The 70,333-nt window shown below is 48.5% G+C and overlaps 2 protein-coding genes, 1 long non-coding RNA gene and 1 other non-coding gene across 6 annotated transcripts; 3 read left to right on the forward strand and 1 right to left on the reverse strand.

The window, feature by feature from the left end:
• On the reverse strand, positions 1,808-3,553 carry LOC108638283. Its single transcript, XR_001919745.1, has 3 exons — positions 3,494-3,553; positions 2,327-2,387; positions 1,808-1,885 (listed from the first exon to the last, which is right to left on the reverse strand). It is a non-coding gene; the product is annotated as an uncharacterized LOC108638283 (long non-coding RNA).
• On the forward strand, positions 17,101-17,204 carry MIR10B (microRNA 10b). The gene has a single exon (NR_129558.1). It is a non-coding gene; the product is annotated as a microRNA 10b (primary transcript).
• On the forward strand, positions 19,667-40,387 carry HOXD3 (homeobox D3). Of its 3 annotated transcripts, XR_001919742.1 has the most exons (5): positions 19,667-19,750; positions 34,263-34,365; positions 34,918-35,544; positions 37,653-38,714; positions 39,533-40,387. XR_001919742.1 is itself a non-coding variant. In XM_018064978.1 (4 exons), exons 3-4 carry the CDS (start codon positions 35,001-35,003, stop codon positions 38,408-38,410), a joined length of 1,302 nt encoding a protein of 433 aa, XP_017920467.1. In that variant the 5' UTR covers positions 19,667-19,750; positions 34,263-34,365; positions 34,918-35,000; the 3' UTR covers positions 38,411-40,387. The 3 variants fall into 3 exon arrangements, 2 of the variants coding, with proteins under 2 accessions (XP_017920467.1, XP_013824149.2); XM_018064978.1 differs by having other exon boundaries at positions 37,653-40,387; XM_013968695.2 differs by having other exon boundaries at positions 19,681-19,750; positions 34,260-34,365; positions 37,653-40,387.
• Positions 53,544-55,737, forward strand: HOXD1 (homeobox D1). Its single transcript, XM_018038766.1, has 2 exons — positions 53,544-54,284; positions 54,646-55,737. Exons 1-2 carry the CDS (start codon positions 53,651-53,653, stop codon positions 54,978-54,980), a joined length of 969 nt encoding a protein of 322 aa, XP_017894255.1. The 5' UTR covers positions 53,544-53,650; the 3' UTR covers positions 54,981-55,737.

The raw sequence follows: 70,333 nt of genomic DNA on the forward strand, positions 1-70,333 counted from the left end.
ACAAGATATCCATTTTCCATTTGAGGCTACTCCTGCAGCTGCCATTTTATGAGGGAAGAGGAGGGGGAAGAGGGACAGGAGGGAAGAGGAGAAATTCAAGTAAACTAACATTTCTCCCCACAAAAGGGAAAGCCCCTTTATCAGGTAGACTTTGGAGAATTCTCTTCTTTTTCTAGATGCCTGTATGTTTTTAAAGAGGTACATCTTAATTTCCAGAGTGGCTTTTATTGCACAGGTATGAAAATGGAATCCTATACTTTGGGGCCTGTATCACTTGTTCAGGTGATGGTGGGCTGTTTGCCTGCTGCTTCAAGGACCAGGGAAAAGTTGGCACAGGTTAGGCCAGAGGCGAAGCACCACCTGGCTTTCTATCCAGGGAAGAGGCCATGGCTGTGGCATTTGCTGACCTGAGCCAGGAAAGAGTTTTAAGTCAAGGGTGGCGGCCCAGGGCTTAAGAAACATTTGCACAAGAAGAGACAGCTGCAAACGTGCCTGCTGGATTTGGAAACGTTTTGCTCTGTGTGTTGCCTGAGACTGCTGTTGACTGGTTTAGAGCAAGTGTGCCAAGTGCTTGAAAGCATGGCTAGGGAACAGTCTGGCTGTGGAGAGGGTGGGAATAAGCTGGCTAGAGACTGGTGCTGGCTAGGCTCCAGCTGCCCTCCATTTAAGGGATTCCTCTATTAGCAAAATTCACTGTCTTCTACACAAGAATTCTCCCTGAAAATCATTTTTAGAGCCATTGATTTGGGCAAGACTCTATATGGTGGGGGACCCGGTGCATGGATTAATGTGGAAATCTGTTAAGGAAGGGTGGTAAAAATGTTTTTTCCTCCATTTTGTGCTACTCTGAAAGTGTTGTACCTTCTGGCCCTGTTGGACCCCTAACCTATGGTAAATTCGTAGCTCATGTACACAAAAAGACTTGCAAAAATTAGTACACTTGCGAGTATTTGTACATTTACACATTTGGTATTTTGGGTATATATTTGTTGTACATATACATAGATTACTCATGGAGAAAGTGTTGGTAATTAATGTAGGTATACATGCTTCCTTTTGTAGTTGGGGAAAACAGATTTGTCTTCAAATAAAGAGTCTGTGGAATTACAATCACACACACTCACCACCTTCTTTCTTGCAGTGGCTAGAAACCCCCATCTGTGTCTCATGCAGACAACTCCCAGTGACGAGTGCAGGAGATGCCCTTCTAATTGGCTCGGATCTGTAAACATCCGCGGGTTGCAGCATATCGAACCAACATTTTTGCTGCAGAAATTTGCATAAATCTTCAGAGACCCCTTCGGACTGCTTAGAGAGTCTGCTTAGAGAGGTCTGTAAATCATTTACAGAAAAATAGGACCCTCCAGTGTTAACGCTGGATGAAAAAACCAAGGGTCCTAAGTGATTTGGGTTCTCTGCGTAGACCAGAAACACACAAAAAAAGAAGGTGTGGGTCTCAACGGTTCCTAGAGAAAAGTCAATTCAGGGGCTGCCATTTTGTGAGGTTCCACAAAGCCCAGCACATGGCTTATCTCTGCACAGGGTGAAAAAGTACAAATATGGCTGCCTTTTCAAAAGTGCAGTCTTTTCCCAGCCCTCCTTCCACCAGCTGAAATAGAGGGTCATAAACTCTGCCTTTACTTGGGTAGAGGAAAATTGACAATTGAGGTTATTTCTCAGAATGTTTCAGAACTAAACAATGTTCTGAATGTATAGACATGTATAGACCAGCATAAAGTGTTAACTGTTTGGGAAGGTCCAACAACATGCTCGATTTTGTGTGATTAAAATATTGTTTAATTATTCTTCACTGCAGAAGGTGTTACTATTTCGCATCCAAACTTGTGTCCTCTGCTTTCCCACTGTTTGCTGAATCTGAATGCATCTGGCGGTGAACAGGGGAAAGAGAACATTTTAATGAACCTGGCTGCTGCTCTGGGTACCTCCAGCAAAGTTGGAACTCACTGACTTTTTCTAGAAAGAATATGACTTTTGCAGACACATGGCAACAGAAGCACTTTAATCAGAAACATCCAAGGTCATCAGAACTTTTTCAAGGGATACACATAGCCTGCTCCAGAGGGTGCTGTGTGCTTCCTACTTAAGTGTATGACCACTTAGGGACTTGGTGTGAGGATGTTAATAGAGAACTTACACACTGAAATCCTAATGCACATATTTATAAATGTATTACTAAAAGTCCAAAGCAGTGTCCTTGAAAGGATGGGGTTGGGGTGAGGAGAGGTTACCTCTTACAGTCACATTTGAAGCCTAGATGGCCATGCCCATGCATTAATGATGAGGGGAGCTAGCCAAGGATGTTTACCTTCAGCTGGGGTTCTCTGGAGCAGCTTCCATGAGAAGAGCGAAAGGAATGGCACTCCTGCCTTTGAAGAAAAAGAACTATTTTTTTTTCAAGCCTGAAACTGGGGAGCTGCTTTTTTCCTGAACAAATGGAGTCCCTCTCCTCTTCAATATTGCATTGAATAGGCTCTTCAATGGACAAACATTTTGGGGGGCAAGGGAAGAGGGGCTAGAATTCCATAGAAATGCGAATTGCACTTAGGGGAGACTTAAGGATTTTCAGAGGGTATTAAAAAAGATTGACTCTTCTAGAGAAGACTGTCCCAGGGGGTGTTTCTATCTAGATTAAGTATAGGTATTGGGAGTTCAAACTGTTATTTTGGAGAAGTTGACAAGTATCTAAAACCATTTTCAGCCTTTGAGCTGATTGGCAACTCTCCTACTGCAGAAACCCCAAGAAACAGGAGGGACCCCAGTTTATGTTGGAGAGAGTTGGGTTGGGGAGAGCACACATTTTCTTGGCCTGCAGAGCCCGGGTTTTCTGCACAAGGTCAGACTGGGTGGCTTGCCTGAAGATGAGAGGGGCAAAAACCGAAAGCACTTGGCTGCTCTTTCAGAGAGGCCTTTTGGTGAGGGGAGGAGAGGAGAAGCCAAGTGAGGGGAGAGTTGGAGGGGTGACTGACAGGATCACCTCCCCAAGCGAGCGCGGCATTCATTCTCCCTGAAACACAGCGCCCGAGGAGCAGAGGTTTCAAGCCAAAGAACCAAAATAAAAAATAAAAGGAAAAGGATTCCTAGAGAAAGGAACCGTGAAGTCTAGAAAGGCAGAGCGAGCGGTGGAGAGGGACACGGAGAAACAGGAGGAGGGAGGAAGAAAGAGGAGGAGGGGGGGGAGGAAGGAGAGCAGAAAAACGGAGAGAGAAGAGGGGAGAGGAGAGAGAAAGAGGGAAAAACATGGCGCTTGCGAGCTGTATGTGCAAAATCCGCAAGGAATTGCAGTAAATTCCTTTTTGTTTGAAGAAAATTTACAACTTGGTAATAGACCTTTTTATGACCTATTTGCGGTCGTCATTGGCTGCGGCTGGTCATGTGCAGGCTCCGCTCGCCTTCACGGCCTTTTTCCTGATTTCCCAGGCGAATTTCCCCCCGCATTCTGCCTTCCTAGAGCCTCACCCCCTCTTTTTCTAACCTTTGTCTCCGCAGAGGTGGGCTCCAGTCGCCGGCTGCGGGATTGCGGGGTCCGCGGCGGCCTCGGCTCGCGCCCGGCGCCCAATTTGGCCCCACGGCCGCTTCGCCACGGGCCGCGCCGCTGCCGCCTCCGGAGCCGGCGGGGAGCCCGGCGGGCGGGAGAGCCCGGAAGGAGCCCGGGGCGCCGAGGCCCCCACTGGCGCCGGCACCGCCCGCCGGGAGCCGCCGGCCTGCAGCCGGGTGGCCGAGTCGCGCGGTTCCGACGCGGCTCCTTCTCCAACATGAGCGGGTCCCTGCCGCGCAGAGCGCGAGTAACCGGGCAGCGCTTAGTGGATTACAGCAGCCGCCGGGGACGACCGCCGCCTCCAGCTCTGCACCTCCGGTAAGAGCGGCCCCCGCCCCGCGCTCCCAGCGCTGCCACCGAGAAGCTCGAGGCGCCCACCCGTTCGGTTAGCTCGGGGAGCCCAGCCCGAACCCCCACACTTCCCCGGGGCCTGGGAGTGCCTGTCTGCGTCCCCTGCCTCCAGATCACTCAGGTTCTGAGCGGGCGTCCCCTGGGGCCCTGGGTGGGGTCCGGCTGAGCTCAGAAACAGAAGGGAAGCCCCATTTCCTCTCGAGATTATGAGAGGTGGATAGAGGCGTAGATCGAGAGCCTCAGGATCCCCGCCCTGGAAGACTGTGCAGATGGTTTCTGGAGCTGTCAGCTTTGCTGGGGGTCACTACAGGCACTCTGAAGTCTAGAGCAGTATTTTGCGGTTGGTCTGTGGTCAGAGGTACCTGGGAGGCTAACAGGTGTTTTCTGAGGGTTGGAGCTTGGTGGTGGGGGTGGGGTGGATTCTGTGTATCCAGGATGGTGCTACGTTTGTTCATCTAGGCTTTGGTGAGTGATGCTGATTTTTAGAGTTTTTGATTTATTGGGCTCTGTTTATGGGATGGAATTTTAAATACTAACTGCTTCTCTAGTTCTCAGATGATTTTCTTAACAACTCAAGAAAGGTTCCGCACACATCTGTCAGGTGAATCTGGGTTATTCTGTGCCACAAAATGGACGCATGTTTTGAGAGGTAGCAGTAGAGCAGAGGATCAGAAACCCTGGTGCAGGTCTTGGGAAAAAAACAAGAGACATTTCAGAAATTCTAAGCATGCTTAATAAGTTCAAGCATCGCGTGTGTTTCTTATTTGTCAGAGTAGGGAAAGAGTAGACATTTTGCTCTCTAAATGTACTGTTGTGGTGTGTTTGTGTTGCCTATAAATGAATAGCATAGCAATATTTCCAACTAGACTTCAAAACTAGTGAACCAAAATATCTATGAATCGAAAGAAAATTATTTGCAGAAAGAAATGCTATTTTCTCCTATGGATTTTGAAGGGCACTAGAGGATACAGTTCTCAAATCCCGTTGCCTCTTCCCTCATGGACACGTGAAATATTAAAACCTTAGGACAATCTGCCGCATTGCGCATGGGGTTGACCTGCGCATTGCGGAGTATTGTTTTTTTCAGGAACCAGCAGAAAAGCCTAACTCAATGTTCTCCCAAATATCCCACTGTGACCATGCTGGCCTTAAATGCATTTCTGAACAATAAATGATATTTTTATAGAAAGATATTTTTAGTAACAACGGAATCATGCTCCTTTCAAAATGGAGGGCTACAATTTGTGGCTAGTTGATGTGCACAGAATTGTCCTTGATCACTAATTATGATCACTCACAAATGAGAAACTGATTGTTAAGTCTGAAATGTCTGTATTTTGTAAATATTTCCGATAGAGTACTGCTGAGATCATTCTTTCATATTGGTATCGAGCATTACCTACTGAAAAACAGGCCTCTGGACTGGGGCTCCCAAGGCCCTCCCCTGGCAACTCCAGGAGTCCCTAAATTGCCTGGAGTTGCGGTGAGGGTGGGGACGAGTTGTGGCCGTGATGGCCAAGCCTCTCCCTGGGTTCAATGACTGAGCGCGCCCAAGTGACTAGGAACCTGGGCAGTCTGCAGGTCCAATTGCACAGCAGAGGGTGATGTCATGGGCAGATATGGAGGACTAAGGGGTTCTTCCTAAATGCCATAGTAGCATTAAGAGCTTAAATAGTCAGTTACATCTAAGGGAATATATACGCTGCAAGTCACGTTTGAACTTAGGCCACTTAGTCCAAGAGGAGACTAGTCAACGCTTTTGCCACTACCGGAAATGCCCCCACTGGTAACCCAATTTTTAAAAACTTAAACGAAATTTAAAAAAAAATAGTTGGATCCAAAGAACTCACAAGCCGGGGAGTGTAATTCCCAGAGTCCTCGAACCGAACCTCTAACTGTGTGTAGCTCAGAGAACCAATGGCACCTCCGGGCCTTAGTGTCTAAGGTCAGGCAATGAGCTGGGCTTGCGCTTTCCCGGAGGATCAGGAAAAAGAGCGAAGCTCGTTGTTATAAACGTGGCCAAGCACCGGGTTGAAAACCGAACGTATTTTCCTGTCAGATGCTCCTCCAAATAAATATATCTCGCCAGAATTCTGTTTTCCGAGCTCGAGAAGCAGGGGAAATCGGAACAAAGACAGTATTTCACTCTGGGCTGGCAGGCAGCTGCTAGAGGTATTTACGGCCTTGCCGCAGTGCGACCGCCGGGCAGGGCACGCGGGGGCACCGGAAGCTGGGGAGAAGCCACCAAGAACTCGGAATTCCGACTTAAGTCCCATTTAGGGCCAATTTTCCGAAATTAATGCGGAAAGATACCCTCTTTCTAGGAACTGGTCTCTTGGACTTCATAGTTGTGCAGAATGAGGGAGAAGTACTCTCTAGACGTAGGGAGGTTCCCTCTCCCCCCTCCCCACCCCCAGCCTTGATTAACGACGCGGGAGAAGGCGTGCACTGGATATGAAACTGCTGATCCAAAGGACAACCTTGAGGGTTTACTGGAAGCATGGCGATTTTGTTGGTTTGGCGGAACAGGGCTTGCAGATCAGAAAGGACGCGTGAAGCTTTTAACAGGGTTTCCTGCAAAAGTATCTTTCCTGTGTCTCTAAGATGGGGCGTTCAGGCTCTTCTGCAGTTAGGCGCTGCAGCAGTGTGCGGTGCTGCACACCGCCCAGTGCTGCGCACGCCGCCCGCACAGCTCAGTGCGGGGCTGCGCCTGCCTAGCCCGCTCGCCCAGCGTCCGGCGCATGTGCAGTGAAATAACCCAGCCTGGGGATCCAACCAGCAAAGCACGGATGGGGGGAGGGGGCGAGTGGACTCAGAGCTGGAAGATAAAACCCGATCTCTCCACTCGGCCCTGCCTCAAGATTCGCTCCTGATCTTTCCTTTATTCCAGCCTTCAATCTAAATATAGCCAAACATCTTGCCCTTGACCACGTTATTTTCAATCATCTTGACTCACCACCTCACCCAAATTTAAATCTGTACTTTAGAAACAGTCTGCAAATATGAGCTAGTGACCAGAAGAAAACCAAATCTTTTTTTATGGTGTTAAAGTAAACATGCATACATTTTGTAACACCTTAAACGAAGATTATATATATGTATATAATCCTCAGGGAAGTGTATAGATGTTTTTCAGCCTGGTGCTTCTGCTTTGGGAAAAGGCCTTTCCTCTTGGCGCCTGTTCAAACCGCCAAACTTCAGGCCAATTCTTCAACCGGACCATTCTCGGATCTTGTTACGCCAGCGCAGCACGTTCGAAGGCTCTGTGGGGACCAGTGGCTCAGCAGAAAGCGGTCAAACAAATAATAAATAAATAAACGCACGAACTGTAGGGTTTTTCCGCCTGGGCTCGCCTAATTAACGGAGGATGCACACTTCTGGGTCGCGAGCCTGCTGTCAGTGCTAAGGGTGGGAGTGGGGGTGGGGGTGGCCTCAGGGCTCTCTCGACTCCTTCTGGCCTCCCCCAGGGGAAGGGAGGACCAGCTCAAGTCTCTGGTTCGGGAAGACCTCTGCCCGCGCTAAGAAGCCGGGGCCTCGGGCTTCCGGGACTGCAGCAGTCCCCCTGCTCTGCTGTCTGGCGCCTTGTCCAGGAGGAGGCGCTGTAGGACAAGCGTCCTGTCGGCTACGGAGGCGCGGGAGATGCCCCGGGCGCTCGTGGGCGGGAGCGTGGGAGGGACACTGACCCCGCCCCCTCCCTCTCCCCGCCCTCCACCCCAGCTCACAAAGTGTTTTCCGCCAACGAGGATAGTTGGCGATGCGGCGCCCACCCCCAGGGGCGGCTTCCCGAGACTGGCAGCAGAGGCAGCCCGGGGTCCAGGAACCTGAAGGCAGGTTCCGGGGTGGCGGGCCACCTCACTTCCCCCGCCTTCCCGGAGGGGGCGCGATTTCTGCGTTTTGGGCTCTGAAGAGCAGGAAAAGAGGGTCTGGTGGTGGGGCAAGCCACGCCCAATCCCTACCAGCCCCTTCATTTGGGCTGCTGTTCTTGCCACTTTACTTTCTTGCAATTCCTGGTACCTAGAACCGGCAGCCTTGAAAAGCCAAGCGTTCAGCGTCGCCTGCCTCAAGCTGATGGGCTCGCCCAGGCTCACTTAGAACAAGGCCTCGGCCCCGGGGCTCCCTTGAGCCTCCAGATCCAGGGCGACTTCTTGCGTGTGGCTTGATAACCCCGCAGTTACTCATCTCTCCCCCTTTTCACACCACCCTCACACTCTTCTTTACCCATTGCACCCATTTCAGGCCTTTGGTGGGCTCCATGGGGGTGTTTCTCGCATCAGCGGTGACATCCCCAACTGGCTCTGATCCAACCTCACTGTTCCTTGTTGTCTCCTGGCAACACAGCCTTTTGCTTCCCTCATTTCCCTGCGTTGGAGCAGTGATTCTTAATGAAGGCCTGCATTCAAGCCTCTTCTTTATAATGCAGGTTCCTTTGTTTCAGATTTACTGAATCAGGATGTCTAGAACCTGCAGTTTATAAACACTCTCCACCATGGCAGTTAAGATGTATGCTTATGTTTGAGTACTCGTCGAGGGTCTTTCCTGTATCTTTTATGATTCTGTGGTCTACAGGGGCCAAGTTCTCGCTACCATTTAGCAATGCCCGGCCCCCTAGTTAAGGGAGCTCTCTCTTTCATTGGGTTTTCTAGGGGATCTTCCTGACCCAGGGATCGAACTTGGGTCTCCTGCATTGCAGGTAGATGCTTTACCATCTGAGCCACCAGGGAAAAGTCATAAGCTGACTAGTTGCTACCAAATTGGGAAAGGGAAGTTGACCGCTTGCTAACTCAGAGGTTTTTTCAAAGAGGTGAATAGGTTCTAGATACAGACCGCTTTCTTTCAAATTTTTTCCACTTAACTGTTGTGTGAGCTTAGGCAAGTAGGGCAGACTCTCTGGGCTTGTTTCCTCATGTGGAAGGCAGAGATAATTAGAGTACCTTCAAGGGTTGTTATGAGGATTTTTACTTACATAGCACTACTATATGTCCAGCACTATTCTAACTATTTTACATACATTAACTCACTGATTAGGCACTTAAAATGGGTTTTTGGCACAAGCCAAACATTCAATACCTGTTTCAATCACATATTGAATAACAAGCATTCAATAGGTGTTTCTTATCATCAGTATCCTTTTTCTGTTTAATAATCAGGCCTAGCCTTTTAGAGCTTAGAGAGACCTGGTTCATGCACTCAGTCCCTGAATTGTACAGAGAAGACAGGCCTAGGCTTGGTCACAGGAGCACATGGATCTGGGGCTTCCCCTGTTGCTGTAGTGGGTCTCATAGGCCCTGCTTCCTTGGGTCTTATTGTCTGGCACCTGCCTACAGGTAGACTTCAGGGCCATATCCAAGAGGAAGGTGCCCTTAGCTCCTTAGTGGGCAGATATCAGGTAGCGGAAGCCTCACACCCACACAGGCACATCCATGACTCTTACAGAAAGCTCAGGTCTTACTAGAGAGCAGGCCCTACTGGCCACCTTCTGGAGACACCCTCCTTACCACCACCCATCAGTCACAGCCTCTTTTACAGCCCCAAGGCAACTACCCTTGTTTTCAGTATCTTGAAAGCTGGGACAGACTGGAAAAGCCAAATGCCAGTGGGCAACACAAAGGAGGCAAGGAATGTTCCATACCCTTAATCTGCTTGTGTTCCAAGATCTGGGCTCCAGGGCCATGGCTGAGCCACAGCTCCCACCTTGGGCCATGGTGATGTCAAGGTGTGTCTTAAAGAGGCCTCTCCCCCTCAGATCTCCATCAGCCCTTCAATTTTTTGAGATACTTTATATCTTTTAAAAAGAATTATATAAATAACTACCTCAGGCTGTAACCCACACATATGTACACCCTTCCCATGCAGCCAGGTTCTACCCCTTACCCCTGGCCTCCAGGACTTCTGACTACAGACTTTTCCTACAAGGGACTCTGCAGCCCTTGGCCAAGCTGCTTCTGCTTAACTAGGAGTCCACCTGGGTCGGATTTTCTGTCCAAACACACCTTGTCCCTCCTGCTATAAACCATGCCTGGCAGAGTTTGGCCCATGAAATTGGGCAGTGCTGCAGTTGCCCAGTCACCCCCATCTCCTGATCCATCTAACCTCTGTTCTTGGTTCTCAATGAGCTTGGATGGCTACCCCACACTCTGCTTTCCTTGGACCCGCTGGAGCTTTTTCCAGGTCTGGCCCTCCATTAGAGGTCCTGCCCCAGAGCCTGTTCTTTGGGATGCCACATCTCACTGTTGGAATTGTTACCTCCGGGGTTACCTCTCCTTCCCAGAAGACACCAAGGCAGAGTTCCAGTGAGCAGACCCTACTGTAGGGGGGTGGGGGAAGGGGTAGCAGGAGAAGTGTTCGTCTTTCAGCGATAGAGTATAGTGTCAGGAATATGAAATTATATTCTCTCATGCTTGGGACTCCCTGTTCAGCCCTTCTCTGGCTCTTCCCCAGCCTGTGTCCCTAAGTGCCAGGCCTGGCAGTTTCCTTCCTACCCCTGGTCTAGGGGATTCATCTGAAGTCTCATTCCCACTTATCCTGGTTGTGGAGATAGTTTAAGAGAAGCGTTCAACACCATCTCTGGGCAAGAGGCCTCTTGCAAGTCAAGGTCAGACTATCCTTTCCTAGGCCACATAGCAAGGGCCTCTAGGGCAGGCAGAGAACGGACCTTGTTAGGTTTGGAGTGCAGCTGATGCCTCTTGGGCCCCTTCACTTTCTCCTCCTTCCTGGGAGTGGCTCTGGCATCTGGGTTGGGAGAGCCCTGCAGGGGACTCTAGCTCATGGGAGCTCTCTGAGCAGAAACTCCCAGAATTGGCTCTTTCCAGTACAGATGGGGAAGACAGTGCTCAGAATCTCACTGTACCCAGCAACAGGTTTCTAAGAAGGCTCCTACATCTTCTCCCCCACCTCGTCTTCATGACTTAGCACCACCACCATTGACAGTCCTTGGAAAAGCCCCAGGAAATCGGCCCAAGCTACTCTGCTCTTCTCCCTGGTGCTTGGCCTTCTTACTAGACAGAGTTTGCTCTTCCCCATTCCCCTGTGTCATTCATCTAAAAAAGCCCAAAGTTGGGGGCAGGGGCCAAGGGAAGACGGGAGGAAGGTGTACACTCTCCTTAATCATGTTGTCTGACTATCCTAAGATTAGAAAGTGATTGAAGTTATGTGCCTCAATGTCTTCCTTTCTTTCCTCCTTTCTCCTCAGCAGAGCTAGTTACTTTCCTGTTATCATCTAAATATACAGAGTAGGCTGTATAATTTTATTCTTCTTATGTAAGCCACAGTGAAGACTGTGGGCAAGCCCCAGTCATCATCTTTCATTATCATTCATTCAAAAAATGTCTCTTGAGCCCAGATTAGGTGCCAGACATTGTTTCAAACACCATCTCCTCAGTCTGGTCTTCTCTTTACACCACCCTTCTTCCATAAAAAGCTCATCACAACTGCCTAGAATGTCATATATCCTTTGGTTAACTCAGTTTTATTAAGTTAGGAATTAAGGAAAAATAAAGAAGCCTTTCCCAAGCCCTCAAACTTTTTAAAAAATGGATTAACAAGGACTTGTTTTGAAGCTGCTCACCTGGTGCTAATAGAATCAGAAAACAGTTTTTAAAGGATTGATCTTTACTCATATTTTAAAAACAGATGCTACCAACTGTAAAAGAAAAAGATACTTCTAAGTGGGCTAATGGGGTGGGGGTTGGGGGAGAGAAATCAATGCCATACAGTCTGGACTAATAGCTCCCTGCTTTCTATCCAATGAATGTGAAATTAGGAAATGGGTTTAGAAATGCACAGAGAATGGGTGGAAATTAGGATGCAAAGAGATTTTAGTAGAAAGGAGTCTCTTTCATAGGTTTGATAGGACTTGCAGATGAGAACTTTCACAAGTGAATTTTATTTAGGAATCTTAGATGTATATGTGCTCTACAAAGCTACAGAGAACATTCATTCTTTTAATCGGAATAGTCAAAATCACATGTTTCCACACTGTTTGGTAGCAACTCTGGTGGGCTGTGGAAGGATGCTGAGGAGGGCGGTGTCAATTCTCTTTTCATTCTCTCCCTTTGGTGGGAGCTGGGGGTGTCTTTCCCACCCCCACCTACCCCAAGCACGGAGTCACGCTCTCCGATGGAGCAGTGCTCAGGCCCAAGCTCTTTTCTTGGTTTCTCAGCGGGAGAGCACGCTGCCTCCTCCTCTCAGGCTCTCCCTCTGGTGGGAGTGACAGTGGGGGGCGGGGAGTGGAGGGGTAAGATCGGGGAGAGATAGGATCTTACCCGGCCAGATTTGGACCCCAGGCCCTGTGGTTGGGGCCCTGTGGGACTGGGGACATCTGACTTCCTGGGCTTGGGTTCCTGAGAGCCTCATTTGCTTCCTCACACCCTGTCCCCTTCACACCAGGGCTGTTTTATTGTTTTATAACCTTCTTTAGAGCTTCAGTTGCCAAAGATGCCCGATGAGGCTATTCTCTACTTTCTCACATCACCAAACCCCAAGTCTTGCTGTTTTAAGCAGTTTGGTCACTTGCAAAGGCTTCCCTTCCAGATCTAAGCAAATTACAGAAACCTCTAGGCGTGTGGCTACCTTCAACTTTTGCTGAGTCCATTCACAACAATACAGAGCCAAGTGTTAACTCCAACTGCCACCCCCACCCCCAAGCCCACCCAGCCTCCAACCACTCTTTTCTTATTGAAGCTAAAACAAAATCTGAAATAACTTCTGGTATAAGCCAATAGAAATGACCTTTGGCTTTCCTCTTTATTTACCACATCTAGAGCTAGAAAATGATTGAAATAAAGCAGTTGATGGTACTCACAGCGGATGCAGCCAAAGAATCATAAGACATGCCCACCAACCAGCCTTTTCCAAATAGCACTATCTCCCCCTCTAAACAGAGTCCCTGAAAAGATACTATTTGAAAAGACCAGGGTATTGATATGAATATGACTTCCCCCCCTTGAATCCTAGATATTTGGAACTATTTAAATGTGAGGGAACAGTTGCAGTGAACCTTTATTTAGTGAATAAAAGTTTAAAGCCGAAGGTTATTTATGGTTCTGCAGAGATGGGACCTGAGTGGCTATTTACGAGCACGTGATTCCAATAAACTTTGTTTTATGGCTTGAGAGTTGACAAGCCAAAATATAATTCCCACCATAAATTAGGTTAAGAGCATACAAGTGCAGATGCTTGGTTCCTGGAGCAGCGATAGGAAAGTGAGAGGCTCCAGCTAGCGCCGGGTTCAGAAGGAGACAGGTCTGCTCCCAGCTCCCCTGCCCACTAGGAGAGAAAACCAGTAAGTCACTTATTACTTTTTCCAGGACAACTCCAGGGGTGGGGGATTTCTCTGCCCCATCTTTCCTGCCTGGTGGTGGGGAGAAGTCTCATGGAAGTTAATTTTAGCTTAACCTAAATCAAGAAATAGGATGGGAATCCCCTCTCCCTTCTAGACATAGAAAGTTAGGAATTGAGGGTTCTCACCTTACCAGAGGAACTTTCTGTCTCTCACCTCCTCAGAGTGAAGTTCCGCTTCAGAAGTAGAATAAAATGGGTAGCCTAGGTGGACAGATATAAAGTTTAAGAATGGAGATGCTCTGCCTCTGCGATTTCTCAGAGAAGACCCCTGTCCCAGACTAAAACTAGAGGCGACTGAAAGCTGGACACCAGCCCCTGTGAGGACCACTGCTTTGTAAGACTGCTTTGTGGGTTCTCCAGCAAAAATGCTGATGAAACCATGTCGTATCCACAAAACTGGGTAACAGTCTAAAGCACTGCCATTTACCTTTAAACCCATCGGTTTTCCTCTTCCTTGGCTATCATTTGGGTCCTCATTTCCCTTGGAAATTGCTCTTTGTTTTGAATTAGAGCAGAAGTGGGACGGCAAGTCCCAGCCTTGCCTGGTCCTTCTTTGGGAAGAAGACAGTTTTGAGGGGGCACTGGTTGGCTGGGGAATTTGAAACCAATCTGAAATTGGAAAGGGGGTGCTGAGTTGCTCCAGCTCGAGACAGACGGGGAGCTGGGGCAAGGGACAGATGCGGCGGCTGCCCCCTCCCCAGTGGACCGGCGCCCACCCAGCCGATTTTGCAGAAGGAAACACACAAAGGCCCGTTTTCTCCTCGCTTCCCGTTTTCCCACGGGGGAAACCCTGTTACAGACCGCCTGAGTCGGGCCAGGCAAAAAGTAAGGTTTTGCCCGAAGGGGTGCATGGCGTGGGGGAGGTGATGGGGGCATACTCTCCTACCGCGGGTCTGCCCTTGAGCACTGCAGTCTCCCACTTCGCGGAGAACTTGGCGCAGTTCCTAGGGGCGGGCATCCGAAGCAGGAAGGAGGTCCGGGTATTGGTGGGGTGTCTGGGCCTTGTCATTTTTCTGTGTATCATCCATCTCTGTTTTATTATCCTGTGGAATTTAAGTGACCTCGTTTCCATTGCAACAGGTTCAGGACCGTGAGACACCACTGCTGTAAGTACCTCCCCGTTTCTTCCGAATCGCGAAGGGGCGGTATTGGTAACGGGGCGGGTGTGGGGAGAAGGGCCGAGCCAGGGGGTGTGGGCCGGTGGATAAACGGCCCTTGCCTCCCCAGGCCTGGGTAAGCGAGGGGAGTCCGTTTGGAACTGGAGGATCTAAGCTGGACTCCCGGGAAGATTTTCTGGGGCCTAGTTTCCAGTCACCTAACTAAAGGAACGCGTCGCGAGCACTCGCACTTGTCTCCTTGGGCCTCCCTGGACCTTCCCGGCCTTCCCAGGCCTCCCCAGCTCGCACAGGTGCAGCTCCGCCTCAGCGGACGCGTCTGTGAAGAGCTTGCAGCTAATTAGCAGCCTGCCCTATTAACAAGTTGCGCCGAGCATCGCCTTCTGCTCGAACCAACCTGCTAAGCACCCAGGCAACGCGATCCCCATTCGCCGCCCAGCCCAGCTTAACCCGGTCCAGCCTGGCCCCGACCTTCTCTCCTTTTTTGTTTTTAATAAAAAGAAGGTGCGGGGGTGGGGGGACGCAACCCGTTACGGCTGCGGGTGTGTTGGGTTGGCCCGCTTCCGGGAAGGGCTGAAAATTCTGAGCTTTATGTGAAAGTCCCTCCTACCCTCTCCCCCGGCCCAGCCCCGGCCTCAGCAATCTGGGTCCTGGTTTGGGGACTCGGGCTGAGGAGGGAGAGATATGGCCCTTCGAATTCACTCCTGCTCCTCTCTAACTGCAATTCGAGAATTTCTGCACCAGAGCCGCTAGCGTTGCAGGCAGACAAGGGGGAGGGGTGTTTGGGGGTGCGGTGGGGGCCAGAGATTGTTGGGGTGTTGGGCTCAAACGTTTGGCTCTTTCAGAGTTGCTTATGCCACGGAAGACAGGTAGGTACACTTCTGAGGAGGCCTGTGAACTGTCCAGGAAGGCTATCTCAAGATGATGGTGGTAGGGAGAGACTCCAGGAAATACCAGGGGCCCCTCCCTCATGCAAAACGGAGATGGTTTTATTTTAATAAGAGATGGAATGTGTGAAGATGTTAAGAACCAGGCACCCTCCCTTTCTGGTGAGATGTCCTCTTTCTGGGGTCAGAGAAGATGAGGCTTGGCTCTGGGCCAGATTTCTGCCCTCCAGCCTGGGCAACATAATCAACTTCCTAGGGGCTGTGCCCACACCCTAGGAGTGGAGGACCCACGCAATACAGAGTTCACCTCTACAAATCAGGCTGTCTGAAGTGAAACAGGCCCCCCAGCTCCAGGCCAGAAAATCCGGAGTCCCCAGAACTCCTGGGCTTTCCCTCTTCCTGTAGCTCCCCTGGCTCTGGGTGCTTATCTCTGTGGATGCTCCTTGCTTGCAAACCCAGGATTGGCACCCTGTAGCTGAATACAGCACAAAAAGCCGGAGACATCAAAAGCATTTGTATGGGCAGTTGAGCGGGAGGTGAATATTTAACGCTTTTGTTCATCAATAACTCGTTGGCTTTGACCTGTCTGAAGGAGTGGAGCAATAAGGTGAAATGCAGGTCACAGTGTCTAATAAATATGAAAATGTGTACCCTCACCCAGGTCCCCACTCATCCCAGCAGGCTCCCCCAATTTGTCTGGATAAAGTCTAGACCCAAGGTACCCAGGAGCTCTTGGCATTAAAGGAAGTTGGGGGAACCCCCTGGGACAAGGGAGTTGGGTGTGGGGGAGTTTCAGAAGGTCTTGTTAGAATTGGCACCCGGGAAATCCCTACAAAATATCCAAAGCACTGGAACCAAAGGATTGGGGGGAGTGTGTGGGGAGTGTGCACAGTGCAGAGAAGTCAGCCAATTTCGTCAGACTAGCGGTGGGGGGAGTGGAGGGAATTCTTCCTGTTCCATCAAGGCCCAAGTTGAGGCTTGAAAACAATTTTTGAATCATGAGGGCAAAATAAAAAAACAAAATGAAATACTTCTAGCTTAGAGTTAAGGATCCAAAATCCCCACCCAAGCCTGGGTATCCCTCTGCCCCCGAAATCCATCCCAGTCCTGAGCCCTCTTGGTGTTGTGAATTGAGGGGTGAGCCCCAGACTGCGCGAAGCACTAGGGCGGGCACACTTTGTGAACTTTTGTACTCTTGTGTCCTGCTGTCGGCAAAGCAAAAATAATGAAACTTTGTGGTATGTTTGTAAATGATTTCGAATGACCCCTCGCCCTGCCCTTCACCATTAGTACGCCAGCCCCAGCCCAGGGCAGCTCCGTGCCTGCAAGCAGTGCCTGCCTCAGGGTGGTAAGCAGCAGCTGGACAGAGAGGCCAGCCGGGCTCAGAGCCCTGGAAGGTAAACGTGCGACTTCTTGGAGAACTAGCTTAGCCAGCCAACCTGGCTTGCCCTGGCAGTGGGGAAAAGAAGGGGCAGAGGATATTCCCTCTTGCCTCTTTTTCTTCTGCCACTAGGGCATTTTCTCCTTTCTGGAAAATACCACTTGATAAGGGAGGGGGTGTTATGTGCATCCGAAAAGGGGATAATAATACAGTCGCCATTCTGCGATGGATTATTTTTCTTCTGTTCTGTTCTTTCTTTCCTAAGAAGACTGTCCTGACTCGTTGGCTGCTTGGTAACCCCGGCTCTGTTACAAGGATGGGGAACTCGTTGCTGCAAATTGCCACCAAGCACTTCAGACTACCTGAACTGTCTCTGAAAGTGAGAGTGGCTGTGTCGGGCTGGCGGCTCCGAGGAGGAGGAGGCTGGGGCTGGCAACAGTCTGGGTACTTGCTCTGGGTGGAACCTGGAGGCAGTAACGTTGTCTATATATACCCTGTAGAACCGAATTTGTGTGGTATCCTCGTAGTCACAGATTCGATTCTAGGGGAATATATGGTCGATGCAAAAACTTCACATTCTCCGCAATAGTCAGAAGTGGAGGCCAGAGGCAGCCGACTGGTCAGTTGCTTCTTTCTGTTTTATTACCTTGGACTCCAGGCAGGAGGATCGTCGGAGCCCAATAATGTAAAGTAGCCTTTTCCTGGAGAAGCTCCTCACCTTCAAACAGGGCCCCCTGTGTAAATCCCTAACTGGTTGCATGAATGCAGGGCCAAAGGATTAGGTTTGGGGGCACTGGGGAGTGAAGTGGGAGTCAGGTAGCCCCAGGATCAGTCTCCTCTCTAGGGGCATAAAGTTGGAGGGTGCCCAAAGAGGGGGCTTGTTGACCTTTACTGCCAGGTGGGAAAAAGGTAAGCCGGAAAGAGGGAGTTTAGGGCCCTTTTAGGGATGCTTTTGAGTGAGGTGGGGTTACCTCACAACCTTCCTGGGCTACCCTCCTGCGCTGCCCTAGCCAGAGAATCAAGGGGGCTTCTTGCCATACCAGCAAGGCCGGATTTGCCTACAAATACCCTGGCCTTCGAAGAAAGCTTGGCAGTTACTCATTGCCTAATTTGATTCAGGCCAGCCAGATTGTAGTAACTTTTGGGTGACCCTGATGAAGACAAAGCCGGCGGGATTCGGCCTTTGTATGGCAGAGTCCTCGCGCTCCCGCGGGCTGGGCGGGCGGGAGTCCTGCCTGCTTGGGGTTCTCTGTCCAACTCAGGAGTCACCTCCTCCACCACCTTTTGATGCCATGCACCTTGACAAATATGGGAGATTCATTGCCTTTTGAACTGTGCCCATTTTGGGGGGCTGATTGCAGGCTGGGTGCATGGAGAGGGCAGTGGAGGTTAGCAAAGTCAGTGGCAGACAAAAGCTGGGGTTACCAGTGGGGAATGAGGGTGCTGGGATTAGAACTCCACTAACATCTGGTGGGAGCCCTCAAAGGTGCCACGGTGAGTCACTTGATTACACGTATGTTATTTAGTTAAATTTGTGAAAATTATGAGATGCTCACCAGCCCGGTGATAAACTCACTCCCTCGCTATTGGCTGGCCTGGTCACATGGCCGCCAACTTTATTCAGTTGACAGCAAGTAGGAGGGCCCTATGGAAGAAGAAAAAAAGACAACACGAGAAAAATTAGTATTTTCTACCTTCTGAAATTAATGGCCATGAGTTCCTATATGGTGAACTCCAAGTATGTGGACCCCAAATTTCCTCCATGCGAGGAGTATTTGCAGGGCGGCTACCTAGGCGAGCAGGACGCTGACTACTACGGCGGCGGCGGTAGCGCGCAGGGGACCGACTTCCAGCCCCCGGGGCTCTACCCACGGCCCGACTTCGGTGAGCAGACCTTCGGAGGTGGCGGCCCCGGGCCCGGCCCGTCTCTGCCCACGCGGGGTCACGGGCCAGAACCCGGCGGCCCCGGCGGCCACTACGGTGCTCCAGGAGAGCCATGCCCGGCGCCCTCCGCGCCCCCGCCCGCACCCCTGCCTGGCGCCCGGGCCTGTAGCCAGCCAGGCGGCCCCAAGCAGCCGCCACCCGGGACTGCCCTCAAGCAGCCGGCCGTGGTCTACCCGTGGATGAAGAAGGTGCACGTGAATTCCGGTAAGGACGGGCCCAGGACCGCTCAGTCTCCACCCCGGCCCGGCGGCATGAGCCCTGAGAGGGGGTGCGAGGGGGTGGGGGCGTGTGGGGTTTCAATGGGCGCCGCAATTACTCTCTCCATAAATTTTTATAGCCGAGGGAGCAGGCCGGGACCATGTGGCTGGCTGTTTGGCTGTGGGCGCAAAAAGGGGTGGAGATGGGGGTGGGGTGGGGGAGGACTCCATTTTCAGAGTGGAGGGAACGCAGTGGAGGAGAGGGGATTTCCAAAATGCCTGGGAATTCTGGAGCTGGCGGCAGGCCGGGGAGACGGGGGTACGTTTGGGGATCCCTGCCTGCGAGCCCAGGGGAGCAGGTGGGTGCGAGGGGATGGGAGGGAGGGAGCGTGTGCGCTGGGGAAAGAGGGCGGGCGGGAGGCAGGGAGTAGCGGGCCAGGGGGAGCGCAGGGAGGGCCCGGCCTCGGGGCGCGCCAGGAAGTGAGCGCCGGTGGCCAGGGGCCTACCCTGAGGCTGGAGCTGACCTTGTGCGATCTCTTTTGTCTCTCAGTGAACCCCAACTACACCGGCGGGGAGCCCAAGAGGTCCCGGACGGCCTACACCCGGCAGCAAGTCCTAGAACTGGAAAAAGAATTTCATTTTAACAGGTATCTGACGCGGCGCCGTCGGATTGAAATCGCTCACACCCTGTGTCTTTCCGAGCGCCAGATCAAGATCTGGTTCCAGAACCGGAGGATGAAGTGGAAAAAAGACCACAAGCTGCCCAACACCAAAGGCAGGTCCTCCTCATCCTCGTCCTCGTCCTCCTGCTCCTCCTCAGCTGCCCCCGGCCAGCATTTGCAGCCGCTGGCCAAGGACCACCACACGGACCTGACGACCTTATAGAAGTGGGGACCCTGGGCCCACCCCTCCCTGAGCTCCTGGCTGAGCCGAAGTTGCGGGGGCAGGCCGGGCCTGCTGTCACCTCCCTGGGCTCTAAGGTACTGTGGGGTGGACCTGGGACACACGCAGGCCTCCCTAAGGTTAGCATCCTGCCCAAGGACAGCCCCCTCCCTGGAGCGGGGATAGGGGTGGGAGGGGGCGGGATTCTCTCTCTAAGTATATTATCAAATGGCAGGAGCTATTGAGAACATAAAACCTTGGCGAGTCATTAAACTCCTGAAAATCTCTGCTGTTGGGTTTTGAATTTGCAAATGAAGGTTGAATGCTTTATCCCAGTGTGAATTTGAACATGCTCCCCCACCCCACCCCTCCAGGGATCTTTGTGGTTTAAAAATGTGCCAGAGTTGAGGCAGAAGCTTGGCTGCCTCTGCTCTAGGTGTTTTCAGTAGAAGCAGGAGAGCTGAGCCAGGATTCCTGAACTTTCTGGGTTGTCTGTATAATTTCCAGTGTGAAAAAAAAAAATATATATATATATATATATATTTTTTTTTTGCTCCCAGTGTCCCCGTGCCCAAAGAAATGAGTCTAAGAAGGAAGCGGAAACGGGTTGTTTTATGTTTATATTTGCTTAAATATTTATTTGTTGGAGAATTGGGGTACAGAAGTAACTGACATGGTGTTGCCAAAAAACTTATCATGTGAAAGGGGCTGAGTTTCAGGGAGCGGAATCAGAGGTGCCTGGCCTGACTCCTGGCTGGAACTCCACCCCCTCCCCACTCCCAGGAAATGTATATAGGGGGCCCTTAACCCTTCTAAAGGGAAGAGAAGGATCCACTCAAAGTTGAGTTCTTGAATATATATTTCCACATGTGCGTTTTTCAGCACTGTGCTTAGAACTAGTTCTGGGTGATTAGAGGAAAGGGAGAAAAGAAAGAAACAAATGGTCCAACATTTTTCTTCTGGGGAAAGAAAACAAAACCTCCATGTTCTGGGTCATTAGATAATGACTGAATTTTCTGTTTCAACTGGATTCCAAATGTCCCCAAATATTCCATGTAGCAGTATTTTATAGGAATTGGTATATGGCTGGTATGGGAGAAGGGATGTACATTGGGGAGAAAGTGGAAAGGTGAGGAAATCTTGCTTTTTAAAGAATGGAAAACTAACTGAATCTAGAAGTCCACAAAAGTTGGTCTTAGGGTTTTTTCCCCCTAAGTTTTAATTTTTCAAAACAAATCTAAGGAATTTCTCAACCTGTTAATTAGAAGCGGAATTTGTAAAAGTACCAAAGTTTTCAGGCCCTTTCTGCTCCCTTGCCTTGAGAATAGTGGTTTAAAAATAATCACTCTCAAACAACAGGAGAGATGTTCTTTAGTCGTTTTTCTCTTGCCTTGCCTGCGAAGGATTCAAAGCTCATTTTTCTAAAATGTTGACCCTTAAGGATAAGGGGAAAGAGCCAAAGGTAATGGCCAGAGTTCATAGACTCAAATGAAACAAGGCTTCAGAAGTTTAAACCCCAAAGCCTCGGGCTCCAAAAAGAAACCCCTAGTTGTCCCTTACCAAAAAGTGACAAAAGTAGGGAGGGAGCAGGAGGGAGGTTGAAAAGGAGATTCAGAATTGGGGCTATTTTTCAGTGCTTCAGAACACTTTAGAAGGCTTCAGAGGTAATTTTTTAAATATATTTGAGTGTAGAGGGAAAAAAGACTTCCTCTACGGGCATGTTCTTTGGTTCTGTGTCTCCTGAGAGCAGGTATTCACTGGGGTCCCTAGGCTGAAATTCCACTTCTCTAAAGTATCTTACGAGCCTTGGTCTTTTGTATTAGACCCCAGGGACAGCTCTTTGTTCCTCCTTGGGGTGAGCCTGGCTCTCAGACTTGCACATGGCAATACTTGAATATCACCACGTCGGGATATTAAAGATGGATATTCCTGCATTATTTGCATCATTGTTTCTATGACAAAAAGCACAGAGTTCATACATAGTCAAGATGTCTTTTTCTGATGCCCTCACGTTGAGAAGCTGAAAAGGTATTTTACTGAAGTTCGGCTAAATTACAGAATCAGGTTCATCCAGAGGACAAATTTTCTATTCGATTAGCTGTATTTCAGCCGGGAGGACTGACCTCTAAACCCTTAACCTTTTGGACTCTAACTACCCTTCTCTTCTTTTTTCCCCCCTCTAACATGGAGAGCAGTCTTTGGATGTAGCATTTGAAAAGAGCTGCTATCTTTAGGCAAGTTGGAAAGTTGCTCAGATTCTTCCCTAAAACCCAAACTTGTTAATACATCGAAACTTCTCCTTGTGGGGAGGGGGTGTATATTTCACAATGTTCAACTATATATGCATTATAAAAATTATTATATAGATTTCTTCCCTTCCTAGAAGTTCAGGTTACTCATCCCAGCTTCAGACCAAATGCCAAACTACTTAACTGCCTTCACTTCTGCCCTAGAAGAAAGCCAAGAGGTATATTTGATGAAGAAAACCCAAGTTCCTTATTAAAAATAGCCCCACTACTTTGGAAAGTAATTTTATCAGAGAAACAAATTCTTTGTTTATAAGTCTCAGTTCTCCTTCTCGGCTTCTAGGGATTCTCTTTTGAAATGTTAATGGGGCCTGCAAGGCCCAGAGGGCAGCCCTCAACCCTGAGGTCCCAATCAGACCCTCTTGTCCATTTGGGCCCACAGGAGTGGGGCGGGCAAGAAGCAGGGCCCCCCAGCTGGCCAGGGCAGGGAAGGAAATGAGTTTCCTTCTGGGAACGTGTTCTGGAGACCTAGGTGTAGAAAGGCTCAGTGCCCATTTGCTTTTATTTGTTTCCAGTTTGTTCCCCCAGCTATGAGCCAGAAGTGTTTGTTTTGAGGGTTTTTAAAAATGGTATGCTGGGATAGTAACTGGAGGGGAGTGAAGTGTTTGCTGAGGACACTGCTTCTCAGACTCCCATCTCACTTTGTCCATTGCAGCCTTTTGTTGGGAGATGACATTGTCTGTCAGCCCCATGGTGTCTGTTCACACAAGATGCTTTCTTAATAGAACTGATCAATGTTCTGCTGCCACTGATTAAAGTATTATTTATACTAATTGTTGCCTGTAGTTTTGATGTAATTCATTGATCTATATTTGAAATAATAAAAGGTGTAGCGAAATCTCCCTTCTGTTTGGTGCCTCCACAGAAGCATTCTTCATTAGGTGTTCTAAAAGCTAACATCCAGTATAAACAATGTATTTTATTATTTTCTATAATATGCCTGATGTGTGAGGGTTAAACTGTGTAAGGCGTAGAAATTCTACCATTTTCTCCCTCCCCCATACCTACAAATTCCCAATTTGGCTGTTAAATTTTGTGTGCATTGGAAAGACAGAGGCTGGATTCAGGCTGGGGTGGGGGCGGAGTGGGCATTATTATTTTTTTTAAAGGAAAATAAGTAACTTCCTGGGCTAAAAAGAGGCTCCAGTTTGGCTCTGTGCAGGCTCAGGTCAGCCCCAGACCCCCCTCGATCTGTGACATGGTGAGTGAGAGATCTCCTGGCTCCCCGACTCTAAGAGTGTCTGGTGCTGGGCTCTGGGCCAACCTGAGGATGGCCGTGGCTGCTCGGATCTTACCCTTCTGGCCTCCAGTCTTGGGCTCCTACTTCTGTGCTGTTCAGCCCCACTGGGGCCTGCAGCAGCTGCCCCTCCTCCCCCGAGCGCCCCTTCCGCCCTCCAGACGACAATAAACACTCCCCACTATAAAGAGTGGCGCGCGCTACTTTTTTCACGAGGGCTTTTCACGTCTTGGCCTCGCCTTGAAGAGGGGGCCAAGACAGAAGTCCCGAAATAGATGGAGGGGAGCTTACACTCGACAGGAAATGCAAAAAATGCAGAATGCAAAAAATCAGACGTGTGTCCTTAATATATGTAAGGGCTCGCCTCAGACGCGTGGACATGTGTATTTATAAGTGCGCAGACAGAAGTTTAAATATTCAGACACATTTTATGATTGTCCTCTGCCCGTCTTCTGGCTAATGGCTCCTCCTGTGCCCACCAATACATCAGTAGGTTGTGTGTATTGAATCGCGGGCAGGGGTGAGGAGGAAGCGAGTGCTCAGCCCAGCCGGCCGGAGTGCAGGACCGTAAATCGGGGACCCTAGGCAGTCGGCGCTTCCCGCGCGCCCGCCATGTTGGGGAGCCCTCCCTGCCCCCCGCGCCGGGCTGGGCGGCCGGGGCTCGCCGGCGGCCGGGGGAGGGCCTTTCATAACCCGGAGAATTTTCAAAGTGCGAGGAAGATGATAAGAATAGATTTCTACAAGTCCCGACCACGTGATTGGCGAAATAATTAATTCAGCACGTCCCTTAAGAAACACGGAGTCGTCATTAATCTGCCACGCAAAGGGCTCTCTCCTACTTGGAAAGTGCAGGGATCCCAAGAATATCACCCACCGAGGGGGGCTGCGCGGCGCCCCCAGCCCTCCACCCTCGGCCCCCGGTGGCGGCGGCGGCGGCGGGCGCGGGAGTGCAGCCGGCAGGTAAATATTTTGGCGACTTTTATTTCTTCGGATTTAAATCCTTAATGAACTTAGCTGTCAGGGCCGCTGACAAATAGTTCCCTTTGCTTCCTGATTTGGAAGCGTGCGCCGGCAAGAAGTTGTTAGTGGCTTGGATGGTGACCTTTGGTTCAGCAAAGCTTTGCACTTATGAAAAATTACTAAGAGCGGCCGAGTGTGTGTGTGAGAGAGAGAGTGTGAGGGTGTGCGGGGGGCGAGGGTGCGCGCGGGCTGCTCAGAGGCGACAGGAGTAGTAAAGACCCGCCCGGCTGGGGGACGCGCCTGGCGCACGCGGGCCGAGGTTGCCCGGTCGCCTGTGTCTACCGGGAACAATGGTCGCTGTCACGGCATCTGCCGCCTATTCTTAAACCGGTGAGAAAAGGCCCCGGCCCTCTTTTCAAGCAAGGGTCGTAAATTTTTCTTTGCGTCATAATGGAAGGCTATAAAATCGAGTTGAAATTTTACCCCAGGCAGATTTTAACCAACAGATAATGATTTCCGAGTTGCTTCTCCCACTCCCCTCCCTCTCACCCCAGCTCTACTGCTTCCGTCACCCCAGCAAGGAGTCTGTCCCTCTTCCCCCATCTTTAATTTGGGGAGGAGACCTAAAATAAAGACAGGGAAATTCCGTGCCACCGAAGGAGTGGGAGACCCTGGGGTGAGGGGAAGCCTGGGGGAAGGGAAACGGGCGTGTAGAGTCGGGGAGAGACCAGGGATGAGATGCTGGAGCCGTCTCTCCCGCTGGCTCGTTTCAACCTTTTTTCTCTCCAACTCCCGAGAAGCTAGCTGTCGGGTCCCACGAACCACCCCGCTCCCACCCCACCCCACCCCACCCCACCCCACCCCACCCCAGCTTGCCGGAGGTCCATGCTGGGGGCAGCAGCGGGCATTCTCCTCCTCCAGCTCGTCACTCTGGCCCTGATGCCTCCTTTCCTCTAGTTGGCTTTGAGGATGATATCGGGCGAGCTGGGGGCTGGCTGCGTGTGGTGGTTGTTTTGGGATTGTGTGTGTTTTGATTTCTTTTTTGGCGTGTGTATATTTCCCCCATCAGGACAGAGACAAAGTTTCCTCCGTTATGAATTATACATTCAAACAATAACACATTAATTCAATTATTCAAAGATGACAAATGTTTATGTGCTTTGCAAGTGACTTTGGCGCAGATTCTGGGCGCTTTCTCTGAGCTGCTTGCGTTTTTTTTTCAATGAGAATTGGCTGTCACCCTCCTAACCTCACACCCACCCACCCCACCCCACCCCACCCCACCCCACCCCACCCCACCCCACCCCACCCCACCCCACCTGGACATACCCTGGTAGCTCCAGAGAGGAACCCACAAAAAACGTCCCCAGCCCGGCTGCCAACAGCCTCCCAAGGCCCGGCTTGGCGGGCACCGGCCCGGGCTATTTTATCAGTGTGACAATTGCCCGGGTTGGTGTGATAAATCATCGTAAGTAATTCCTGAAAGGGTGCGAGGCTGTTGGGGGCCGGGCGAGGACTGTAAATCTTTCCGGTTTATTGCTCTATGAACATATGCTCCGATTGAAGAAGGCTTAGATCCTTTCCTGGAGACAAATTCCCGCAAAGGGGCCCCCCTCTTTGGCTGGAGATTAACACTTGCTGCGGGCGGCTGCATGGCCCCTGGTGGGAGGCTTGGGGGCGGGGTCCTCCGGGTGAGGGTGGACGGGGGGAGGTGGGGGCACCCACCGTCCGGCTCCAAGAGGCGCCCTTAGTGGGCCTCTAGCTAGGGCTGGCCAGGTGAACAAAGGAGGCGCTCGCTGACAGGTCTGGGGGCTCGAGCCTGTGACCTGTTCTCCGGGACTTTCCTGTGCTTCTGGAGTGGGAGGGCAGAGGATCTTACCCCCTTCTCCCCGCTCTTGTACGGCGGCCCTGCCCATGCGCCTACCCCTGTCCAAGACCTCGCAAGTGGCAACAGGGCATCTGCTCCGTGCCCGATGCCTCTGAGAAGAGCCGGCTATGAAAGCGGGACTTCGGGGATGGAGTGGACACCCCCACATGGTGCGGGATTCCCGGTGCGAGTCGAGCTGGGGTAGTGTGGTGGGGGCTCACTGCAAGCCGGGAGCTGGAGGCTGGCTGCCGCCCTGGCCAGGAGCTTTTTTTTTTCTTTTTGGCCCATAGCTTTTAAGCTCTTCTTCCCACATGCAGAGTTGTTACCCTTGTTACCGTAAATTACACCCGACCACTCGGAGTGTGCTGGAAATCTATCCTGATTTACTATTTCTAAAATAGAAGCTCCCTCTTCTCCCAGCTAAGCCCAGCTGGGACCGATCCCGCATCTCCCTTCGCGTTCTTGGAGACGTCGCAGGAAGCGGGAAGCCGCGGCCTGCTGTCGCTGGGCCTTCGGGATCCATGGGCCCTGCCAGGACCCGGAGGCTCACAGTTCGCGGCAAATAGCGGCTTCACGCCTCCGCTGCTCCAGGCCCCGCCGGACCCGGGTGAAGTTCGCCAGATGCAGAGAAGGGAGAACGCCCCCGGTCTCGGCCGATGCTTATGCGCGTTTTCTGGCTCTGAAAGTGTAGGCTCATTGGCTGTGTCCGCGGAACGAGCCAGGGTCCCAGATTATGGTGGTGGTGAAGAGGGGCGTTCCTCGGGGTCTGTGAGCTGGAGGCTCTCAACTTTAGGACGGGAGCCTGCGCTGTGCCACAACGTAATTGCCTCCCAGGGGAGGGGAAGAGCAGCCGGTCCGCCTAGGCTAGGCTGCGCCTTGCCCGGGTGTTTGAGGATGCGAGACCTTGTACCGGGCGCGGCTGGGGAGCTTGGGGAACCTGGGCCTCTGATGCTCCGCAGCTGGCTCCACAGAGGCGTGTAAGAAACGCAGCTTCTAAAATTTCCAGTCCCCGGGCCAGCCTGGTGGAAGGCTGGGCCAAGGTCAGAGGTCGTGGGGGGAGAGACGCTCATCGCCCCCATCCCACTGCCAGCGGCCAGGCTGGAGCTAGGTCATTCCCAGGCCTCGGGATGGGGGCTTTCCTTCCGCCCCAAACCCGCCGTGGTCTGCCCAGGGGAAGGGACCGAGATCCCACGCCTCCTGCCCCTCCTCCCAGCCCCCAGGCCTGGCTGCGCTCCGGGGCTGGATGGCGTGAAAGTTTCAGCCTCAATCAGTACAATCTTCCCTCGGGGTCACGTGAACAAATATGCTCGCATTTGAAGGCAGCGTCTGTATTTCCCGACTATGAGGGGGTTTCCGGGGCTCTCTTCAAATCCAGAAAGGTCCACATTCCGAAAGGAAAACAAACCCCAAGCTCTGGGGGGCCTGGGAGGGCTGGGCAGGAACCCAGAAGTGGGTGGGGGCGCGGGTGGCCGCCGCTCTGGGCCTGGGAGCGGACAGGCAGGCGGTGGACCGGCGGGCGTGCAGCGCAGGCAAAGCCAGCTCGGGGACTGCGAATTCGTTCCTCCTACGTTTATTGGTAGTTGAACCTCAGCCTGGTTCCGTTCTACCGGGAATTCCGTGTGCTCTGGTATATGGCCGCGTCTTGGAGCGCGCAGGACCAGGGTTGGGACAGCGTTGTCTGCAGACAAAGGGGGAAGGCTAGCTCTGCCCCCCACTGGAGCCCACTCTGAGGCCGAGGACACCAGGTTTATGATAAATTGGGATCCAGGTAAGCAATTGCATGACAAAATAGAAATCTTTGGGCACAGGGCTGCTTGCTGCCCTGAATGGGATACTAAATATGATTTATTTTGTGTAATCTGTGATCTTGATTATTGCCAATTGGTGAGGCAGCCCGCATAGACCTAGATACACTTCTACATATACATCCAGGATGGTGATTAATCCTAAGGAGGTTTGCTTTGTGGGGATGTTCCCCGCCTACCCAAAGGTTAGGGGGACATACTACCTTGCCAGGTTGGGAGGGTGGCCAGTGGCATAGTGGCGGGAGGTGGCAGTTTGAGGAGGGGGCTGGTGAGGGGACTGGGCGCTGGAGGAAGTATTTGGGGGTAAATGTACAGTTATGAGAATGGGTGGAAAATGGAATGAATAAAAAGAAACTTAAAAAAAACAACAACACTGTCACTTCCAAAGTAAGATGGAGCATCATATTAATTCCGTGTCTTGAGCTGCCTGGCTGGGCGCAGGCAGGTTGATTTATACGTATTTAAAATAAACTCTGTGAACAGCCAGCTCCCTGTATTGTTCTAGAAGCTAGCTTCACATACGCACGCTTTTTATCCTCTTACTGTTGGCTTAATTTTTTTTCCTCTGTGAGGTTAACGTGCTGTTCAAGTTTCTCCCCCAAATTCAAGAGAACCCCCAAACTACCCGAAAGAATTTGGGGGGCACCTCCACAGTCCTCCTCACTAGTCTGGTTTTTGACTGCAATAGTGGCAGAGAAAAGATTTAGGGCTTCTGGGTCCTTCTTAAAGAAACTGAAATGACAGCTAAATAATATTTTGGTTCCTGCATCCCATCCATCATTTTATGTATTGGGTCCTGGATGTGGGAGCACAGGACAGTTCTTCCTGGGTCTTTTCCCCAGGACCAAAGCCTGAGGAAGCGGCCCCATCAGTGAGCGGCTCCTAGCTCCTGGAAAACTGCTATAGGGCTAGGCCAGACTGGGCCTCTGTGGGAAAGGGACCCAGAAAGCAAGGAGCACTCCCTTAACCTAAGTTGGGACAGGTCTCAGCCACAGAGGAACAGACTCCCAGGGTCCTGGCCATCAAAGGAGAGCAGTAAAGTTGTTTGGTCAATGGCTGATGCTTCGCTCCATCAGAAGTTAAAATCGCTGGACATTTTTCTTCTCTTGCTGCCTTGGAGCTGCACGCCTGCCAACTTAGTCAGCTGAATCCAATTACTGCGAGCAGCATTTCATTTGGCCCCATGGAGCACTCACTTATAACTTCCCCGAAAATTTCAATAATCCGCACCAAGGCTCCCTATCCAAAAGGCTTTTCCCCTTTTCCCAGGGTACTGGTAGGGGATAGGATACATGGCTAGGTCTGCCAGGACCAGCTCTTCCTTGACAGCTCTGAGACTGGGTTCCTTCCTGCTCCCTGGTTTCTGGCTGTGAAAGAGGTACTTGAGCTGGTGGCTCAGAGCCAGCCGGGTAAAGTCTGCAGAAGGCTGGGCAAGCAGGAGGCTGAAGTTAGTTGGACCCGTGCTGGTTGGTGGGTGGGCTGGGGAAAGAGCCTTCGAGAAGAGGATGGGGTCTCTGGGCAGCCCAACTTTGGCCACCTTGGGGTCCTCTTTGCTTTCCCCTTCCCAAGGTGTGCCCAGAGCACACAGCACAGCCCAAGAACGCCGGGGAGTAACTTACCCTGTTCCTCCGCGGCTGGGGAAACAAAATCTAGCTACAGGCATGGGGGAATCGCGGCACTGGGCGGCCTCACAATTTAGATCTTCTGAGGGGAAGTGCATAATTCTGAAGAACTCCCCCCCCCCCAAATAAATAAGAAATAACTAAGCGCGAAAGTTGACCGCCCACGTGAATGCATCATATAAATGGCTTCAGGACCCGCTGATCCGGTCCGAGGGCTCGAGTATATCGTGTTTCCACCGCTCAGCCCTCTGGGCCGGCTCCGTGGAGTGGGCCCTCTGGGTTTGGGACTGGCTGGGGAGCTGAAGCCCGGGCGCGGTGTTAGGAGCCCTACCGGTCCGGGATCTCTCCGAGGCGCTTCCTTTGGGTGTTCATTAAGGGGTGAGTTATTGCCGCGCGAGCCAAAGGTCACTTCAAAGGCTTATGGCTCCGCGCTCTGGTCTTTAGAAGGGCCCTGAACGCTTTGTGTGGGGCTTTCCCCAGCACAGTTTAGTGTTTGCAAACTACTGAGTCGACAAATTGCACAGGGCAGATACAAGAGGAGGGGACTGTGGCTCTCCTTTCACCTGACCAGGGCGGGCACCCGCTGAGCGCAGGCAGTGGTAGGTAGCTTGGTCTGTTTTGGGGTAGAGTGGAAGGGGTGTTTGCTTCTTTGCCAGTTTTCAGCTGGTTTGATCCCTACCCAGTTGTGGGCAGCCCAGGCCAGGAATGTGGTGGGTACTGACTGGAATAAAATAAAATCAGGGAAATCGTGGTGGATACAATGTACAAACCAAGAAATAACAACGCAGCTCCCTCTTCTCTGTGGCTTCACGTGGGAGCCTTGACTAGGACCCACCCAGGCCCATCTACACATTTGCCCTCCTTCTCTGGTGCCCTGAGCTGTAGCCTCCCTCTGTTCCAATCCTGCAGTCCCTCCCTTTTGCTCCTTAGAGGGTGGGCTTGACCCGGGGGATTGGGGAACATGGGGCTTTTAGCGCTTGGTTGGAATAGGAGGAGAGGGAATGGCTTCCCTGTGCCTCTGACCCACTTGGCTCACCCCCTGCGCAAGGTCTGGTCCTTCCCCACCGCTCTGCCTCCCCTTTCTCACATCCAGTTAAGGATTGGGGTGTTAAAAGCCACCTGCTCCCCAGGAGCCAACCAAGTCTCCTTTCTGCCAGAAGGTGCCTGGAGTGGCTACAGACACCATATAAAATAGTGACATTGATTATGACACCCTTAAAGGGAGTAATGTCTCTCCGCATGTGTTGGTAAGAAAGAACTAGCCGCTGCTGAGAGTTTTCCATTTTGTTCCAGATCATCTCAACAGAATATCAAAAGGAACTCGAAGAGCCTACAAAGAGTTAGAGACAAAATTTTGAGAATACACACACACACAAATTGTGGTGAGTGGTGTGATTTTTAAAAGTAATTTCCACTACATTTCCATTTGTCCTGCAACTCAAATTAGCCGTCTCAGGATTCATACATCAAAACATAAAACAAAGGGCCGCTTTGAAGTGGATCACCTCAGTGTGAACTGCCGCCAGTTACATGATAACCGATCATCGGTCTTCAAATTTATGGCACCTTAATAGGGTGAGCCCAGTGCCTTAAATGCAGGGTGTATAACATTGAGTTATCTGGGCTAAGTAAGAGTGATTTAGAAGGCGCGTCCAGATCTTCCCATAGGGCAGAAGAGCTCAGGCTGAGAGATCGGGAGAACGTGGGCAGAACACTGCCCCATCTCTATGGTAAATAGAGCCCCTTCTTAGCAAATCGAAAAAGTAGTCGTTTCCAATGCCAAAGTAGTAGAGCCAGCAGGGAAGGAAGAATCGTTGCCCGGTTCCAGTGAATTAATGGGGATGCCCAGCAAGATTGGTGTCTGCCAGAAAGAGATCTGTGGGTTTCCAAGGCCCTGATTCAGGTAAAGCAGAGAAGCCGGACCAGTTCGAACCTTAGAGGAAACAATTTAAAAAATGAAAGAAATAGAAGCAACCTGCACCCCAACGCCTACCCCTTCTCTTTCAAGTTGCACAGACTAATCCGGCCCGTCCTTCATTTTACCACGATCGCACCTCTAGTCACCACCGGGCGACTGCAGCCGCCTCCCTCCCCAGCCCCCTCAGCCTTTGCGCGGCCACTGAGGGCGGCGGGCGAACGCGGGCGGGGCCGGCCTCCGTGCGTCCGGCGAGCCTCTGGCCTGGCCTCCAAGGCTGGGGGGCGGCAGGTCTCCGGTCCCTGGCCAGGCTGCGCGCATCGCGTCCCGCGTCCGGCCGCCGAGCAGAGCTGCTCCAGGAGGCCCGCAGAGGCCACTTTATATACTCCCCCTACTCCCCGGGAGCGGGGCCGGGAAAACTGCGGAGCAGGGAATTCTTTTGCTGCGCCTCCTCCTACGCAGAGCCTGTTTTCCACTTCTGAAAAGTGCCGGGCCTTGGGAAGTGTTTTCCTTTTCATTCCTTACTGAAGCGTTTACTGCAGCCGTGCTCGCAGTCATAAATTTTGCTACAAACCACAATGACAGGTGCATTGATATGCACCGTGAGAGCTCCAGCTGCTTAATAACTCCGTCCCCCAGCCGCTTTGAGCGCCTTTTATTTATTCGGTATCATATTTAGATATTGATCCCGGGCAGAATTAAGTGCAGTGAGCAAGTATCAGGGTTCGGCTGATTCGGAGGCGCAGAGGGTGCGGCGGGGATCCGGCGGTGGTGGCTCCAAGGAGGCCGCCTCCCTTTCGGCTGAGGACCGTTTGGCCCTGCATTCCCGGCCGGCGGTTGGGCCTCCGAGCTGAGCTGGGCAACTTCCTGGGACCACGAGAAAAGAGCCAGCTAGATCCCATTTGGCGCGCCTGCCCTAGGAAGAGCCGAGGATGGCGCCGGCGGGGTTCTGGGGTGTCTGCCTTGGCCGGTGTTCCGGGCCAGGGGTGGGGCAGGATTTGAGGGGAGAGGAGAGGAGGAGAGGAAAGGGCAGCTGAGGACTTCGAAGACCACCCCTCCCCCTACGCGGCTTAGTCTTCACCCCAAGGCATTTGGGTCCCGGGGCCCAAATGAGCAGAGGTACCAAAGGGCGAGAAAAGAAAGCCCTAAAGGGGGGGGGGCGGCTCGAAAAGATGAGCCACTGAACAGTTGACCATTGTCCAAGTGATTTATGACCCGTTCCTGCTTCTTAGGTTCAAGCAGAGTTCACAAGGAGTAGCGATTTCTGGAAAGAAATAAGCTACGGCTTCTTTTTAAACCAATTTTGCAACAATATTCTCAGGTTCTGTTTTAGGAAAGGTGACTTTGGAGCTTTACATTTTGGGGTGAGGGAAGAGGCTACAAAGTCCTTCTCAGTGAGGAGAGAGCTATTGTCCTCGCTTCTGGGGAAATGGACATTTGGGTGCGGGATCATCATGGAGTGACCCTTGAAATTCCTTAAGACAATGAAAACAGAAGAGGGAGAACAGACTCTAAGCTTACTCATGGAGCTGCCCAGTATTAGCACTTTTGAGGTCTGTACACAGACCTTTGTCTGGGAATATGCCATAGGAACAAATATATATGTAAAGCCATCTGATTCAAAGACTTGGCCAGTTACTAAAGAGGCTATTTTACTGTGACTAGTCTACCTATCAAGATAAACTTGGTCACCCTGGGAGGCAAGAGAGGGGAAGTTTTGCTTCCACTGCTGTAGATGGAATGACAGAAGCAGCATCAAGTTCTGGTGGTCTGAGTATCAAAAGTGACCATTTTGACATCCAAAGAGCCCAAGGTTTAAGACTGGAAGCAGGATCCTAGAAAAATCCTGAGATCTAACCAAAGTCAGAGTAGTCTTTTGGCCTGGGGACAAACACATATAAATATTAGTCACAGAATGAGGATGTAGCTCTCCATTTAATATTCAGTAGCTTTAATAGTCAGATAATGATACAGAAAATGAATGAAAGAAAGATTAAGACCAGCTTTATTTGGTAGATATCCTAACTGCACACGTTTAAGAACAATAATAGAAACTACTCCTAAAACATTACATCTGACTATTCTGTTATTAAGAAGCACTTCTCTTATCAAGATTAATGGCATGCTCACTTATATTTTAAAACAAAATGAGCAACTATTCTACCAAATAAAGCCTAATGTGAAGAATTTAAGAAATTGAGTTAGGTTGTTTGGTGAAAATGGAAGGGAATGGATGAACGGAGTTGTAGTACTAATGGTCAAATCCGTTAGGCCACATAAGTTGTCTAGATAATGTGGTCTGTCATGATGACTATGATGGAAACCAGGGAGTTTTGGGGAAGGAGAGTTGCCTGAAAGGTGAGATCAAGAATTCAGATCTAGGAGCTGACCAATGAGTTTTCTTTATCAAGCAGATGAAAGTGGTTGAATAGTGCTGGTTACACTTTAACTCATTAGGGGCTTTCAGAAGGAGAGGGGGGTAGGTAAGAAGGTAAACCTCCCATCAAGAGTCAAAGGACACAAAAAGGGTAGAATTTTTCTTAGTTTTTTTATTATTATTATTCTAATTCTACATCCATTCATTATGCCATAAGAGGTCTCTCATTGGTTGTAGGTTGGAGGTGGAGTGGAATGGCTGATCGAGAGCAGAGGTCTGTAGTGTATCTATTCATACAATGGATGCAGGATTAAAATTATAAAGTTAGAACATAAAGCATTTTTTATTCACCCATGCTCCATGCATTTCAAATTCTAAGTCTCTTATTTCCAATGATGCCTATTTAAAAGTAGTGGACTACAAAGTAAAGCATCTAGAAAAATGTAGACGAGAAGAAACTTCTTTAGCCTCAAAATAACTCTGGGAGTCTTTAAGTCTTCCTGGGTTTTATCTCCTAGTAGGTTTCACAGTGCTGACCCATGTGCTAACTGGCTGACTCTGACCCATTCACCGGAGAGTGGACTATCTGGGTCTCCGTGAAAGATGCTGTGATTTTGAAACCAGGTGGGGGAGATACTTTTTTTTGAGAGTGCCAGCTGTTCTGAGTGTTAATAGGCTTTTCTTTTGCCCATCGCATCCCTGGGATGACCTATGATTAACTGATTGATCCATTCATTCATTCACTCATTCAACATGCATTTACTGCACTTAACTGCATGTGGGGCATTGGGCTAGATGTTAGGAATATATAGGTGAATAAGACACAGTCCCTACCTGCAGAAAGCTCAAAGTCTAGTGAGCGAATCAGTCATTAAAATGTATAGGCCATAAGTGCTTTTCTATGCAGTTTCAAAGGCTAAACTGACAATTTTGGAGAAAGAAAATTGTATCTGGGAAAAAAAATTAACCCCTTCCCTTGGATGAAGGGGAGACTTATGGTTTATGAGAAATTCCTTCTGACATTTCCAAGGGTTCAAATAAGTTGAACTTCATAAAAATCCCAGATCCCCCTCCTATGAAGTGGGTGGGAAGCAGAGAGCCTGGGCTAGTCCTTCTGTATTGACTGGTCTTGCCAATGACAGTCCCTCTGGGACCTCTCACTTTTCTTCTTTGCAGGTTCTCTGGAGCCTGGGGCTGTCCCAGCTCTCTCAGGATTTGGCAGACATTGGAGGTGGTGGTGAAGGAGACAGTGGTGGTCAATGTTATTTGAGCAGGGTCAGCAGGCCCCGGAGGTTCCTGAGTACACGATGCAGAAGGCAGCTTACTATGAGAACCCAGGACTCTTTGGAGGCTATGGCTACAGCAAAGCTGCTGACACTTATGGCTATAGTGCCCCCCATCAGCCTTATCCACCCCCTGCTGCCAACTCCATGGACACTGATTACCCAGGCTCTGCCTGCTCCATCCAGAGCTCTGCGCCTCTCCGAGCCCCGGCCCATAAGGCAGCTGAACTCAATGGAAGCTGCATGAGGCCTGGCACTGGGAACAGCCAAGGTGGGGGTGGTGGCAGCCAGCCTCCAGGTCTGAACTCAGAGCAGCAGCCACCACAGCCCCCTCCACCGCCACCACCACCAGCCCTGCCCCCATCCTCTCCCACCAACCCTGGAGGTGGAGTACCTGCCAAGAAGGCCAAGGGTGGACCCAATGCTTCTGGTTCCTCAGCCACCATCAGCAAGCAGATCTTCCCCTGGATGAAAGAGTCCCGCCAGAACTCCAAGCAGAAGAACAGCTGTGCCACTGCAGGTAGCCCTCTGAGGGGCCTCATCTCTGGGCTTTCCCCAAGACTGACCCCAAGAAGCTAGCTCACCTAGGAATTAAGAGGCTCAGGGCTGGAAGTACAACTTTGGAGGCCATATGTGTAAACTCGCAATGCAGAAATTGTCGAGGGTTTTTGGCCATACCACATGGCTTTGAGGGATCTCAGTGCCCTCACTGAGGGCTGCAGGGATTGAACCCAGGCCATGGCAGTGAAGGTGCTGAATACTAACCAATGGACCACCAGGGAGCTCCTTGTTCTTTCTTTTTAGTGTCTCTGGTTGTGGTCACATCCTTACAGTGACAGGGTGCTGATGTCCACTCCAGGCTGCTGGCACCGCTGCTGGACATGTCTCATAGTTATTCATAGACAGCTCTTCCTTATACTGCCCCAATATCTGGACTGCTGGTCATAACTCAACTCCTTCCAGCCAATAGATCTTCAAAACTTGAAGATAGGTACTATGATCTCCAAGCCCAGGAGGTGATATAGCCCATATCACATGAATCCCACTTCCCTAAATTAATAAGAACTAAAAGGCTATTGAACACTATGTTAAGAATCATGTTAAGTGCTTTATAAGCGCTGTCTAATTTTCCAAAGAACCCTTTGAGGTAGGTATATAATAAAACATCCATTTTAACAGATAAGGAAAATGTTAGAGATGATAAGTCACTTGCCCAAGATAACTAAACTACCAAATGGCACACCTGGGGAATTCCCTGGTGGTTCAGTGATTAAGGACTGTGCACTTTCACTGCCGAAGGGCACAGGTTCAATCCCTGGTTATGGAACTAAGATCCTGCAAGCTGAAAGGCACGGCCAACCCTCTCCTGCCCCAACAAAACAAACAAAATAACATGTACAAAAAACAAAACCTCAAATAGCATGTCTCAGGCCACTCCCACTCAATTCTCCCCATCCCAGGAAATCCCTAATGTGGAGGCACATATCCTAGGGGAAGAGGCTGTACTCTGAAACAGGAGCAGCCTTGGGTTGTTTTCCCTGGAAAGGGAGACTCTGGTGTTGAGAAAATTTTCCCTACGTCCATTAAGTCTGCGTGGAAGAAGAAGGGCAGAACCAGCAGCTCTGAGACCTGCCACTCTCTGCTCAGCTTGCTGGATTCCTGAACTTTTCTGGCCTTGTGTTCTCTGATGTACTCTTTATCTTCAGGTAGATGAATTTGCTCTCAGGTCCAGGGCTTGCTTGAGGTGTAGTTAGCTTGGAATGTAGTCAGCTTGTTATCAGATCTCTGGTTTGCCTGCTGCTCTTTGGGGCTGCTGCTCCTAGGGGGAAAGTGTCTTCAAGTCTTGTAAGCTGCTTCTCCTTCTGCCCCTCCTTCCCAGCTGCAGGCCTAGGCCCTCCCTCCCAGGAGAAATCCATTTGTCTTCCTAGGGGGGGAGTGGACAAGCTGCTGAGAGGTGGCAGGGGTGGTGGAAACCACTGCTGAAGCTGCTGCTCCCAGCATGGCAATACTCAAAATATGCCCAGCCTGGCCTTGGATGCCCTAAAACTCTGGGGCTATATTTTCATGGTATGTCACTTCCCTGCCTTTGAGTACTGGGCCCATGGGTGCAGTTGAGCTGGAGTGAGCTGCCAAGATCGACACCCTCATTCCATGCCTGGGGTGCTTTGCCCAGGAGCCAGCCTCTGAGCAAGGCAGTTTGAGGCTGCCTCCAAGATTCCCCCCACCTACCTTCCTAGCAGCAGCGGCTGGAAGGAGTGTTCAAAGTGAAGTCTGGTCCTTCTTGGACAGGGTGGGAGGCCTTACCAGCTGCTACTAGTCTCTCATTAAACTCCTCCTCAGCCTTGGGAACGGGATGATGGACTAGGCTCAAGGGGAAGGGGTGGGCTGAGTGAGTTGGACTTCAGAAGGCAGATGGGAGTTTCAGGTGCCGCTGATAGGTAGGCCTGGGGCCTTTGAGTTCTGGGAATCTCTTGGAATCTCACCGCCCTAACGCCCCTCCCTCGCTCCAGCCAGGATTAAAGTGGGGCAAGGGGAGGAAGAGGAAGGAGTCAGGGAAGCACCCCTCTACGGCCCAAGGTGTCCCCACATCTCCCGCTCAGCGACCTCTCTCTCTCCCTCCCGGCCCAGGAGAGAGCTGCGAGGACAAGAGCCCTCCGGGCCCAGCGTCCAAGAGGGTGCGCACGGCGTACACAAGTGCACAGCTGGTGGAGCTGGAAAAGGAATTCCACTTCAACCGCTACTTGTGCCGGCCACGCCGCGTGGAGATGGCCAACCTTCTGAACCTCACCGAGCGGCAGATCAAGATCTGGTTCCAGAACCGGCGCATGAAGTACAAGAAGGACCAGAAGGCCAAGGGCATCCTGCACTCGCCGGCGGGTCAGTCTCCGGAGCGCAGCCCGCCGCTCGGCGGCGCCGCGGGCCACGTGGCCTACTCAGGCCAGCTGCCACCTGTGCCCGGCCTGGCCTACGACGCGCCCTCGCCGCCCGCCTTCGCCAAATCTCAGCCCAACATGTACGGCTTGGCCGCCTACACGGCGCCGCTCAGCAGCTGCTTGCCTCAGCAGAAGCGCTACGCGGCGCCCGAGTTCGAGCCCCACCCCATGGCGAGCAACGGCGGCGGCTTCGCCAGCGCCAACCTGCAGGGCAGCCCGGTGTACGTGAGCGGCAACTTCGTCGACTCCATGGCGCCCGCGTCCGGCCCCGTCTTCAATCTGGGCCACCTCTCGCACCCCTCTTCGGCCAGCGTGGACTACAGTTGCGCCGCGCAGATTCCAGGCAACCACCACCACGGACCGTGTGACCCTCATCCCACCTACACAGATCTCTCGGCCCACCACTCGTCTCAGGGACGCCTGCCCGAGGCCCCCAAACTGACGCATCTGTAGCGGCCGCCACCGACCCGAACTCGCGGCGCGATTACCTCTTTGGTTTTGGTGGCGGGGGTGGCGGGCGGGGCCCGCGGGGCAGCTCGGTGACCCCCCCCCCCACTCCCTCGCTCTGGCCCGGTCCGCTGCCTCCCCGTCTCTGGGCCAACAGCGGCCGAGGCGCAGGCGCCTGGGCCTCCTTTCCAGGCGCACACTGTTTTGGGTGACTCGCCGTAAATCAGCCGCAAGGATTCTCCGCTGTTAAACCCGACAGTGCCACATACTGCGGACCGAGGGACTCTAATCTGGTAATGGTGTCCCGAAGGTAAGTCTGAGATCCATCGGCGGCGCGCCTCGCAGAGGGTCCGGGCCTAGCCCGCGTCTAGTTTAGTTGCGGAGACCTTAATTTATATGCTTCTTCCCGTCCCATAAGAATTGCATCGGACTCAACGATCTGTATTTATTATTTGAAGCGAGTCATTTCGTTTTCCTGATTATTTATCCTCGTCTTAATGTATTTATGTGTATATTCGTAGAGTTCTCCAGCCGAATTTAGGAACGCGCTCCCGGGCCGCGGGGGGCCACATATCACCTCTTTAGTCCCCTTGCTCTAAACTAGTTGAGAGAGTAGTTTTGAACAGTTGTAACCGTGGCTGGTGTTTGTAGTTGTAAAGGATTAAGACCGCAAATTGTCCTTCACGGGTAGAGTCAGGCGGCCCCATGGCGTGGCACGACACTCGTTATTCTTTTCCCAACAGCCACAGCCCTCGCCACAGTTTATTGATTTCAAATTGTCTGGTACTATTTGAACAAATATTTAGAATAAAAAATTTCTCAGTCGGAAGTGTATCTGTGTTAATCACCCACACTTGCAAGTAGGTCTCTCTGCCTTTATCTTGTGCACAATCCCAGAGGAACCCCGCCTCCCCCCCTCCCCATAGGCTAACCCTGTGAAACATTGTTTCCACTTACTTGGAATCTAGTACACAAATTGGTTCTGGGGAATACTTGATTATTTTCTAGCTATTGACTTCAGAGGGTGCAATATCTGAAGATGCAAACCTAGAAATGTTCTGGGTGGGATGATCTGGGTAGGGTGTTTCTCTGCTGCCTGTTTTACTGTTTCTACCGCCCTCTTTCTAGATACAGATCCACCTTTTTAGGTTGCACTTACATTGGGGAGGCCAGAGCTCACTTTTCTGCATTAAGTAGTTTAAAAAACTTTGAAAGAAAACTGACAATCAAAGAAAAGATAGAAGAGAAGTCATAAGAAGAATTGAACAATGAAAAAGCTGAGATGCAGAAAAAGAAACGATCATTTGAAGCCATGCACCTAAGCTTTTTCTGTCGGAAATGCCCTCACGATTTTTTCCTTATAGAAATCAGTGGTTCATTTCTAAAGAAAACAAACGTTCCCCACGATGTAAAGTAATAAAAGTTTCATTAATGGAACATAATAAGTATAAACACTTTGTTTACTCCTGTTTCTTTGTACAAAATGGGCAAAATGTCTTCGAGGATTTATAACCGTTTTGTAAATATTAGCGTGGTTTTAACTGGGGCGGACTGCTTAGACCGGCTTCTCTAGGAGGAGGCACTCGGAAAACGCCTTCAGATAAGGTTCGATTCTTTTGTATTTCAGCAAAGTCGGCCCACGCATCTCTATTTGATTTGACAAATAATGCAACTCCTACTACATCCCCGGTGACACGAGGTGAAATTTCTATTGTGTGGAAATCATTTAACTTCTAATCTTCTGGTGGAACAACAATCGTTTCTATTTGGATGTTTGTGTTTCGCTAAATAATTATGGCTCAAAATAATATTTAGTTTTCTTGTTCCTTTGTGCTGTTTTTAAAATGGCATGTTAGATTGGGGGCGGGAGGGAATTATCCTTTTTGCTAAATTTCACTTTATCTGAGCAGGTTTAAAGTATACATGTTGTAGAAGTGTATCAAAAGAATAAATGACTTCAACCGAAGGGATATTTTACCCACGTTCAAGGCTTAAAATTGTTTTTCTATGAAATTTGCATCCATAGGCAGAATTTCTAATTGTCTTGTAAGAAATTATTTTTTAAAGCTATTAGGGAAATCAAAGGAGAGCTTGCTGCCTTGCAGGGATTACAACAACCTTTCTTAACTGGCTAAATATTAAATAGATGAATTGTCAGGCTGTTTAGATTCAGCCCGGTTTTCCCCTCATCTCCTCTTCCTACCATAAATAATAATAAAAATACATAATGCATCACGGCTCCAGGCGTTTTCCAGCGCGGTGTGTTACCGCAGGAGTATCTGCTGAGTCTGCGGGTGTCTGCAAGGCCCCAAGTGTCATCTGCGGCTTAGGGTTTCATGGATTAGATTTTAAACGGTGTCTGGCCCGGTTGACATCAGCCTCCTCTCCCACTCAGGCTCCAAAGAAGCGCGGGGTTGGGAGCTCCCTCTCCAAGCAGCTGCAGCCGCCCCAAAGCACACCCTCACTAGCAGAGTGGGAGTCCTCTCCCACCTCTGGAGAAAGGTTCCCCGAGGCTTCCGGGAGCGACTCGAATAGATGTGTTCCTGCCCCTGGCGTGAGCGTCATGTGATGACCACACTCGGTCGCTCCCGGCGCTAGTGGGGGCGGCGGCCAGTCTTGGGAAGGCCCTTCCCGCGCGGCCGCCAGCCAGGGCGAGAGCGGAGCCCGCGCACAGCCATTTAAAACTGCATGAATTATAAACAAGCCGCCTTGTCCTTCGCCATAAATTCTGCTCTTTTTGAGCCTGCAATTAGTGTTAGGAAGCACCAGAGTCTAAACACAACCAAACACCCTCTGAAGGGCCCAACTGCCCGAGGTTGCAAAGCTTTATTTATTTCCCACTGCCACCTCCGCCGCAGCCCAAGATTTGCGCACAGTCTCCTCCCCCACCACCGCCGGCGGTACGCAGCCGGCTGGGTTCCCGCTCCGCGAGAGAAGGTCACAATAGCTGCTCTATCGGCGGAGGCGCCCGCCTCCCCCTTCTCGGGTCTCTGGAAGGCAGAGAAAGGACGGTGGGGGAGGGGAGCGCGGGCCGGCAATGGCGCCCCAGGCCCAGGCCGCTCCTTCTCCCGCGGAGGACCTGCAGCGGGAAGGGGCGCGTCTGCAGCGGAAGGACACCGCCACTCCAGACCGAGGCTTCTTCCCGGGAGCGGCGCGCGGGCTCCGTTGGGAGCTCACTACGGCCTCGAGGAGGCTGCTTGCTGGCCCCTCGCCGCCGAGCGCTGCTGGGTCGAGGGGGCCCGCAGTAGCGGGCCTTCCGGGAGCAGCGGCGCCATTGCGAGTGCGGCTTCCCACGGGCCCCGTGGCGGGGAGGCCGCACAAAGGCGGCAAGGCGTCCGACACCCGCCGGCGGGGAGGGGCCGGCCTCGCTGCGGGCCTTGGGCTGGGGAGGTAACCCCTTTGCCCAAGAGCAGGAAATGGTTCTTTGGCTCTGGCCGTGGCCGGTTCTGCCGCCCCCCCCCCCCCCGTCCCCTCCGTCCCCGCCGTCCCCCCCCCCCCGTCCTCCCCCGTCCCCCCCCTCCCCGCCCTTACTTAGACCCATTGGAGGGAGGTCTTATCAGGGAGGTTGTGGGCGATTCTCCTGGGACCAGAAGAAAGGGGTCAGGGCTCCAAGCCCAGGCCTACGGATGAGGGTGGAAGTCATTTGGGAGCCCCCTGGTCTGTCTTGCCAATCAAACGTGAATTAAAGCAGGGTTGAGATGAAGTAGCTGGAATGACCAGCTGCAGAATGAGAGCTGGGGGTGGGAAAAGATTTAGGGACAAGGAGACCCTGCCCTGGCTACCAAAGAGAAACTCAAGACCCAACCTGCAGTGGAGTGAGAAAACCCTACTGAGTTAGCCAAGGGGATAGGGAAGTTGCAGAGGAAAGGTGGCAAGAAAGGGCGATAAGGCATTCTACCTCCTGGCTTTCAGACCTCAGCCTTATCTAAGGACCTCACAGAGAAAAATCCTTCTCAGATGGAATCATTTGTTAACTATCCATTTGTACCATTTCTTTGTAGAGGCTTCCAAATAAGAGAGGGAGAGAATACAGAGCAAGTGCTTGCCCCTTGGTGCATCCGCAAGCCTAGTCCCTATCAGAGGCGCATCAGCTAAATTGGTTTCCCAGGCCCCAGAGGCTGCTAACCTTGCTGAAAAGCATTTTTTAAATTTGTATCTGTAAGGAGTACTTTAAACGTGGTAATTAACCATAGTAGTTACTCATCCCTCTCCCTCCCCCATTCTGTACCAGCCAACTGACCCTTGAGTGAAATGATCTCAGCCAGCAGGCTTGAGCACCTAGGCTCCCCATCTGTTGAGGTTTTTCATTAGGGAGAGTGAAGTGTGGGTGTATGAATAACAAAGGAGAAACCCAACATTCTAAAAAAGTGTTTCTCTTCTTGACCTGGGGGAGCCAGAAGCCTGTTTACACCATGGATATTCAAGGGACATTCCCAGGCCTGTTTAGACTTTATCCTGAGAATTAGTTGAAACTGCCTCCTGAAGTCAAGAATGGGTTAATCCCAGTTACAGAATCCAGGAAGGTCCTCTTCATCTGGCAACTCTTGGCATTACTCTGGTCCTTCTTTCAGAAACTGTAGAAAAAGAACAAGATGAACAGCAGTTCATATTAAGTAAATAAAAAGAGAGTTCCCACAGGCCTATAGTCTGATTACTTCAGGGCACTGCAACTTTCTAGAGAGGGGATGTAGCTATGGCCTGGGTGAGCAGGCCTATTCCTTGACACTTCAGGCACAGGGAAGTGAGGCTGAGTCACCAGCTGCACCCACAGCACCTCTGAGAACTGGCTTTCTTAGAGCTCTCTTGTAGAAGGGTCTGGATGGAGAGAACAAACATAGGGTAGATGAATCCTGTGCACTTACTGCAGTGGTGATGCTGGTGGTAGAGAAGATCATTACAGAGGATGAAATCTTAGTTATCACTGCTCCCTTGTCTTCTACTCCAGCTACAAAGCCCTTTATTTTGGGCGCCCAGAGTTGCCCAAAGGCATTTATTATTATATGCCTGGCCCAAAGCCCACGCCTAAACATTTCACTCAGGTCTCATACTCACCTTGGCAAGTTGGGAAAGTACAAAGACAATTCAAAGATCCATTTTCAGGCCAGGCCCAGCCTTCTGAAGCACAGTAAACAAAAGGTTTCCACACATGAAGAGCCAAGGTTAATGGATGTCCAGTCATTTGCAGTAGCAGAAGCAGGTGATGGGTTCCCAGAAGATCAGCCTGGTGGGAGATACTACAGAAGTCTTGTCCCAGATCTTGTGGTAAAATCTCTTCTTCCTGCTCATTGCTCAGTCGTGACTCTGCCACTCTATGGACTGTAGCCTGGCAGGCTCCTCTGTCCATGGGATTTCCCAGGCAAGAATATTGGAGTGGGTTGCCATTTCCTCCTCCAGAGGTAAGTCTCTTGAATGGTTCCTATATCTAGTTGGGGTCATTTTATATGGAAGAGTAAAATCTGGAAAATCATGAGAATAGGATTTTAACATTAGTAAGAGCCCAAAGAGGAGATCTTGATTGAAATCAAGATGCATGGAGAACCCTGGTACAGAGGCAGTGTTTTAGGTGGGGAAGCCGGGCTAAAATCTGTCTAAGAGTGCCTGTTGGACCAAGGCCTTTTTGAAGGAGGCAACGAGAGTCCCTGATTTATGAGGAGACAGGCAGAAGGCCTTCTGATGGCTCTGCTGGTAGGAAAGCTGCCCTAAAATACCACACCTCTCCCCATCTCCACAAGGGCCTGAGGGCCAAATGACCGGGAAAGTGGGTCGGTTGGGTTGAACTCCAGGCAGTGGCAGAGCCAGAACTGACCTCTTTCACCCGCGTCTGCTCACCCCGTGGGGCAGCAACGATGCCATCTCCGTCGCCGGCAAAAACACACAAAGGAGGCCCCCACCCAGGCTCGAACCTGGGGGCACACTGGAGAGAGGCCGGCGTGGACCCCGAGTCGGAGAGCCTCCCACCCCCACGGGGAACAATAGCTGCCGCCTCCGCGGGGCGGTGGGGCGGTCGCGCCGCACAAAGGCCGGCTCGGCCAGCGCCATGTGACGCGCGCTCGACCCGCTCTCCCGGCGGCGCGGCGGACGGGAGGGTGTTCCGACCCACCTGGAACACTTTCCGAAAGACAAACGGTGAGTTAATCACCCAACCGGCTGGCGACCGCGCCCCCCTGGCCCGCGGGGAGGACAGGGGAGGGGCTGGGGTGAAGGCCTGCTCTGCGAGTGTGTCTAGGCTGGGGGCGGGAGAGCTTAGTTCTGTTAAGAGCTCATCAATCACCGGTGTGCACTTTTCGCTCGACAGCGGTTCCTCCTACTTCGGAGCGAGTCCTGGCCAGCTGGGATCCGACCAGAAACCGCAAGCCGAGGAGACGCGGGTACGCAAGCTGAGCGGTAACGGAGGGCGCGACCTGCCGCCCCGCGCGCTGCCGCGCCAGGCCCGAGGGTAGCGCCGCCCGGTCTTGCCCTCGCCAGGGCCGGCAGCCGCCCAGCAGCCCCGCCCGCGGGCCAGGCAGGGCGCCGGGTGCCCCGAGCCTCCCGGCCCCACCTCCGCGCACTTCGCGCTTGCCCCAGTGACACCCTTCACCGCTGCTGTCCCCCTAGAAAGGGACAAACCCGTCTCTGAGGGCAGGACGATAAAAAAACCTCAATAGGTGGGAAGGTTCTTGCAAACACTTTTATTTAAGAGTTTTATAAAGGATGTCCTGAGGGATCAGAATTCAGGGGAGACGCTGACCGAGTTCTCTCATTGTCCTTCAGGACTATTTCCTATTTGTATGGGAGGAAGGAGGTTAAGAGCCCCTGTTGAACTTGGAACTAAACTTGAATGCCATTTAAAATAACCATTAAAATACACTTAAAACACTAACCACAATGATATGCCTCTTCTCTCTTTCGTGATATGAGGGAAGGCTTGGAGTAGTTTTACTTTAGCTCTTGGGGGTTCATTTTAGAAACACCGTAAAGCAGCAGACGACAGCTGGGGGCGAGGGCAGGCCTCAGTCAGAGCTGTTCACAGCAGGAAGGCCTGGGTGAGTGGGTGGGGAAGCACCCCCTCTTGAGTGGCACCCGCTGTCCTCTTTGTCATAAATTCTAAGAGAGTTCTGGGCTACCCTCTCTTTTTAACTTTTGTTCTCAGTGATATGAGATGGGAAGTTTCTCAAGTTAATGTGTTGTCTCAGCCCACAGTAAAGAGCCCCTGGAGGACAGAAAGTCCCAGCTCTCTCCCTCTCCCCTCAGTCCTCTTCTCTCTCACCATCCTCTTGGGTGGAAATAGCTTGTTCTGGAGAAATGTTCTACTATCATTTTCCTCAGATGGATATAAGCTGAAGCCTTAAGGCCTCCACAGTGTCCTGAACTCCTCCAGCAGTTAAAATACTGAACCTCTTGTTCTTGGTTCAGAGTCTTCTGTCTTCAGCAGTGCCTACTAAACAGTTCCTACGTGTACTGCGCTGGGCTCTGGGATATAAAAATTGAGTCACTAATGGCATATGCTTTTCAGTCTACTGGGGTAGGAAAAGAATTAATCCTAAGATTAGTATGACAGATGCTATAACATAGGTGTGGCCAAAATGTTCCTGGAATAAAGGAGTCATTAACAGTATCGTAGTGTCAAAAAAGGCTTCTCAGAAGAGGTGAATTTGGGTTCCTGAAGTATAGGAATTTTTTAGGCCCAAGAAGGAGTGATCTACCAGGTGGAGAGAGCAGCACATACTAAAGCAGGGAGGGAAGAAAGAGCAAGGTATGGACCTAGAACAAGGGGAGGAGCTCGGAGTGAGGCATCTGGCCGGACAGAGAGGCTGTGTAAGGGCCACGGAAGGGCACCTGGACTTAACATGTAGGCAAGGGACAGCCACTAAAGGTCTTAAGCTGGGACATGTGGTCATTTGTTACCTATATTAGGAAAGCTGACTCTAGGGGGTACTGTGTCTGGTGGGAGAAAGGAGAGATAGGAAGCAGGAAGAATAAAGGAGGCTGCTGCCATAATCCAGCCTAGAGAGGGAGAAACTTAATAAGGATGAAGAGGAGAGGCATTTAGGAGGAAGAATTCAGAGGACTTGGTGATCAATTGGATTAGTGAAAGAGGAATTGTGGATGCTAATCCCTAGGTTTTGATTTTGACAGCCTAAGCAGGTAGTCAGTTATCCACCAAAATGAACAGTGGAGTGGAAGAGAAGACTGCAGGGGAAATGAATGAGTTCAGGTTTAGGTCTCTGTTCACTGGTTTCTGCTTTGCTAACTGATGCACTGTATGACCCTAAGATATTCACCTAATCTTTCTGGCCTTCACTTTCATCATCAACGGAACAGTCAATAAAGATATCTACAGGTTTATCATTAGTAAAGCAGTGCATGTGTGCACTCCCAAGCTTAGGAATTATCTTTATCAGGTCTACAAAAAGCTAAAATCTAGGGAAAACATCCTCTTACCCACCCCCATGCTGATCAATACTTAGATCCTGGGTGGCCAGTGAGAAATAAGTCTCAGGGAAATTAAAAGCAACACCCTACTGCTTCCCAGATACTGAATTCAAGCTAATGCTTAGGACTAGGTCAGATCAGATTGCTAATCAGAGTCCCTCAGCTTCCAGAGGGTACTCTCCAGGGGAATGCAGAAATGTGGTCTTGGTATCAGACCACTAAAGAGGGGGCCTCTAAGAGATGTCTGAAAGCTTCTGTGCTTTTTTATACCATGTGTCTTTCAGGGAATGCCTGCAGCCACCCATTCTCTTTAAATCTTAGGCTTCCTTGTGTTGTATAGGGAAGTGCTGAACATCTGACCCTAACCATTTACATTGAACGTGACTGCAGTAAGTTGTTTCTTTTTTCTGTGTCAGTATTAGCAGTTGTAAAATAGAATTATAATAGGATCAGGTAAGATAAAGAAGAATGACATTTTTGGAGGTGCTATAAGGGTATTATCTTTCACTTATCAGATTGGCAAAAATTTTTTTAAAAATCTTTAATATCCCACTGACTTATCAAAGGTACGAGGAAACAGGAATTCTCATATGTTACTGTAGAAGTATAAATTGATTCACTTCTAAAGAGAGTGATTTAGCAATATATAGAAACATTGCCAGTACACATATATTAGATTAAGTAATTTCATGTCTAGGAATTTTTTCTAATAGGCAAAAAATTGAACATGTTTCTTAATACCAAAATGAAAATAAATGCCCACTAATAAGGGACGAGCTAAATAAATGGTGGTAGATGTATACAGTAGAACAGTGTAAAGGTGTAAGAAAGTAGAAAGAAAGGATCTTCAAGATATAATGGGGGGGGGAGCATGGTGCAGAAGAGTCTTGTAATATGTTATCATTTGTGTAAAAATGTGGGGAGATATATCTCCAACTAGATATTTATCTATCTATAATTGTGAAGTAGAAAGTATTTCTGGAAAGATAGACTCATAAAATTGGTGAAGAAACTCAAAATTGGTGTTCATGTGAAGGAGAACTAGGTGCCTGGGGACAGAGGTGGGAGAAAGAAAGGGTACTCTTTGAATCTTGAATCATATAAATTTAAACTTAATAGCTACAATAAAGATAAAGGAGCAAAAAAAATCAGCATTTTTTTTTTTCAGTAGTACCACCTGGCATGTGGGACCTTCCCCCACCCCCCACCCCTCTGCTCCCCCTAGCCAGGGATCAAAGCCAAGACCCCTGCAGTGGAAGCATGGGGTCTTCACCACTGGGCTGCCAGGAAAGTCCCAAAGATCAGTATAACTGACATGGGTATACTTTTGCATGTTCACACATATCTTTATTTGTACTTGCCTATCCAACTACATTAATCTATGGATACCTCTTGTTTTATCTTCAGGACCCTGATGCCTATCAGTTGAACAGGAAATGAGGGGATCTTTTACCTTCATGGAGGGTGTAGGGATCTAGGCTCAGTTGTGCCCTTTCTAGCTGGAGCAGCTCAAGGTGGGGCCTCAGAAGTCTAGGGCACAGGTTTAGCAACAAATGGCAAAGGGAGGGCAGGCCTCCCAGTCAGCCCGCTGGCTGTGTGGTCTCCTTGAGCACTGCTCAGCTGCTCAGCATGGAGGTCGCCACTGTGTCGGAGGGGCTGCCTGACTCTCTGCTCCTGGCAGACTGGAGATGCAGGAGACCCCAGTGGCCACCCTCATCTTTTGCAGGATGGCTTTGCCTTTTAACTTCTGAGTAAATAAAGTAGCTTCGCCACTAAAATGAGGGGTTTGATGTCACTTCTCTCTCTAAGGGGTCTTCTAGCATTGACATCCTGTGTGCAAAAGGTCAATCTTTAGCCACAGTAGGAGTTACACCTTAGGCCAAGGGACGGTGGCCTGCTTTGGATCCTGAGAGCTTAAATGCTCATTCCAGACCATTTGGGAGAGATGGAAGGAAATGAGAGCTGGCTTCTCTCTCTTAAGACCCCCATTCCTACTCCTTCCTTCTTCCCATTGCCTCAGAACCACTTGGCTCCCTCTGAAGGTATTGCCAGTGACAAATCCCTTTCTTTCACTTCCTACTCCACTACATTCTCAAAGTCAGGTTAGGGAAGTGGCAAGAAGTGAGCTAGATCTCTTCAAAGCACTATTTTGTCAGCAAAACTTGGGACACTCCTACTGACTACCTTTTAAGGACATTTTCTGGCACTTCAGTCTAGCGAGACTTAAGTTTGATCTTGACATTGATCTCTCCTCCTCTACCTCCCAATGGGCTTCTGGATAATTTTCAGGTATAATCCTGCTCCATTTAGCCATGAGCTCTCATCATGCTGGTCAAGACTTACTCCATCTCCCCACACTACCCCCTACCCCAGCTCCTAAAGCAGACATTTTCAAAGTGTGGTTCTGAAGAATACTACTTTTGAATCATTCGACAGATTTATTAAAAAGAAAGACTCCTGAGTCAGACCTATTAAAAGCTCAGTGGGGGTGGGGGAAGGCTAAGGAAACTGCACATTTAAACCAGCTTCTCTGGTGATTCCTACCCACCTGAAGTGGTGCTAGGAGCCAGTAATCTAAGGATATCCTTTAGCCAACATTGGTCATGGTGAAGACACACCATTCTGTCCATTTTCATTTCTGCCCAACAAACGTTTCTTGAATGCCTCCCATATGCCAGGGACAGGCTTGACTCACAAGCCTTTCACAAAGCTCTAGGAAAAGTCACAGCACACTAGACTTTTCCTCAGGGAGGGTCATGGTATCAGACTTCTGACAAGCTTTGAATTCTTGTCTTTAGGATCCTGTTCATCTCTACCCCTGTCTTGGGATAGCAAGATGCTGCAGAGAACTACAAATCTTGCTTAAGAGAAAAGACAACCCCACTTTTTATCCCAACAAGCAAGAGCCTTTCTGTCCTTTGGGACTGTGGAGCCAAGAGTTTGCCTCTGCTCAAGCATCACTGGGCTTCCCAGGTGGCACTGGTGGTAAAGAACCCACCTGTCAGTGCAGAAGTGGGTTTGATCCCTGGGTTGGGAAGATCCTTTGGAGAAGGGCATGGTAACCCACTCCAGTACTCTTGCTTGGAGAATCCCATGCTCAGAGGAGCCTGGGGGCTATGGTCCATAGGGTTGCAAAGAGTCACACAGGATTGAAAGGACTTAGCAAGCACATAAGCATCTTAAAGGGATAATACAATGGGACTTGTGGAGAAGGATTGTACGAGGCTTTTCAGGAACAACTGTAAACACACAGAAGACTAGACTGCTGAGCCTCCACTGCTCTGTCTGCAGAAAAGAAGCTGCTTGTTTGAATGGTAGAGAGAAAGGTAGTCCTGGGGGGTGGTTGGGGTGACTGCTGTGGTAAGTAGGATGGAAGAGATTTCAAAGCATTCCTACATCAAACACAACCTGGCAGTCAGGCCCCTAGGCTGCCACCTCCTGCTGAGAACTCACAGCACCAGGACCCAGCAGGGCAAGTGACCCTTGGGAACAAGCAATAAAATCCTTAAGATGTTTCTTCTATACCCTGTGAACTTCTAGGAGACAAACTTTAAAGGTACTCAAAATATCCTATATTCATATCTTTATATACACAATTGCCCTAATAATACCTTCCAACATCTCCTTAGAAAATTATAGATTCAGATTTTCCTAGAGTAGATTTATAGCATAGCTAACATGTGTCAAAAATGAATCCCTTATTCTTTTGGTTTAAAAACATCTTTTTCCTTAGCCTAACCCTCCCCTAATAAAAAGTTCTTACACAGTAGGTCTTTGGCAAATGTTTATTGAATCTGAGTCTGAGATAACCAAACTCTTGACTTTCATCCTGAGCAAGTCAGAATAGCCCAGGAGTGCAGATGGCAACTCTGAGCCCCAAGGTGTAGTATATGCCAAAGGCTGGGAGAGTAAAGGGAGTAGAGAGAAGGGTGAACAGAATATAGCTCTTTACATGCAGTTGTCAGGGACCTGTTACTGGATCTGAACAAATACTGAAAACCCCACCTACTTACTTTCGTCCACAGTTGTTAAAATAACACACTTTTTAAAGTCTAATTTTTAGATTATTAATTTTAGATGTCGTTTTCAGGACATTTTCTTCCCTCAGCAAAGCTCAATCTCCCAAATTTCGCTTCAGGGAAATAGTGTGTGCAGCTCATGGGTGCAACAAAGTCAGTGCTTAACTGCGACAGGCAGGACCCAACCTTTATTCTAAATGCTTAGCAGCAAAAATCTGGTCTTTGTTGAAATGACTGTTGCCAAGGCATCTAGGCTGGCTGTTTTTCCTGAAACCTTAGAGAAAAGGCAATTAATTTGATAGGTATGGGCCATATTTGCCAGACCATGGTTTTCTGTGCTCCACCTGGGTTGTAGAGGGCTGGAGGTCTTTCTCCAGAGAAGCTGACAAGGCAGCCCTTCCTTCTTGGGCCTCTGGACTCTATGAGCTGTGATCAGATGAGTACCATCTGAGACTGGGTCTTCTAGTTTTGAGACAGGAGTGTGAGAGCTGAGACATTATGCTGGTAAAAACTGGTAAAAATTGAAGTCTAGCCAGTGAGGGGTTAAGGGACATTGTGACCTATTGATACTTTTGCATTAAGGGTACAGAAGGAGGACAGTGAAGAAATGCCTATATATTTGAAGCCTGCGTTAGCTCCAAAGAGGTCAATTATTTCCCAGCCAAGGTGCTAGAGAAGAGCCTTAATTTTTTTCTTTTAAAAAACTATTTAGAAAATAAAAACTATTTAGGACCTTTGCTGTGTGACTGGCTACAGGAGATAATTGAAGTAGCAATATCAAGCTTGAAGGGCTATTTTCCAGCCCAGAATTTTATTTCCCAGCGAAATCCAAGAACTTCAGCAGTGCAGGAATCCTAGACCTCTTCAGCTTTGTGCTCATTCCTTGGTGTCCACTCTCTACCTATCCCCTCCCCTCCTGGCTTAGCCTTCCCCCATCCTGGCTCAACTTCAGCCTCAGCACTGTGGTTAACACTTTCGGTGCCTCTCTGTTTATTCACAAGTTCACATACCTGTAGGGAACTGGCTCCCTGGACTGTAACCACTCCTATTTTCCAGACTTCCTCAGAGTGGAATTTTAGGCAAGGGCTCAATCGCTCTTTCATGACAAGTGGATCAGTAAAACAACAATAAAACCTCTGTCACCATAACTCAGAGGCTATAACAGATCAAGTTCTTAAAAGCACTTGAAAAAGCCAAGAGTAGGCTCTTTATTCACACAGAGTTTAGGAAACCACCCTCTTTCCTTACTGCTGTGTGTAAATAACATCTATTTATTTATTTAGCTTGTTACTTTTCCTAGAGCCCTAAAGAAGGAAACATTAAAAAAAAATGTTCAAGGAAGTTGGAAAGTTTGTCAGTGTAAAGCTTTGTAACTCTTCTACCCACCATTTCCTGTGCCAATTGCACTTTTATTTCCCGTCTCTCTACACTCAGTAAACAAAACCATATTATCAAGGGAAAGACGTGAGCCCATTAACATTGTGAGCCCTCAGATTTCACTCGCAAGAGACGACGCAGCACTTATCTGATGGAACAGAAGCTTTAATTGCTTAGAGGCACAAGCCCGTCCAAACCTCTGAGATCTGACGGGTCCCTGAGAAGCCTTTGCGCCCTGGAGCCAAAGTACCTCTAAATAAGCGGGCGCAGCACGGACGCGAGAGCCAACCTCCCAGAGAGGAACACAGCGAGCGACTCATCCCAACGGCAGATTCTGTCTTTTACAAACTAGTCCACGAGGATAATCTGCTAAACGTCCCACAGGCAGAAACTTTATCTTCTGTCCAAATCAAAATCCGCACTCAGCACTCGCTTCTCATGCACCACAAATGGGAACAGTGGAAGAAGCCGCGAAGTAATGTGAAAATCTAGCCTAGAAGTGAAGCTTTCGTGCCGTCCCAACTACACAGCACCTACAGCATAAAATTTATGTCTCCAAAATCGCGGGTGAGGGGAAAAGGAAAATTAAACGTCTACTCCAGGTTTGTGTGCTTAGTCCCTCAGTCGTGTCCGACTCTTTTCGACCCCATGGACTGTAACTCGGCAGGTTCCTCTGCCCATGGGGTTCTCCAAGCAAGAATACTGGAGTGGGTTGCTATGCCCTCCGCCACGGGATCTGCCCAACCCAGGGATCGAACCCAGGTCTCACGCGATGGAGGCGAATTCTTTACCGTCTGAGCACCAGAGATATCACCAGTGCCAAGAATACTGAAAGCACATAGGGTTCAGATAAAAGGGGAAGAGAAATCACTTTACCTTCCCTGGAGGAGGCTAGGAAGGGGTTCCGTAGGGCCTTTTAACCCTTCCCACACCGCGGCGCCCACCATCCACACTCGAGGGGCTAGCCACCCATGGTGTAGAACAGGCTCTCCCCCTCTCCATTCTCTCCTCTTCCCCCGAGCGGCCCTTCCTGCGTTTCTGCCCCAAACTTGTCCAATACCTGTCCGGGAAGCGGGCGTTTAGCGCTCAGGCTCCGCCCTCAGCCAAGCAGCCCCGGGGCCAGAGGCTGTCCCCTGGGCCGGGTTGGGGCGCGGGGCGGCGGCCTCCCGCCTGTTTGGCAAAGTTGGCGGCCCGGCAGGCGCGTGGAGCAGCGCGCCAGTCGGGACCCGGGCCGTGCGGGGACGGCGCCCATTGGCCGGCCGGCGCCACGTGGCCACCCCGCCTCTATATTAGGCCACTATTTACCCCCGGCTGGCTCGCCATGGCTCGGCGAGGGCAGGTCGACTAGACAGGGGAGGCGGAACGGCGCAGAGCGCGGCGGTCCTGCGGACCCCACACCCAGGCCCAGCCGGCGCCCTCCGGTGGGTGGGCCAGAACCATGAGCTCCTACCTCGACTACGTGTCGTGCGGCCGGGACGGCGGCGACTTGCTGAGCTTCGCGCCCAAGTTCTGTCGCGCCGACGCCCGGCCCATGGTCCTGCAGCCCGCCTTCCCCCTGGGCAGCGGCGACGGCGCGTTTGTTAGCTGCCTGCCCCTGGCCGCGGCGCGAGCGGTGCCCTCGCCCCCGGCCGCCCCGGCGCAGCCTCCCGGGCCTGCCGCGCCCGCGTACGCGCCGTGCCCCCTAGAGGGGGCCTACGAGCCAGGCGCCGCACCTGTCCAGGCCGGGGGCGAGGACTACTGCCTGCCGGGGTCTGCGCCCGCATACGATTTACCGTGCGCGCTCGGGCGGCCGGCAGACGACAGCGGGGCGCACGTCCATTACGCCACCTCGGCTGTCTTCTCTGGAGGCGGCTCCTTCCTCCTCAGTGGCCAAGTGGATTACGCGGCCTTCGGCGACCCGGGCCCCTTCTCGGCGTGTCTCAAAGAGCCAACCGACGGCCACTCTGGGGCCTTCCAGACCGCGTCCCCCGCTCCCGGCGTCTACCCCAAGTGTGCGTCCCCAGCCTCCGGCCTCCCTGCCGCCTTCAGCACATTCGAGTGGATGAAAGTGAAGAGGAACGCGCCGAAGAAAAGTAAGTACTTGAGCCTTGGACGGACGGACGCGACTGGGGTTGGGGATCGAGCCTGCCCAGCGGAACTGAGCCGAGGGCGCGCTGCAGCGGTCCCTGTGGACGGCGGTTTGGGTCTTATGCGGAACACACGGCCCCAGGCATTATTAAACCAGGCGAATTGCATTGAGCGTGCCCCGAATGCCAGGGGTTGAGAAAATTGCGGGAAGGAGCGCTCCGTGAAGCTTTTCTCTTGGCACAGCTGTGTTCGGAAACCCAGAAGGGCCGCTCAGTAACTCTGATTCTAGTGTGGCCCCAAAGCTCTCCCAGGTCGCGTCTCCGTGTCATCTCGCCACGCTGACGACGCCCTGTCTTTACGTTGCAGGCAAATTCGCGGAGTATGGAGCCGCCACCCCCTCCAGCGCTATCCGCACGAATTTCAGCACCAAGCAACTGACAGAACTGGAGAAGGAGTTTCATTTCAGTAAGTACTTAACTCGGGCCCGACGCATCGAGATAGCCAACTCATTGCAACTGAATGACACCCAAGTCAAAATCTGGTTCCAGAACCGCAGGATGAAACAGAAGAAAAGGGAACGGGAAGGGCTTCTGCCCTCGGCCACCCCCGTCGCTTCCTTCCAGCTTCCCCTCTCAGGACCGAGCCCGGCCAAGTCTGGCAAGAACCCGGGGAGCCCCTCTCAGGCCCAGGAGCCATCCTGAGGTTTAGTCACGTCGCTGGCGAACTGTGGGCTGCAGAACTCGTGGGCCACCCCACCCCTCTCTGGACTTATTAGCTCAGTTTGGAATGGAGGTGGGCATGGTGGAAATAAGAGCGGTTTCACTCGGGAGAGGAAATACCTTGGTGGCTTCTGAGTTCCAGGCTGTGGGTGTACAGATGTTAATTTGAAGTCTCTAAAGCCACTCATCTGTGTATTGTGTCTTATCAGGGAAAAGGTGCCCAGCTGCCAGCCCAGCCCTACTGCTACGTTGCCTAACTTATTCATATGCAGTTTCCCCTGCAGAGTGGCAGAGCATTCCTTGCTAACTGCCAACCCCCTGATGTGCTCAGAAGAGCATCTACCCAAGGTTTTATCTGGTTTTAATTTAAAAGACAAGGCTACATATATTCAGCTTCTGATGACCAAAGTTAGTTATACTTAAGGCCTCCTTGGTGTATAAGCTGCTTCAACCCTGATCCTCACATTTGCACTACAGGTTCCCACCCCCCCCCCCTTAAAAAGCAGTTTCTACCTCTCCAGGTGCCTAAGTGAAGATACAATCTCTGTTTAGTTAGTAGCTGAACAAATGCACAGGGTAAGTAAAGACCCTGAACTATACCTTCACACCAGTTACTCAAACTTGAATGTAAATATATACAGTATGTATATTTTTTAAAAAGTTTGCTTGTAGTGAACTTACATATGGCATTTAATGTCAGCATGTAAATGGTTTGAACTTTTTTGGTAATAAAAATGACAGAATGTGCCACTTTCTGCTTTTCCTTATACTCCTTTATTTTGATGATCTTTCTTTAAAGCTGATTCAGTTTCTGTTTGGAATTCTGCTATGGAAATTTGTTAGGCTGGTAACTTTAAAAAACAACACCTCTTAAAGGCTGTATATGCAAACTAGTTAGAGACAATTATCTGAGTAGTTTAAGGGAGAAAACACCTAACTCTGCTCAATATACCAAGTAACTATAGAAGTATTTCCTTACCTTAAGTGCCCAAGTTTTATGGTGAATATGTGGACTGCACATTAAGTTTAGATGTCCACTGTGGGGATGATGTATAGCTAAGGAGACACTGAAGAGACGTTGCCTTTTCCTTTTGTCTTCTGCTTTCACAAAAGGAAGAAGAAAGAAGAAGACTTTGTTAGTTGGTCAGTGTTCTCTGAGAAAGGCAGCTGCACATCAAGAAGTCTCAGTGGCTGAATTCCCATTTTCAAAGTCAAGAATTACAGAGGAGGCTGGGAGAGGCCAGTACAGTAGTCAAGCTTTCCACTTCCTGTAACCCAGACTTTGTGTTTAAACTTATAAGAACATAGAGGTACCTTTATGTGTGTGTTTTTTTTTAAATGATATATTTTCAAATGAATTTTTTTGAAGGCGCACCCCAGGCACAAAATAATTTGAAAGTTGCCAAGAAGGTATGTGATTTAAAAAAAGCCTCTAACCTTATTTCCATCTAGCCCCCCAGTTCCCACCTGAAAGCATCCATGGTTGAGCAGGCTTTTATGTAACCAAACACAATATTACTTGGAAAACTCTGGTGTTAATACACAAAAACAAGCAGATACTTGGGACAGTTGTGTGGGGAGAAGGGGCAGTTCATTTTCCTCCCTTCATAAGTAATAGACGTATCTAAATTCTCTCAAGTTTCACTGAAAGGCTTAAAGGCCCTCAATAATCCAGCTAAGAGCATCAGCTCTCCTTTTAGCTGAATTTCTAGATTCTAGTGTAGTACTTCAATCCAATAGTTCAGAAGTCCAATAATTGTGGAGAAATACTTTCTCTATAAAACAATAGTGTCATTGTCTTAGAAAATTGAAATGACACTTAAATTCCTGTCCATTGGACCCAAAGTTTGATGGAGTTGAAGAAATAAAATGATCAACTCTAACAAACTCGGCCGATTATGGGGAAAAGATACCATTTATAAAGCAGGTCTGTCAATATTATTCTTATGTTTTACCATCTGCCCATCACTAACCTGATGCTAATCAGATCTTGTTTGAGATAACAGTCCCCCTCTGAGCTCTGTAGCAATTTGAAAGTACTTGTTAAAGAGTTGTGATCTGCTTGCCCACAGCTACTTCCGGGCTTCCCCTGCAGTGGTCAATGTTTCTTTTTTGATAAGCATTCAAATGCACACCTAAACAAAAAATAGCAACACACTTGGTCATTTCCTTAATTTACCACCCTTTTCTCTGAGAAAATAAGGCTTTCCCTTTTGAAGCTACTAGTAGCACTTAGCCCTGATGGATGTCTTTCCTGATGAAGGTGGCTATTTTGACATACGTATAATGCTGTTCTATGAATCAGGCCAATATTAGCTATTTTTTGACTAACCCCAGGGATCTTTAAAAGCTTTCTTAATGCAGATCGCTATACAGCTATATTCAGTATGAGGAAGAGTCCTGGCTGGAGATCAGGACGAACTAGGTGACCTCTGGAGGTCCCTTCCAGCAATGAAAATGCTACAAAAACAACTCAGTGACTTCTGCTGATTTTAATTTAGGCCTATCACTGGAAAAAAGAGACTTCAGTTCTGAGAAAGCAAATGCCGTCCCTAGGTTTACAGTGATACTGTTTATACAGGAAAAGTGAATTTTAAACATTATTAAATATATCTTGTCAGTGGAGATACCACTATGCGGATGTTTGTAGGGCATTCCTCTTCCATTTATTTAGAACCTTGTGGTATTTTGAGTCAGATCTTCCATGAAGTGTTATGGTTACTACACAAACTATGAAACTGCTAAAACAATCCATCTCATTTCTATTTTATAAGATTTTGAACTAAATATGCAAATTTCTCTTCTAGCAACTCATTACAAGAATGAATACACAGTGGACAGCTCTATCTGTTATATACTTAACTATTCAATGTTCCTTTGTCTTCACAGAATGACTATGTGTCTCTTTTTCTGGATTCAGGATAGCTGGGAGTGAGGAAGAAGAAATAAAGCATTTAATAACAAAAATTTCCATTACTGCACTTGACTACTAGAAACAAAGGACTTGCTGATGTGCAAACGTAAAGCAATGTCACCTAGATCCTCAAAAGATTAATTGTATGTGATTTATTCTGCCTCAATCTTATATAAAGTGAGGCCCAAGACCAGACGAGGTTATGTCCAATTATCATGTTATCAGAAAAGAGGAGCAGGCTCAGGAGAATTGCACAAACTCTGAAGTTCTTAATTATTTCTTATGGCCAAACAAATGCTCTATATTTGCTGAATACTGAATTCGAAAACCTCAGGACCTAATCAGTTTCAGAGAGATATTTAGTTTGATCATAGACCTCTCACTGAGAAAAATGTCCATTGTAAAAACTTTATTTGTGGTTTTAAAGTGAAACCAAGCTGGACATATATCACAAATAATGATAAATCTCCATGTTGATAGGAATCAGGATTTTCATGGCTTTAAATTCTATAGCATATTTCTGGGGCATGAACATGCAACAAATATACAAAACAGTTTTGTTTAAGATCTCACTTATAACTGCTTCTGAAGTTATATGTTATGAAGAAATATAATTTCAATAGCAGTGTTTAAATTCAAGCCAAATGGAAAGAAATCCTAAACATCGGTATGAAAAGATCTTTTGCTTAGATTGCAAAGATTTAAACATTATATTTTCTAATAGTCTTATTGATATATCTAACAAATATAAAAGATGGCCAAAGGGTGGTCACTTGGACTTGTAATAACTAATAAAGCAGATCACTGACATCTTCAAGGAATTTCTAGAGGGCTCTAAACTATTTAGTACATCCCATTCTTAGGGGTGACTGCAGCCATGAAATTAAAAGACGCTTACTCCTTGGAAGAAAAGTTATGACCAACCTAAATAGCATATTCAAAAGCAGAGACATTACTTTGCCAACTAAGGTCTGTCTAGTCAAGGCTATGGTTTTTCCTGTGGTCATGTATGGATGTGAGAGTTGAACTGTGAAGAAGCCTGAGCGCTGAAGAATTGATGCTTTTGAACTGTGGTGTTGGAGAAGACTCTTGAGAGTCCCTTGGACTGCAAGGAGATCCAACCAGTCCATTCTGAAGGAGATCAGTCCTGGGATTTCTTTGGAGGGAATGATGCTAAAGCTGGAACTCCAGTACTTTGGCCACCTCATACGAAGAGTTGACTCATTAGAAAAGACTGTGATGCTGGGAGGGATTGGGGGCAGGAGGAGAAGGGGACGACAGAGGATGAGATGGCTGATGGCATCACTGACTCGTCGGACATGAGTTTGAGTGAACTCCGGGAGTTGGTGATAGACAGGGAGGCCTGGCGTGCTGCGATTCATGGGGTCGCAAAGAGTCAGACATGACTGAGTGACTGAACTGAACTGAACTGAACTGACTGATTCTTAGGGGTTTTGTACAGCCTAAACTACAGTTTGAGGGAATCTCTTTGAGGAAAAAAAAAAAAAGCTCTCAAAATCATAAGCGCAAAATTGTTGGGGCACTTCCCTAGAACTTATAGGGTCCAAGTTAGTGAAGTTTACATTTCTTTGGGTTCATCTCTGTTCCTTCCTGAAAGATTTCTCTATTCCCACTACCCAGCCATCACTTGTAAGACGAGACCAATAATTGCTTTTAACACTAGATAGATAGTGAAGTTGCTCAGTTGTGTCCGACTCTTTGCGACCCCACGGACAGTAGCCAACCAGGCTCTTCCATCCATGGGATTTTCCAGGCAATAATACTGGAGTGGGTTGCCATTTCCTTCTCCAGGGGATCTTCCCAACCCAGGAATCAAACCTGGGTCTCCCACATTGTAGGCAGACCCTTTACCGTCTGAGCCACCAGGGAAGTCCAAGGTGGCTCAGATGGTAAAGAGCCCACCTGCAAAGCAGGAGACCCAGATGAAGATCCCATGGAGAAGGGCATGGCAAGCCACTCCAGTATTCTTGCCTGAAGAATCTCGTGGACAGAAGAGCCTAGTGGGTTACAGTCCATAGGACTGCATAGTCAGACATGATTGAAGCAACTTAGCATGCACACACACATGTGCTAAATAACAATTGTGTGTTAACACTAATTGTGTTTCCTGATTAAAAGGGAAAATAACTTCCCTGGTCTCAGTTTATCCAATAAAGCAAAGAGGGTTGGTTTGGATGATCATTCTGCTTTCTTATCAAGTATCCTTCCATATTTCTTAATTCTGCTGGCTATTACTGAAGAGTTTATTTAGCAATAATGAAACTGTATGACTATTATCAACAAGAGACACTGTTGAAGTAATATCTGAGGTCTTATAAAGTTAACTTATGGAGTTTTAGGATGTGTATGTGTGTGGTGTGAGTGAGTTGGGTAATGTTTCTCATGGTGTTGACTTGATGAACAAAAAAGTTAACAATGAACAACGGTGATAGCCCCCTTCCTGGAAGTTACATTCTCCCTTTGAACAGATAAATTAGGGTCTACTAAGAAACTTTTCAAATAAGTGTCAGGGTTTCACATTCTCAGTCTCCTAGTTCTTAATTCTGAATTTCTTCGTTTCAGAATAAAGAAGTAATTTTGAATTTCTCTTTTTTTCAAAATAAAAAAAATTGTTTATTTGGCTGTGCAGACTCAGTTGCACCATGTGGGATCTTTAGTAGTGGCATTGTTCAGTCACTCGGTTGTGTCTGACTCTTTGAGACCCCATGGACTGCAGCAAGTCAAGCATCCCTGTCCTTCACCATCTCCCAGAGCTTGCTGAAACTCATGTCCATTGAGTCGATGATGCCATCCAACCATCTCATCCTCTGTTGTCCACTTCTTCTCCTGCCTTCAATCTTTCCCAGCATCAGGGTCTTTTCTAATGAATTGGCTCTACCTATTGGGGGGCCAAAGTATTGGAGCTTCAGCTTCAGTCCTTCCAATGAATATTCAGGATTGATTTCCTTTAGGATTGACTGGTTTGATCTCCTTGCTGTCCAAGGGACTCTCAGGAGTCTTCTCCAACACAATAGTTCAAAAGCATGTGAACTCTTAGTTGTGGCATATGGGATCTAGCTCCCCAACCAGGGATGGTTGGCCCCCTGCATTGGGAGTATGGAGTCTTAGCCACTGGACCACCAAGGAAGTCCTGAATTTCTCTTCTTTTAAGACTTGTGGGACTCCTAAGTAAATGCTCTGTTATGTTGAAGACAAGAGATACAGATAACCAGCTCACTCCTGCTTTCTATCAGTCACCAAATTCTGTCCATTTTTTCTACATAGGCTGCATCATCCTTCATTCATCTGTGTGGTTGACGCCTTCCTCATCTCCTTGCGTCTCGCTTCCTTGGTCAATCCATTTTAAAGTCACGTCTTCACCATATTATTCCACTTTTAAATTCTTGATAGCTCCTGGTTGGTTGCCAGTGGGAGAAACACAAACGTCTTTAACCTGAGACTCAAGTACCCTCAACATCTCTATTCATCCATGTTAATCTCGTACCATTGCGTGCCACAAAAACTTCACCGCAGGTAGTGTGGTCCATTCATTCTTTCCCCAAGGCAATTTAAGCTTTTCTGCCTCTGAACCGTTTCTCATGCTATTCCTCTCTTGTAATTACATCCTACTGTCTCTTTGCCTATTCTACTTCATCCTCTATGGCACAGCTCAAGTCCTATCCCCTCTGTAGAATCTTTTGCCCTATCCAAGTGTAAAGCAATCTCCTCTGAGCTTGTGCAGCATTTATTGCTTGTATTACTCCTTTAGCACTAACAATCTCCTGCTATTTTATGAGCTCTCTCTTGTTCAGTCTCCCTTTCTTTCTCCCTCTCCCTTTCTGCCACTGTCTCCCTTCTCCTCTGCCCTTATTGGTCTGTCTCTATACTATTTGCTGAAAGTTAAATGCAGTTTTCTCACATGCTAGTAAAATAATGCTCAAAATTCTCCAAGCCAGGCTTCAGCAATACATGAACCATGAACTTCCTGATGTTCAAGCTGGTTTTAGAAAAGGCAGAGGAACAGGAGATTAAATTGCCAACATCCTCTGGATCATGGAAAAAGTAAGAGAGTTACAGAAAAACATCTATTTCTGCTTTATTGACTATGCCAAAGCCTTTCACTGTGTGGATCACAATAAACTGTGGAAAATTCTGAAAGAGATGGGAATACCAGACCACCTGACCTGCCTCTTGAGAAATCTGTATGCAGGTCAGGAAGCAGCAGTTAGAACTGGACATTGAACAACAGACTGGTTACAAATAGGAAAAGGAGTACGTCAAGGCTGCATATTGTCACCCTGCTTATTTAACTTCTATGCAGAGTACATCATGAGAAATGCTGGGCTGGAAGAAACACAAGCTGGAATCAAGATTGCCGGGAGAAATATCAATAACCTCAGATATGCAGATAACACCAGCCTTATGGCAGAAAGTGAAGAAGAGCTAAAGTGCCTCTTGATGAAAGTGAAAGAGGAGAGTGAAAAAGTTGGCCTAAAGCTCAACATTCAGAAAACGAAGATCATGGCATCTGGTCCCATCACTTCATGGGAAATAGATGGGGAAACAGTGGAAACAGTGTCAGACTTTATTCTGGGGGCCTCCAAAATCACTGCAGATGGTGATTGCAGCCATGAAATTAAAAGACGCTTACTCCTTGGAAGAAAAGTTATGACCAACCTAGATAGTATATTCAAAAGCAGAGACATTACTTTGCCAACTAAGGTCCGTCTAGTCAAGGCTATGGTTTTTCCTGTGGTCATGTATGGATGTGAGAGTTGGACTGTGAAGAAAGCTGAGCACCGAAGAATTGATGCTTTTGAACTGTGGTGTTGGAGAAGACTCTTGACAGTCCCTTGGACTTCAAGGAGATCCAACCAGTCCATTCTGAAGGTGATGAGCCCTGGGATTTCTTTGGAAGGACTGATGCTAAAGCTGAAACTCCAGTACTTTGGCCACCTGATGCGAAGAGTTGACTCATTAGAAAAGACTGTGATGCTGGGAGGGATTGGGGGCAGGAGGAGAAGGGGGCGACAGAGGATGAGATGGCTGGATGGCATCATGGACTCGATGGACGTGAGTCTGAGTGAACTCCGGGAGTTGGTGATGGACAGGGAGCCCTGGCATGCTGTGATTCATGGGGTCACAAAGAGTCGGACACGACTAAGCGACTGAACTGAACTGAAATGCAGTTTTAGTACAGGAAGCATATACTGCTACTTGTTAAGTGCCTCTTCTACCAGGTGAAGAACACTATAATCACTTATTTGCTAAGTATTCTTTATATTTCATTATCTACAATAGAACACAAGCTATTCTTGACCACAGGACAAAATTCCAATAAGAGGCTAGCAGGTGAAGAAGGGGGAACTATAGACTCCTTTCCTTGTGTGTCAAGGGACATGTTTTTTGATTGAATACATTGTAAACTAACAAAGATTGTGAATATTGTCTAACATGGTCCCTTTTATCCTTTCAGAATATAATTTAAAATGCACTTTGGTTGTTGTTTGAGACTTTCTAATATACTGCATTAATTACTTGCTACAGCCACTTGAGGACCTTATGGGAACAGAAGCATTCAGAAGGATTGTGGGAACAAATAAGGGCTAGTGTGGAGTTTATCAAGAAAAGTCTGGAAACAATAAAATGTGCTGGTTATAAGAGTGTACCTTGGAGGCAGACAGGCTTGGGAGCAAATGCTGGGACGAATGATTTAGTAACACTTAGCTTCTACATTCCTCCCTTAAGAATGGAAATAATAATGTCCTTACATCATTGACTTTTGGGGATGAACAAAGATAATACATGCAGATTGTTTAACGTGATATATGATGCTTAATAAACAATCACTAATTGCTAATATAGGAAGGATTATGAAAATTATAATAGGCAGCCAGAATGAAAAGATGTAGGCTAAGGGAGAAAAATAATTTATATATAGAACAAATATTTATTGAGCTCCCAGGTGCCAGGCACAGAATTTTAACTACTGGAATTGAAGAGATATTGAGAAGAAAACAAGAATTGAGGAAAATCAGTTTGGGGACAATAAGTAAAGAGGAGAGTGAAAAACTTGGCTTAAAGCTCAACATTCAGAAAACGAAGATCATGGCATCTGGTCACATCACTTCATGGGAAATAGATGGGGAAACAGTGGAAACAGTGTCAGACTTTATTTTGGGGGGCTCCAAAATCACTGCAGATGGTGACTGTAGCCATGAAATTAAAAGACGCTTACTCCTTGGAAGGAAAGTTATGACTAACCTAGATAGCATATTGAAAAGCAGAGACATTCCTTTGCCAACAAAGGTCCTCTAGTCAAGGCTATGGTTTTTCCAGTGGTCATGTATGGATGTGAGAGTTGGACTGTGAAGAAGGCTGAGCGCCAAAGAATTGATGCTTTTGAACTGTGGTGTTGGAGAAGACTCTTGACAGTCCCTTGGACTGCAAGGAGATCCAACCAGTCCATTCTAAAGGAGATCAGTCCTGGATGTTCTTTGGAAGGAATGATGCTAAAGCTGAAGCTCCAGTACTTTGGCCACCTGATGCGAAGAGTTGACTCATTGGAAAAGACTCTGATGCTGGGAGGGATTGGGGGCAGGAGGAGAAGGGGATGACAGAGGATGAGACGGCTGGATGGCATCACCGACTTGATGGACATGAGTTTGAGTGAACTCTAGGAGTTGGTGATGGACAGGGAGACCTGGCTTGCTGTGATTCATGGGGTCGCAAAGAGTCGGACACGACTGAGCCTCTGAACTGAACTGATGGTTATTGCTAAAATTAGCAAAATTTGGTGGTACATGATAATAGACAGTTAGTGGATACTTGATGAGAGCAATGGCTGAGTTCTCACTAAATTAAGAGCCCAGGATCTTGGAAGAAGCCTTTGTGTGTCTCAGTCACTTAGTCGTGTCCGGCTCTTTGCAACCCCATGGACTGTAGCCTGCCAGGCTCCTCTGTCCGTGAGATTTCCCAAGCAAGAATTCTGGAGTGGGTTGCCATTTCCTCCTCCAGAGGATCTTCCCGACCTTGTAGGGATTGAACTCATGTCTGTTATGTCTCCTGCACTGCAGGCAGATTCTTTATCTGCTGAGCCTTTTATTTTGTTACAGGGGAAATAAAAAAACAAGAAGGGCATTAGACCATTAAACACTGCTTTTAATTTACTGGATCATGCCAGGCAACACAGAAAACTTAAATTCATTTTTCCCTATCAAAAGGATCTGTGAATTGACATGCATGGTATTTTGAGGGTCAGGTGTCATAAATTAGAACACAGCACTGACTTACATGACTTTCCTACATTGGGACATTTCCTTGTGTGGAATGGATCATCCTTAAAAATAGAGACTCCTGTTGCTGTGTTCTGTTGACATCAAAGTTAAAATAGGATTAACCACAGTTTTTACTTTGTTACTGCAGAGAGAAGAAAGTCTTTCTCTCTCTGCTACTGTCAGTGGGGAATTGTGAATTTTCCCAACCTGTTACTATTTCCATTGTGGGTTTAAGAAAGCCTACTCTTAAAGTAAAACAACAACAACTAAACAAAACCAAAAAACTTGCTGTAAAAAAGAACACTTTCAGGTCCTATATAAAGTCCTATATAAATAGAAAGCATTTTATTTTTCCAAAATGCCTATGACCTAATTGTCAAAATAGTGTTAGTATTCAATTGCTTCTATGAGTTATTGCTCTACCGTATGTAAATGTTTATGTCTCCTCTTCCATTTGAAATTTCAAATTTGTAAAGTATTGGTTTCACTACAGAGGACAAGAAAAGAAATTCTTATGAAAGAACTGTAGAAAAGACAGATTCAATGTAAAATAAATAAAATGAACTCCAAAGGACAAACTAAAGCTATAATATTTCTCATTCAGATGAAAGTAGCATACTATTTGTCCCTAAAAGTTTCAAGTGACTTTAAAAGCAATTTAAACTTTCTTGGGTTAACCTGCCAAAAAGCCCAATTTATTCTTCTGTTTTGACTGCAAATAAAAGCCCACATGCAATCAGAATAATTTATTTTTATAATAGCATATGATTTTTTGCAAACTTCAAAAGCGGCAGTGTTTGTATCTCTGAAGATGCATTGGAATCCGTCACATGATGACACTATCCAAGAATTAAGTCCACTGTGATTAAAAGGTTGTGACTTTTGCCTTGGCCCTTGACTTTGAAGATGTATATATTTTATAAGAAAATGGTACAGGTTTCTTAACTCATCCCATATAAACACAGGCTATTGTAAGTTATATATTTTATAACACCAGTACATTGAATTATCTTCATTCTGAATGATGAAAGATAATAAAGGCATTGCTTTATACCTGTCCCTAACTCAGTATGCATCACAAGGACCACCCCAGGTTATTTGTAAGTAATAATTTCATATTTTCCAATTCTGTCATCTTTCAATTTTAGTTATAAAACATAATTATCATTTGAACTCAGGACTAAATGTAGCGTTCAGTTCAGTTCAGTTTATTCGCTCAGTCGTGTCCAACTCTTTGCGACCTCATGAATCACAGCACGCCAGGCCTCCCTATCCATCACCAACTCCTAGAGTTCACTCAAACTCATGTCCATCGAGTCGGTGATGCCATCCAGCCATCTCATCCTCTGTCATCCCCTTCTCCTCCTGCCCCCAATCCCTCCCAGCATCACAGTCTTTTCTAGTGAGTCAATTGTTTGCATGAGGTGGCCAAAGTACTGGAGTTTCAGCCTCAGCATCAGTCCTTCCAATGAATACCCAGGACTGATCTCCTTCAGAATGGACTGGTTGGATCTCCTTGCAGTCCAAGGGACTCTCAAGAGTCTTCTCCAACACCACAGTTCAAAAGCATCAATTCTTCGGTGCTCAGCTTTCTTCACAGTCCAACTCTCACATCCATACATGACCACTGGAAAAACCATAGCCTTGACTAGAGGACCTTTGTTGGCAAAGGAATGTCTCTGCTTTTCAATATGCTATCCAGGTTGGTCATAACTTTCCTTCCAAGGAGTAAGCATCTTTTAATTTCATGGCTACAGTCACCATCTGCAGTGATTTTGGAGCTCCCCCAAATAAAGTCTGACACTGTTTCCCCATCTATTTCCCATGAAGTGATGGGACCAGATGCTGCGATCTTCGTTTTCTGAATGTTGAGCTTTAAGCCAACGTTTTCATTCTCCTCTTTCACTTTCATCAAGAGGCTTTTTAGTTCCTCTTCACTTTCTGCCATAAGGCTGGTGTCATCTGCATATCTGAGGTTATTGATATTTTTCCCGGCAATCTTGATTCCAGCTTGTGCTCCTTCCAGCCCAGTGTTTCTCATGATGTACTCTGCCTATAAGTTAAATAAGCAGGGTGACAATATACAGCCTTGACGTACTTCTTTCTTATTTGGAACCAGTCTGTTGTTCCATGTCCAGTTCTAACTGTTGCTTCCTGACCTGCATACAGATTTCTCAAGAGGCAGGTCAGGTGGTCTGGTATTCCCATCTCTTTCAGAATTTTCCACAGTAAATGTAGTGTTAGGGACACTTTAATAAAATTCCAAAACACTTTTGGGTTGCTAGAAAATCCAAACTTTTTAGTATTTTCTTCCCTTAATGTTAGAAGGCTTTATTAGAAGCTGCTCTCTTAGTGAAGAAGGAAGTTAGTTGTTAGTTTTATCTGTTTCTCTCTTTTGTCAAATTTAATAGTTTTATTTAAAAAATAATATGCATGGTATTAGCCAGTTTTATAAAATTTTATCTGAGCACAAAACTATCTCTTCATGTGTTCATCTATCATTCCTCACATCTATGTGTAGAAAGATGTTAATATTACTGATGATTATTTCTACATAGCAGAATTTTGTCAATTTGTTTTCTCTGTAGTACATTTCTATATTGCTTAAACTTTTCAAATAATCAGTCATTAAATGTAGAGATAATAGAGTTGTTTCTTTAATATATAGAAAAAAGGAGAAAATGCAATTGGTAGCCACAGTCTTTGCATTTATTTTTGCCAGTGGAAGACCCCAGGGGAATTAGATAATGCATCTGATGTGCCAATTCCTGAATAATTAAATAAAAATGTCTGTAATATACATGGGTATACACATGAGTCAAATAAATGATAGATAAGGTCTATCATTCATTTCTTCAACAGGGAATTCAGTACTTGAATGTCACATATGTTCAATTTTCATCCTATCAGTTGGAAACCAGCTCTGAATTGTGCTGATAAAAGCAGAATTCATGACTAGCAAAAGAATAAGGATACCTTCGCTTAAGTAAAATGGAGAACCAAGAAATACGGAAAACTGCACTTCTGATGATCATTTTTTCATACCTACAAAGCAAAACCAGAGGAACGCTGCTTTTTATGTTAAAAGCAAGTTTACAAAGATACAAACAAGCTTTTTATACGAATCCACATTCTTAATGAGCTTTGCATTTTCATGGAGAACAACACCAAAATATTGTTTTTTTCTTGCATTTTCTGTTGCAGGAAGACAAAATTTCACAGTGGTCTGTGAGAGAAACATACAAAATACCAGGTCTAGTTAAGCCTCTGGGGGCTTCCCAGGTGGCTCAGTGGTAAAGAATCCACCTGCCAATGTGAGAAACACAAGAAGGGGTGGGGAGGTTCAATCCCTGGGTGGGGAAGGTCACCTGGAGGGGGAAATGGCAGCTCACTCCAGTATTCTTGCCTGGAAAATTCCATTGACAGAAGAACCTTGTGGGCTACAGTGCTTGGCATTGCAAAGAGTTGGACACAACTGAGTGACTGAGTGCGCACACATATACACACACACACGCACACACACACACACATACAGAGTTAAGCCTCGAGGACTATAGTTAGGAGTTAGATAACCATGATGAGAAAATGCTAGTTCTTTCACTGTTTTATTTCAAAGTTGGCTTGTTTCATTAGTAACTTGATACCTCTAAGTATGTATGATAAAACTTAAAATAGGTGCTTATTTTTTCTAACTATACTGTGTATCTCCATTTGTCTGACATTGTGAAAATTCTGTGGAGCATCAGCTCTACAGTGGGTTCCATCACTTGGTTGTTCTGGATTTTCCAGTACCCACTCTTCCTTCCTCTAACAACTCTCCACTTTTCCTGTGGGGAAAGGAATGGCTGATTCTCATGCCCATGGTGGTGATGCCACCCCTGGGACTTTTCAGGGTGTTCTCAGCAGCCTGTGGAGCCACCTCCAAGCCTAGTTCTCCCAGAGATAACTAAAGTTAATCTTTTATTCTTTTTTGTTTAAATGGACTTGAATGGGTGTGATATTTGTCTCTCAAAACCCTGTGTGACGCACTGCCCTCAAGGAACTTATACACTCAGAAGTAGGGAAGATGAGACGAGTCCAAAAATAATGTTAAGTGCTTTAGGGGAGTTTCACATGCTGAGGACGGTGTCTACACAGCAGAAAATGAAGTGGCAGTCGGGCATGCATCCAGTAGCTTTAATAATTTTGGCAGTTCACTGAATACATAAAGCTGCAGAGTGGATCATACCTCTGGAGAAGGGGATCTACAGCTTCCACTGGGAGCTTGCTGGGAGCTGCTTCACAGACTCTGGCAATGGAGAAGAAGAGAGGGTGTTTTTTTCCTCTCTTTTGGTTCCCAAGAACTTTTTCAGATCAAAGTGGGATTTTTTTTTTTTTTTTTTTTTGCCACATGGGATGTGGGATCTTAGTTCCTTGACCAGGACTCGAACCCATGCCCCCTGCATTGGAAGCATGGAGTCTTAACCACTGACTGCCATAGAAGTCCCTCAAGGCAGGAATTTTGACAATGATGATAAACATCTCACTATCAATTGCTTCTTGCTTGGGTTCATTTGATTAATTGTAATTCCTTCTGTTTCCATACTCTTCTGTGCTCCACGATGAACTTCATACATGCCTTTGATTGCAGGTTATCACAATGATTTGTGTCCATGTCTCCAGGGCAGGAGCTGTAATATGTTCATCTTCCTAATTCTGGATTCTCTACCACCCCCAGTTTTGCTGTGTTTAGTGTTATGCTGTTTTTATTTATCATAATTACTGAAGACATTTTTTTTTTGTAAGAATTGTCCATGTGCTCTACTTTGGTCCTTTTAGAAGTTGCTGCCTCCCACACTCAGGTTAGAATGATAAAGTAGGACAAGTTTGTCTCTGTGTCTTCTTTTTCCGAGGTACCATCTGCCATTACTCCCCTGTGGGTATACCTTCCAGTCAGTTATGGATTAAGTCAGCTCTAAAGCACTAAACTGACAATGTTCTGTCTTAACCTGGTTACATGAGTGGTCTCATTATTGTCTTTTAAACTGTACCCCAAAATTCACTGTACCCTTCTGCAATCAAATTAAGTGAAACAATGCACACTGAAAGCATGTGTCTACACTACATATTACTGGGTTTCCCTCTGTATGAGAGCGAAGGCTGTT

This window comes from Capra hircus, chromosome 2 (genome assembly GCF_001704415.2).
Source record: "Capra hircus breed San Clemente chromosome 2, ASM170441v1, whole genome shotgun sequence".
NCBI lineage: Eukaryota > Metazoa > Chordata > Mammalia > Artiodactyla > Bovidae > Capra > Capra hircus.

Bases quoted from the DNA above. Each gene is read 5' to 3' on its own strand.
- HOXD1 (XM_018038766.1), top strand. From the start codon at position 53,651: ATGAGCTCCTACCTCGACTACGTGTCGTGCGGCCGGGACGGCGGCGAC. The intron at 54,285-54,645 runs GTAAGTACTTGA...TTTACGTTGCAG, and splicing joins GAGGAACGCGCCGAAGAAAA to GCAAATTCGCGGAGTATGGA.
- HOXD3 (XM_018064978.1), top strand. From the start codon at position 35,001: ATGTTATTTGAGCAGGGTCAGCAGGCCCCGGAGGTTCCTGAGTACACG. The intron at 35,545-37,652 runs GTAGCCCTCTGA...CTCCCGGCCCAG, and splicing joins GAACAGCTGTGCCACTGCAG to GAGAGAGCTGCGAGGACAAG.